At 39.9% G+C, this 72,089-nt stretch overlaps 1 protein-coding gene across 1 annotated transcript; it reads right to left on the bottom strand.

Annotated features, from left to right (window-relative positions):
• Nucleotides 1-20,117: 20,117 nt before the first annotated feature.
• LOC139711867 (dnaJ homolog subfamily C member 13-like) lies at nt 20,118-71,412 on the bottom strand (the record flags this gene model as incomplete). The annotated part of the gene is made up of 51 exons (XM_071623717.1): nt 20,118-20,215; nt 20,833-20,932; nt 22,959-23,099; nt 23,942-24,082; nt 24,703-24,882; nt 25,757-25,927; nt 27,061-27,103; nt 27,828-27,909; nt 28,725-28,925; nt 29,471-29,545; nt 30,536-30,635; nt 32,465-32,740; nt 33,326-33,442; nt 34,237-34,380; nt 35,016-35,183; nt 36,079-36,258; nt 36,999-37,115; nt 37,365-37,439; nt 38,067-38,251; nt 38,823-38,958; nt 39,588-39,666; nt 40,199-40,314; nt 40,984-41,185; nt 42,488-42,642; nt 43,308-43,353; nt 44,092-44,246; nt 45,130-45,214; nt 45,852-46,054; nt 46,593-46,697; nt 47,168-47,332; nt 48,265-48,424; nt 49,287-49,501; nt 50,449-50,494; nt 50,895-50,965; nt 53,538-53,741; nt 54,456-54,653; nt 55,979-56,035; nt 57,050-57,205; nt 58,164-58,271; nt 58,997-59,096; nt 60,362-60,467; nt 61,215-61,281; nt 61,522-61,601; nt 62,263-62,429; nt 63,628-63,719; nt 64,537-64,696; nt 65,387-65,529; nt 66,888-66,941; nt 69,554-69,700; nt 70,306-70,350; nt 71,251-71,412. Coding segments are annotated over 51 exons (6,579 nt in total), but the record flags the coding sequence as incomplete, so codon positions are not given.
• Between the last annotated feature and the right edge of the window lie 677 nt (nt 71,413-72,089).

The raw sequence follows: 72,089 nt of genomic DNA, 5'->3' as shown, positions 1-72,089 counted from the left end.
TTCTGCTATTTCTTCCCATGCTAATCTTTTTCATTTACAACAGAGATGCCCCGTGTTTGTTTGAGTGCGTGGATTTCTTTTTGTCTTTCTTTTTCTTTTTTATGGTAATTTTCCTACTTTTGTTAGTTCAGCAATTAGTTACTTTTGTTATTGTTTATGAGGAGATTGCAAGCTCCATGCTCTGCTATTTTGCAGTCCCCTCCATTTCCAATCTAATTGTGATATTGTAGTTGTCATGAAAGACATGCCATTTATTGTATTTCAGTTCATAATGATTATTTTCCTGGATTACAATGTTGTATTGATTTTGTGTAATCATGTGTATTCAAAATTTTTTCGCAATTGCATTTTTGTTGGACATGGAAGGAATGAAGTCGAATGAAGTGAATTGAAATGAAATATAATGAAATGATATGAAATAAAATGAAATAAAATGAAATAAAATGAAATGAAATGAAATAAAATGAAATGAAATAAAATGAAAGTTGTACTCCAGGCTTGTGAGCTGCTAAGAAAACGTGCAACCGTGACACCTTACGACTAACTCTTTTCGAAGTCTCTCCTATATATCGTTTTTTATCGTAGAATTAACAAGATGAAAACCCCTTGGCTTTTTTTTTCTTTATTTGAAGTTGTATTCTTTCTTGTTATGAGAGTGCAATAAGAGAATGGTTTTAAAAGCTTGCAAACACAAACAAGAGATAGAAAAGAATGTCGGGCATTGTCATAATCATAAGTATGGTGATCATTAGCGCTTGTAACATGGAGATGAGAATGAAGAAGAATTCTTTTAGAAGATACATGTGTGTTTGAGTTGATGGTTTAGATGATAATAGTATGGTACATTATCATTAATTATTGTTATTGATTGAAACAATACAATCGTCTCAAAAATTCAATGAGATTCTTACAATGACCTTAAAGGGACTTTTAATTTCATATATTCCTAATTCTTGTCTTCTAAGGAAAACGATCTCTCAGCCGGTAGATATGTATTTATCAATTTGTTTATTTATCTATATGCATTTATTTATTTATTCATCTGCCTATTATCTATCTATCTATCTATCTATCTATCTATCTATCTATCTATCTATCTATCTATTAATCTATCTATTTATCTATCATGATAGTGCTTCTTGTAACTCTGTCAAGCGTCAATTCGAATTGCATCCCAGATCTCAACTTCATCGTGTAAGCCAGCACCAAGCAAAGCAAAAACAAAACAAAACAGAACAAAACAATCTGAAGTAAATCTATGTCTCGTCTCAAATATAAAGTGGCGTAAAAGAACAAATGAAACATACCCTAACAGCTCTTAAGTCATCGGTGGGCGATTAAAGTCACTCATTACGAGGAAAAATCCTACACGGCGGATGACAAAACCAGTTCCAATTTAAGAGTTAGACTCAACAGCTTCGGCCCTCAATCCTTTTCTCTCTTTTTTTTTCTTGTGTTTGGTGTTGTTGGGTTCTTTTTTTCATACGAAGGCTGAGACCAGACAAAACTCGGACGCTCTCCCCCGACCACCGCAGCTTTTTGCCATTGTCTCTGTGGGTAATTGATTATAATGGATGTTTGCAACGCTGTGCTTCTGGCCTGTTTCCCCCAATCACTGCTGAGGCAGGAACTGCTGAGGCTGAGGCAGAGCGCGCAACTAAACTGGTGTCTCTTAAGCGAGAGATGCCTCGAGGCTCAACGATGAATAATCCGTCCCGTTTAAGCTCTACCTATCCGCAACCTCCCCTCCTTCTCCTTTCAAATTTCAGTCACGAAACGAAAAAAAGGAGGAAAAATGACAGTGTATGTTCCTTTAAAGGAGGGAGCCAGTTATAGGTAGCAAGATTTTCCAGGGTGCTTGCGTCTGGTGTTCAGCATCATAATAAGGTAACAGTAAAATCATAGTTTTTTTTTGTGTGTTTTGTGATTGTTCGTTTATTTGTTTTTAAAGGAGGAAACCCTCTGGGTAGCAAGATTTTCCAAGGCACTTGCATCTTGAGTTTAGCATCATGATAATTTAACATATTTTAAAAGTGTGTAGCAACTTTTATGTATAGAATACGTGTTTCTTCTGTCTGTCTGTCTGTCTTGTCATAATTGTTGCCTGAAGTGGTTTCCTTTTTAATGAGAGCTAGGAATTATAATCTTGGATGTTGGGTTAGGAAAACATCCTTGATCCGCAAGTTGTCCTTGTTCTTTCTCACTTAAAACCTAAATTTATAATTCTATAGTCAATATTCCACCACAAGAGCGACCAGAATAAGAATAGTAAACCTTCTCCTTATACGCAATAATCAAAATCAACGCATCATCTTGAGTAAAATGGCCCCTACCCACAGTAAAAAAAAAAAAATGATCTACAGAATAATAAGCAAAAATTCCAAACTAATAAATCATCATGCTACGAATCTATCGAATGTTACATATCAATGTTTACACACATTATGCACGCATACACAGACACACACACTCACAATAATTTGAGCGTACAATGTATATTATATACATACTAACTACGAACATAGTACGTTCATACAAACATACACGTGCAAACACATGCATATATACACACATACACACACATACATAAAGCATAGGACCCTACATTAATAGAATAAATGGCTGCGGATTTATGGGAGTAATGCATACATTGTCTATCAGTGTCCAATTAAACACGTCCTACGTATGGCACCTCTAGGACTAGTACCAGTTGGATATAAAAGTCCTCCATAATTCTCTACATTTCCACATCTAATCATGATGGTCGCCCTTGGTTCGTCGTTTCAATGATAGCAATCAAGATCACTCTATAGTGTTACATGTATTATAGAAGAAAGTGGAGAAGCTTGCAGTTGTAATGACCCTATAATATCAGTCTTAGACTATGATCGATACTTAAAAACACGCAAGGTAAAATGGTTGTTGTTCTCGTTAATGATGATATCATTAGTTCCCTACTTAAGCGACGTGCGAGTAGCTCTGAACAAAGTAATGACAAGATGAAGCAAGGCATTTATAACAAATTGTGTTCCTTGAGTTTACTGTAAGATGTGCAAAATTAGTTATCAATGTCAACGGTGTCTCAGATGATGGGATGCTGTGAACTTTTACACCTGCTCGTCAGTCAATTCGTTGACGCTTCTGATGATTAAGGATTATTGCTAGACGTTCTTTCCTTAATTAAAGAAACACAGTTTTTGAAAACTAGAGTGTAACTTTAAGGGAGCGATCGTCCACTGACCGTACGTTTCCACCCAAGCCCTCACCAGAACCAAGCCGAGAAACGCCCGCTGATTGCGCCCTCCCTTGTGGCCACTCAAATTTGTCAGTTGGACCCCGCGATTAACTTCTCTTCCAAAATTTCTCGTTTCGATTTTGCTCAAAAACGATTTCGAATTCGTCACTCACTGCCGACCAGCGTGACGTCACCATGTCGAAAGTAATAGAGCGGGAAGCTTTCATCGTGGGGTAAGAAACTGCAACACTCTCAAAAAAAATCGAAGTGAATGTGAACTTTGCGTGAAATCGAAAGACGCGCGCAGACTTAATTTGAGGGTGGAGGAGAAGCTAATGTGAAGTGATAAGGCGCTGCTTCAGTCCCACCTGTTGATTGACGTGTGTGGTTTTAATCAGTCTGAATACATGTACCCGCATAGGCGTATCTCTGTGATCGACAGATGGAAGGAAGGAATGTGATTATTCAACTTTCGCAGCTAATTGTCTTTCCGTACTCGGTGTCAATAATCTTGGGGTGATTCCCTCTCAAACACGCTCAAGTTCAAGCGATGACTACCGAATCAAAAGCCAATTGTCTACTTAACGCAGAAATCAGTAGGTCGTACACCCGGACAGAACCAATGCATAAATATGATCGTCGTAACAGTAACATCGAATGGCGCGAGGTATTGAGCTTTTAATTGGCAAGTAAAACACAAAATGCAAAAACAAAACAAAACAAGAAGTACATTAATAACACATGATTTTTGTATCAGTTTATTAATGAGGTTTAAAACGGCTAGACTCGTAGACAGTGACTTCATTTCCTCCGTTGAAAACAAGAAAACTATTAACGTTACCTGAACCGAAAGTAATCGACGCGTCATGATATTTGAGAGTTGTAAGCCTACAAGTTGGTTCTTGTCACTTCTTTTCCATTTGCATTTAATCAAAATCTAAGATAAAAGAACTGAACTCACTTTGCCATATTCTGTTCTCTTATCTTCTTGCTGCTATTGCTATATATGTGTATCTTTCTGCGTATTGATTCATCATACTATACATGTCTATTTGCTATTGCTATACCATATCTTTCTTCGTATTGATTTGCCCCACTATACACGTCTATCTCGGACAATAGATTTATATGTCAGCCTGTACATCAATATCCCTTCATCTATACATCTCACCACATTTCTCGCTATCTCTCTCTCTCTCTCTCTTTCTCACTCTGTTTCTCCGTTTATATAATTTAAGTATCAACCTGTCTGTTAGTTAATCTTTATCCATATTTCTGGATTCTATGTTCTGACATGTCCCACATCGACCCTAGTTTATCCGCCACCTCCCACCCATGTCAGACCCGTCAGACTTCTCTGGGTCTTGAAATCTCGCCATTACTCAAGCGAAAGTGGGTGGACCATGTCACCGACAAAAATAGCCTTTCAAAGACGGTGTGTGCCACTGAAAAAAAAAATAGGGACTCGACCATAACCTCATGGTTCATGAACCTCGCTACTGACCATGAAGAGCGAGGGGGGAGGGGTTCCCCCTCTCTCCCTCTCTTTATCTATCCCAGAATTCTTCCTGACAATTAGACGTTCATGAGAATACCCGGATGCTACGCTTGTCTCACCCGTAGCTATCGGGTTTCAAAATACGGAAATATTACTTTCAGTCCGCCTTTTTTGGAAGAAGACGCGTCGCTAATTGTATTTTCCTCTGAACCCATATGATGTCTGTCTACACGTCTTGCGTCGCGTGTGGCTATAGAGGTGCGTCCCCCTGGACCACGCCCCCGGGGATACACCCCGAGGCAAGGCAAAGGAGATGGCTAGGAAGGGTGGGGGGGGGGGGGAGAGAAATGGGGGTAGGTTTAATAAACGCGGAGTTCAAGCGCAAGGTGGTTCTTTGACTTTTTTATGACTTTTTTTTTCGACCTCTCAAACAGCTGTAACAGACGTGCAAGATCTGCATACCATCAAAATGTCTGCAGTAAGAATGGAAAGATCTGGAACCATTAGAGAACAAAAAATGGAAGACGACACGAAGGAGAAGAAGAAGAAGAAGAAGAAGAAAAAGAAGAAGAGGAAGAAGAATTTTTTATGTCTTTGACCCCTCAAACAGCAGCTGTAGCAGACCTACGTGTAAGGTCTACATATTATACTCTGGATGTATGCAGTATAAAAGATCTGGAGCCATAAAACAAAGAATGGAAGATGACAAGAAGAAGACGGAGGAGGAGAAGAAAAAGAAAAAGAAAAAGAAGAAGAAGAAGAAGAAGAAGAAGAAGAAGAAGAAGAAGAAGAAGAAGAAGCAACATTTTTGTTCTGTCTTTGACATCTGCAACAGCTTTACCAGACTCATGTTCAATGTTTCTCACTACATGGATATCTGCAGTAAGAGTAGAAAAAAATCTTTATCAATTGAAGAACAAACATAGAAGATGACAAGAAGTAAGAGAAGAAGAAGAAGAAGAATCAAGAAGCAGAATAAATAAAACGAACATCAAGTACCACACGAAAAATGAAAGACGGGAACTTGAACTGAGAGAAAAGGAAGGAGAAAATGGAAGGAAAAGAGAAGTAGAAAAAGTGGCAGTAGTAGCAATATCAGAAGTCTCAGTAGTAGTAGTAGTAGTAGTAGTAGTAGTAGTAGTAGTAGTAGTAGTAGTAGGAGATGATGGTGACGATGATGATAATGATGATGATGATGATGAAGGAGAAGAATTGAAAAATCAGAAGAAAAGGGGGGAAAAGACGAAGAAGGAGGAGGAAGACGAACAAGGAGAAATAGAACAAGTATCAGAACATAAATAGGTAGGGAGAAAAAGAGGTCGAAGAGAATATTTTGTTGTTTTTAGAAACATTGAACATTTTGATAACAGTTGTAACACAAATGGAGATCAGAGATTAGTTTTAGAAACATCTTCGCGTTTGAGTTATGTGATACAATGTAATCTCTCGCTAGTTAAGCTAGTTTATAATCTCAAAGTTGACACTGTTTGATATGTTCCAGACTCGGGATTATGTTATGGAATGTCAATTTTGTTCATCATTTCTCTCAATGTTCAATCCAGAGAGTTCAGCCATCACGTTAGGTGGGCACTATGATCTCGTGTGCAGCGTCCTCCTTCAGTGGTATACAATTTATTATGTGTTTTTTTTTTGTTTTTTTGTTTAATCAATGGGTGCACATCCCATATTGTACAAATTGAATAATTCCATGTATACAGAGAGACCACCCGTGGCTGTAGATGTTGACCATAGGGCAATATGTATGCTTAATGCATTTTTGCACTGAGTCCGTTTTACACTCAGTCTGTCTCTGCGTTTTTGTTGGTAATCGATCTTGTTTGTTAATTTTTTTTTGCTTGTTTTGTTGGTTGTTTGGTTGTTGTTGTTGTTTTTTGTCTAATTTTGTGTAATGCGGTTCTTTTTATCTGTACATTTCCGATAATTTTTTTTTCTCGTCAAAATATAGATGAAACTAAGCATAGAATCAAAATGATATTAAATTCAAATCTATCTTTCTCGTCGCTATAAGTATTGTAACGTCTGGATATATCTTGGTTGTTCTGCAACTTTTTGAGTTCTTGGCCTTGTTCTCTGCAGTCCATCACCACCCGGCAACTTCTTGTCGTCACTAGCCCCACGTCGAGGTTTAATCTACGTCCACAGTCCTACCTTGCGATGGATATCTCTTGGCCCCTTACCACACACCGCGTCAAACATCGCCGGTGAAAAAACATTGGAACAGTGTGAAACATTTCAAGGAAACCTGGCACATTGTAGGAAACATGTGTGACCGTGGTCTAGAAGATCGCTTTGGGCACCAACCAAGTCCAGGGATGCTTTACTATTGTTTTTTCTTTGGCGAACGCATACACCACCTGTGCATCATTCTTGTCTCGAAAGATTTCTTGGATTATAGGTGTCGTTTTTCCTGCACTCTTATCGATAACCGATAAGCAAAACTTTTCAATCAACGAATCTCACCTGGTGTGAAAACATTAATGTATCGTCGATGCGGGATTTTGTTTTTTTCTTAATGGTATTTGATCATACGCATCTATGAAAGCTTGGGGGTATACATGTCACGTTTGTTTTCTGGAATTCGCGTTTGATCGGTCCTTTCTTGTCACTCTTTGCTCTTGTTTTTCAAAGATTCGAGGAAGCCATAAATTCTTATCAGTAGTTAGCATGAGCTGTCTGCATTTCATGAAACATAATTTTCAACAGAGATTTCATGATGCTATATTATAGATGGCAACAAAAGACGTCAACCGACGACCGTTATTACGTACTGTAAAGTCTGTCTCACACTGGTGTCAATACGTAAATGCGACGTGAAGGATGTATATAAGACTTTGGAAAATAAAGCTCTCTCCTGATCTTGATAAGATCATCAGGGCATTGGTACATGTACAGACGTAAAGAGGAAAAAAAAAACCACAAACTTCATACAGCGTTCAAACGCATTGTCAGCACATTTACTGACAGGTGTATGATAAGCGTAAGAATAGGTTCTAGATGATTATAGGACCATTTCGACATGTCCTAACGATGCAGTGTGGCATATATCAAACAGATTTGGAAGTCGAATTAGAGAAGAAAAGAATTCAAAAACCTAACTGCATGGCTTAATGAAAAAGAGATGACGTGGATGATGTAACGGAAAAAAAAAACATACACTGTATAGTGAATGCGACAGATTTACATTTCTCCACGATTTGTTGTTTAGTTTCGGTTTGGTTTGGTTTGGGATTTGTTTTCTTGTTTCTTTCTTTTTTCCTCATTGGCTCTTCTCTTTAGATTGATTTTGATTACCTATTTTCCGATTAAAGTAAGGACGAATTTTTTTTTTAAAGGCTTGTTGGACATTGTTACTGGTGGTTAGTGTGCAACCTTGGAAATGCACAGAGATACATATAGCACAAGCCACAAACCAAAAAGAAAGAAGTTAAACTCTTTAAGGTTTGCCATAGGATCACTAAAAATTTGAGTACAAACAGACAATAATGATCTCTGGAATAGTTGGTATATTTTTTTTTCTTATATTTCTACTGTAATTAGTTAGATTGGGCAACCTTTCACGGGGGGGGGGGGGGTTTCCCCAAGTACGTCATTCAAGTTGCTTTGACTGCTGCTCGGGAGGATAGCGAATACAAAATGTAATGATTGGTGACAGAAAGAATATGAAAATATTTTGAATAAGACTGCATATTGGACAAGAAAACAGTGAAAAGTTTTAGGAGGTGTATCCCGATTCTCAGCTGAAATGCGGTGTAATCGGATATAAAAAAAAGAAAATCACTATAAAAACGATGAATATGATAATGAAGAAGATGCAGATTACGATCATGATGATGATGATGATGATGATGATGATGATGATGATGATGATGATGATGATGATGATGAGCGGTGAGTTGGCTCAGTCGGTAACGCGTCTGCCTCACGATCCCTATAGGACCCGGGTTCGAACCCGAGTCTGGACTGAGCAATGTTGTGTGTAAACATACCGTCCCCTCTAGCAAGAGGCAAAACACTCTGTCCCTCGGATAGGACATAAAATGGAGGTCCCGTGTATGAGAGAGTCACAAGTCATGCACGTAAAAGATCCCACTTCATTCATTCATCGCAAAGAGCAGGGTGTTTAACCCGATGAAGTGGTCCCACCTCACATCAAACTGGACCCCATGGAAGACCAGCTTAGAGTAGCTGAATATGGACTATCCAGCCATCTTCTCAGATGGAAATGAACAAACAAACAAGCAAACATGATGATAATGATAATAATGATGATGAGATGATATTGATGATGATGGTAATGATGATGATGATGATGATAATGATAATAATAATAATGATAATGATGATGATGTAGAAGAAGAAGAAGAAGAAGAAGAAGAAGAAGAAGAGGAACATTGTATATATGGATGTAATCACTCATCCAAACAAAGTCGTCAGAATTTTCCTAAAAGAATTTTTTTTCCCGAAAAGTTATTTTGGGACCAGCCAATGTCTATGAATATTTTCTTTTTCAGGGAATGAAGAGAGATGAGAGAGAGAGAGAGACAGAGAGAGACAGACAGACAGACAGACAGACAGACAGAGACGGAGAGAGAAAAAAAAACTCAGACTTGGTAGAACACGCCCTCTACGATGCGGCTGAAGCTATGAGTCAAGTAACAACATTTTAGCAACTTCTCACATCAACATTTTGATATCAAGAGACAAAATGCCTATTGTAAGTTTGCTGTGCCGCACGTCTCTGAATTCGAGCGTGAATGCAAAACTAGATCTCGAAACAAACCGTTCCTTTGTGATGATATTATCCCGGGCAATTTGATGAAATGTCATTATAGATATCCTAATTAACGTAAGCTGTGTATTATTGCCTTTTGATATGATCCCGTGGCTATTGAAATGAGTCATTCACATAGATCCTTATGGGAGTCTCTTTCGTTATCAATTACGGTTATCTCTTTACATGATTTTGCTGATGCAAAGGGGAAAAAAAACGATAATCACGAAGGGAAGGCTACACATCACGTATAAATCTCAGTCGCGTATTAGTAGATCGCGCCAGAGAGGGTTGGAAGGGGAGGGCAGTCCGACCAGTTCACCACCAGGCCGCTGCGCCAGCGGGCCCGGCTGACGGAGAGGAAAGGAAGGGGGTGATGTGCGGAGAAGAGATAAATGGCTGCGCGACACCATTGGGACCAACTATACAGCTCCTCTTCCTGATTCTCATTTCATTCCATTTTCCCTCCTTTTTTCAAATTCCTTCCATTCTTTTTTTTTTTTCTTCTTTTTTCTTTCTCTACTCTTTTCTCTGATCTTGGCACGCGTTTCTGAGTGAGAGTTGTTGATTGAGTTGTAGCAGATTCATACTTTCGATGGAGCAATGTTCTTATTCCCCGCGAGAGCGGAGAGGGGACGTAAAGACTGCGACGCTCTGTTTGAATCAAAGCGCTGAACACCGGCTTTAATATCCACGCATGCAACAAGGTCAAGCATAACGAGGGTACAATGTGAAGGAAAGATTGGGGAAAATGAAGGAGGAAATGACAAAGATTCGTGTGATAGAGAGGCAGACACACAGCAACACAAACTGATTAACGTTATCCAAGAGAAAGATAAGAGCATAAGATTGTACCTGATAATTTGATGGTTAGATCACAGATGATTTCACAGATAGAAATGTGAAATAGTACATAGAAAGACAGTTATATAATTACACAGATGTATAGATCGATTTATAGGTGGATATTATAGGCAGATAGATAAATGGATAGATAAATCGGTCAATCGATGTGTGGATTAACAGATCGATAAAAAAATAGAGTGTAAAATTCATGGTGACGACTAACAAAATTAATGCATGGTGAATAGACCGGCAGGTAAACAAAAACAGTTAATGAATGCATACAGAGTTTGAAGGACAAATAGAAGGTGAATAGATAAGTAGATATATATAGATAGATAAATAAATATGTAAATATATTGATGAATAGATAGATAGATAGATAAATAAATGAATAGATAGATAGATGAATGAATAGATAGATAGATGGATAGATAGATAGATAAATAGAATATATGATAGATAGATAGATAGATAGATAGATAGATAGATAGATAGATAGATGGATAGATATATCTAAGTCAGAAATGGCAATTTTCACCTTGAAAACTATCAGTAAATACATATTCAACTATTGCTGAGATTATATATAATAGTATATATCGAAGTCTTCCAGCGTGCCGAGAAAATACATCAGAATGAAAAGAGAAGAGACTAATCGTCGTGGTTTGCAGCAATGAGATGTTGGCAGAGAAGAGATATGGTAGAAAAAAATCTTGTGATGCTTGTCACAGATGAGGAAGACTCGCTTACGTTTTAAACAAGAAAAAACAACAACAAAGGATATAAGGCTCTCATATCATTTGAATGACTCCTTCTAAATGAGATTGTGAGTCATCTGGTCAACTAAGGAGAGATTATATAGAATCTATGTAATTTAGATACCCAGGATATTAAAATGAGGCATCCTGGGTACATTTTTTTAATAAAAGTCTTACTGAAATAAAGAATCTCTTGAGCCATTATTGTTTGTATACCGTATAATCGTTGGTTAAGGCTGGGTTAAAGTTCATCAGGTTGTTATAATGGTTGAGATTCGGGACTTCGGACGGGAAAAATAACGCAAAGACTAAGGAGGAATGATTGACTTTGGTAACAGCTATAGAGAGAAACATGAAGGAGTATAATAATATACTAACGGGCTATAAATCAGGTTTAGAACGCCTCTGCCAAACTTTAACCTTATTTAGGCTGGTATCTACCGTGTGAGGAATTCCTATGGCAGGGATAAACAGAAGTTTATGATTATGTCATTGTCACTTTTCGAAAGAACAGACGACAATAAGATCATCGACTGCCGTTGATGTCAGATGAGAAAAGAGAAAAGAAAGGTGGGAGTATTATAGGGGAGACGGATAACGAGAGAGTGTATACTTGAAAGGTAACGGTCGTAGCAGATCATGATACTAAGGATTACATAAAAAGACCAGATTTATCCTTAAGCTACCAAGTTCAATCAAAGCCCTAGCATCTCCAGGCAACAACAACAACAACAACAACAGGAAACAATATCGAGTAAAAATATACAAAGAATAAGGAATGTAACAACAACTTAATTTAATCATATTTTATCAGAAATGCGGTTCGCGTCAACACACGAGAAATATGAAATGAGGGAGAGCGAAAGGGAGTGGTAACATACGTTTTTCTCTATCCCTCCCTCCCCCTTTTTCTCTCTCAACCCCCCCCCCCCTTCCTTCTCTTCCGCTGCTGTAAAAGTAACTCACGTTTATAAGGAAGACAGTTTTTTTCCGAAGGTAAATACGCCTTTCTTCTGGTGACTGGCCAAATGAAGGTCTCCCTTCATTAGTTCATCCTTTAATATCACTCCTGAGATGTCGTTAAAAAGCGTCGTGCCTAATGGTGCGAGGGGCATTAAGTAAGATATTACCGGCAATTAGACGATCCTATAACGACCGCCCAGCTCGAGCTCGCGTCGCCTCCCCGCGCCCTCCCGACAACACGACCCCCGTCTACACGGGCCATCACATCCGCGCTCCTGCCGGAGCTATCGTAGATCGCCGGGGAAAAATGGGGTGAGCTTCTTGTGGCGCAAATGACCCAAGCAGACGACGGCAATTTCTATAAAAGGCGGGAAGGGCCGCAAAAACTGAGGACAAATTATCCAAAGTGTCAAATCTGAGAATGGAAAGTCTAGCACCCCATCATTTAAAGATTCCTCTCATTTCCTTCCACGGCTTACGAAATCATAGGCCTACGTGAATTCATTCGAGCGAATAAAAATCGCACACCAGTCTGAAATTGATAAAAATATTGTGTCCATGTTTAGAGCGCATCTCATTGCAACTTGCTTCATAAGCTGGTTACCTAGCATGCAATCGAAAACAGTTGCATGGATACCCTCGAGAGGATGGTTCATGACCCCTTGAACTATACTGTCTTCTTATTTTCATTCCGTTTTATAAAATGGGAGGCACTACAAAGCTTTAAAAGGCTGCTGACGCAAAGGACATTACTTCTTCCTACTGTTACTGTCCTTGCCATTAAATATAATAAGAAGGTCACGTGCCTGATCTGCATCACACTTTAAAAGCTTTTGTCCAGGACTGATTCAAGTGAAAAATATTTCCCAATGTGCTTGTAAAGTTATGAATAATATCAACGAAATGATGCTTACATTTCTTACAAAATCAAGGCAGGAAAGGTATAAAAGAGTGTGGAGAACGAAATTAAAGAACAGGAAGCCAGAATGGAGGGAGGTGACAGAGGAATAGGAGGAGGAAGAGGAGGAGGAGGAGGAGGAGGAGGAGGAGGAGGTGGTGGTGGTGGTGGTGGTTATAGAAAGAAGAGGATCAGAATAAGTGGATTGGAGGGAGGAAAATGAAGAGCGGGAGAAGTAACTTCGTAACTTTTAATTTGCGGTTGGATTGTGGCACAAAGTACACACAATAACGGAGAAATCTGCGCGTATCTGCAAGACACCTACACTTACGAGGAGAAATGGGAATTTAAAGCTTTTCAATAGGACCGAAGCAGGGGATGATTATGATAATGCATAGAAAGATGTCGTTTGTACCAAAAATGCGATAACATGACAGAAAGTCACGCACATTACAAACGAGATTATTGTGTGGAATAATAATTGTTTAGTCAAAGATGTACCACGCATGCAACGTTCGTCGGTGGTAGACGTGTACATTCTGTCGTTTAGTAAAAATCTCCATAGCTTCATGGCATTCAGCTATTTGAGAGCTAACTCTCAAGATTTGTGGCTAGCGGTCAAACATGCGAAATGTGCACAGGGGATGCTCTGCCTTTTGTGTAGAGATTGATTGACTGAAGACTGCCCTCCTGCGGCCAAAGGTGGTAAAGATGTAGCGAATGTAATGAGTGTGGACACGGTGCATTAGTCCCCCCAGCGCGAAGGAGTTGAAAATACCAACCTGACGGTGCTTGTGGGCGTTTGCCCCCCGAGTTCCACCGACATGGCTGCATCCATCGGCCTAATGGGGCGCAGCACATTAGGTCGATATTAGCAGCAATATCAACCCACTAATGCCTGGCACACCGGATGAACGATTAATTGAGCTTCATCGAGGCCCCTCAGTTCTTCACCCTTATGAAAATGGCGCGTGGAGAGAGGATTTGTGTTGTCGAATTCCCGATGCCAATGTCATTAACGTTGTCTCTTTCCTTTCCTCTGTATCATACATGTACAATGTATTACTAATCTGCGTCATGTTTCTACCAGTAAATCCTAAAATCATCCTGGCATTAACGCACATCGTTGTCAAATTTGGAAGACATGCTTTTTGCTCGCAGCAAACAGAATTCCAACTGGTCAATTTTTAAAAGCAGTTAATGTCTTGCAACATATGATTATGTAAATGATGTTGATATCAATTTCCTACTATTCAGACATAAAAACAACAATGAAAATACCTTCAGTTTCTTCATTATTTCTAATAATTTCCTGCAGAAGAAAGGGGGATAACCCTGCATGTTCTGATTGTATATTTATAATCTGGTAATATTGACAGCATTTTATCAACACCCAGCAGTGGTAAGTAACGGTAGGATGGATTTTTTTTTTTTTTTAAATTTGTATGCATTTTTAGTCACATTATAAATGATGCATTTATGAACAAACAAACTGACCAGATTGTAAAGTGATAAAATTGTCACCTTCAGTATTTCTATCATAATTGTCACCGCTCATATGAACATTTAATAAAACATGTAAAGCTTTAGATATCCATAATTTTCCCATTTTTGCATTCTGAGTTATATGATAACCTCAACTGTTGTTTCCGCTTTGCACCCTCTTTAATCAGAATAAAATCCAAATACTGAGTACACTTTCTTCTTCGTGCTCTTCCACGATGTCACTGCATCTCCCCCCCCCCCTCCACATCAAGTTCACACAAAAACAGAAACAAGACAAAGAAAACAAAGAGAAATGGAATAGTTTTTCATATAATCATAGCCAGCTCAGTTTCTTCTTTTATTATCTTCATAATATACAATTCATAAAGGTTTGACTTTTTTCCTCTTAGCCTATACAGAACCGATGAAGACGGCATATCATTGATCGACCGTCTGCAATAAGTCTTCGAATTTGATCTCATGTCATACATAGATCACATCAGAGTCTTAAGAGCTGTCTATTAATCGATCCAACATTTAAAAAAAAAAAGATGCTGAACATGTTGATCTAATCGTCATCATCCATACAAATCGTCGCGTCTACTAAAATATATATCTCTATTCATGTCATAATTTTGAAGATAATCACATTATCGTCGGAACAAATACACATGTATGGAAAAGCCACAACAACGTTACAAAATAATGGGAATCGTGGGTACATAGAGGATTGCATTCATGCAACTAGCACTCACACTGTGCCGCATGAAGCCACATGGGTAACGGACTTGATAAGTATAATATCACTTCTGCACGTACACTGTATGCAGACAGTAGCTATACAATAATGCTCCTTGTACTCGACATACAATAATGATACACAGACGACATCGGGCAGACACGTACGCAGATGGCTGAAACGGATAATCACGAACGATTCGTGCGACTTCCCTCTCTCCCTCTCACGATACTGACCAGACCTCAAAATCATATCACGAAGAGTTAACACGTGTAAAAACAAAAACACGCAGCAAACAAACAAAAATCTGAGAGAAATTGTATCACATTTTAGAGCACTGGCTGTTTGAAAACAGTCACAGTTAAGCCACTGAGGACGAGTCCCGAGTATACTCGGGCAAGCATCAATGGGAAATGCGTGTTGTAGCAAAATCAAACCATCCTCAATGGGTTTAAGATGTGCAAAATAACTCAACAAAGTGGTCTTTCTCTTCCCTTTCTCTCACCTGTTAAAAAAGAAACCTCTTCATGTCCACTCACAAACTTCTTCATGCATGATCGTCATTGTTTTACGAGTATGCCTATCAACCCTTTCTGTGCCAGGGAATTTGGACAGTGTGTACAATGCCAAGGGGGGTATTCTGTGCCATTAAGCACTCGGAGCACACAAAAGGGTCATTTAACTCTGCCACATCACCACGAGACAATTTAGTACATTTGCATCACCTTAGCGCCCGCAGAGAAAAAAAAAAAAGAATTGCTTTGCCATAGTTGAATAGCTGGATGGAATTGAGTCTTAGTCTACCAAGCAATTCGCAACTTTGCGATAGACATAAAATGAAGCATTATCTTCCCCACCATCTCACAATGACTACACTGTTGAATGACAGTGAGATGCACGTACAAAGCATCTATACATGGCATGGTACTTGTGAAATGGGGGAAAAAAACTTCACAGCATCAAATGAGTAAAACATACCTCATGAGTTTGACATAAAGCAAGCAAGCTTCAACAGCATAGATAACAGAATTAGAAAAAAAGAACTGAAGAGAAGAATATATATAGGCCATTATCGAAATGAGGCACTAAAATCAATCGAGATTGAATCAAATATATACTGGTACATGTATCATGAACTGATTCTGATAGAGTTATCTTTTTCATAAATCAACATATATATAGCTTAAGGAATGAAAAGAAATTAGACATTCTGAGAGTATTTACACACATGGAGATCCGCTCCTCCTGGTGTAATGGCAATAAAAAAACAAACAAAAAAATGGTACGATAAGAGCTGTAAGTTTTGACGTCACTTGAGTACAACTTCACGCCAACCAGACCAGATCTCAAGATTACCACGATTCAGAAGGGATCATATTCACGTCGCCAGGCACAAGTACAAAAACCTCTATAAATATATTAGTATGACAAATCATCATAACAATTACAATACTTATACTACAAAGTACCGCATAAGAGTTCATTTTTCACCCATCATCTTCACACAGCGCCATTAATTGAACTCCTCAAAAAACACAAAAAACAAAAATCTGTGGCAATTACAACAGTCGGATGCAATGATCTGTGAGTGACAAATTACAACTGTAATGATTGTTTTGGGATATACCACTCTTCCAAGAAGTTGACAATGCTCTTCTGAGCACTTTACAAATTATTACCTGCATCACTAGACGTAGCTGATGTCAGAACAATTATGCTCCGCCTCCCACCTGCCTGGAGAGTGCCACTGCAGAACAATTAAGCCAGTGGAATAGTGGTGTATTGGCAGCTTGTGCTTGAACCCATAACATTCTGATCCTCTGCAATGCGCTTTCAAGCTAGACCACAGCACCATTTCGGTTTCAACCTTCTCTTCTCAACGTGCAATGTACGATAAAGGGATCAATCCGTAAAACAATTAACTCTCTTCAAGACATCATCTCAAACAAACAAATACATGTGTAGCCTGCACTCGCGAAAAAGAATTCGAATCTGGTCCGAGAAAGCAAAACTAGGTTTCCACCAACACTGACGTAGCATCTGTCTCTAATCCCATCCATCTACACAGCAAAATGGGTTTCGCACAAATTACCTGATTAAACTGTTCTACTCTTCTTACCCCTGTCATGAAGGAGCTGTGAAGAGCGTCAAAGTCTATTCGCAGACTGGATTGATTAGTCATGGATCTTTGCAGAAACAGGTCCACAAAACCTCTTTCTGAGTTATTACAATTAATTACTGTCACAATATCCAACATTGCTGGTGTTGTCGTTGTTGTTGTTGTTACTGGTCAAATATCAATCCACTAAGAGAGCAAGAAAATATTGCATAACTTTGCTGGCTTTTTTTTTTTTAATCATTGCACAGTTGCCTCCTCTTCATAATATGGTGTGTGAAAATAGGCAGTTTTTCTCTGTTTTACATGGATGATCGTGACACTTACTTGTATGGGGACTTGTAATGGTCTCACCAACAATGAACAGAGAAATCCAGTCTGTAGCACACTAAATCCTTTATGTGGGTGGGCATACACTAACTGTCCATGAGCCAAATTTCTAATCAATGCATGGACCTAAATGCCTTCTAGCCCGCTTGCACCAAGGATTTTTTTTTTTTTTCCTGTGGTTGGATCTACCACTTTTTAAAACTGATTGACAAAGCGAAGACAGCGTGGCATTTAGAAGATACATTTCTTCTTTTTTTTCAGCTGCAGTTGTATTGAAAAAGAGTGCTGCAAATCTAAAGTGCCTATCAGCCCCAAAGTAGCCAAGATTAAAAGACAAGATATAATGATAATAATAGTAATTGTGCTTGGGGAGATAACATTTCATCCCCTTTCAATCTACAGGTACTCTCTTTTGCACAATCACTAAACGACTACTCTCACAATTTTATGGGGTCGTGGCCACCTAAATGTTTAGCTGCAATTGATGAAGTCAGGAATAATCATAAAACTCTTGCCGATGTCCATCGTGTTTTTTCATTTATCACCGACGACAAAAGACGTCGTTCAATTTGGAAATGGCCATGATTTGAAGCAAGCTGACTTTTTCCCTCTGAAGCCCACGCAAACCTCTATGCTACTTCTTACTCACCCCCCCAAAAAAAAAAAAAATATTGTGTAAGAACCCTGCTTTAAATCTCAAACTCACACAGAGAGATTTCACAGAGGCAAAGCAGCAAAACAAGAATAAGGCAAAGCAACAATGTACCTGGAGAAAATTTGTGACGATGTGGCATTGCCAGGAATATTCCTTCCTTCTTTCAAAATAATTGCACTTGTAAATAGCAAGCAGACAAGGAGACGCATGTGGCAAACGTTACAGCGCGCTTCTGCGATATTTCTTCTTTTTTCTTTTTTGCTTACTTCTGCTGCATGCTCAAGAATGCACTGTAATTTTGCTTGATCGACTATCCACAAGATAGCATCGGCAATTTATTTCTCTCTCTCTGAAAATAAAGCCTTCATTGCTGATCCTGCACACAAGCTTTGATCATCGTACCTGCTGCATTGAAAAAAAAAAACAACACACGGTCTATGCTTGAGATGTAATGGTGGCTCAGATTTGCCAAACAGAAATGAGAAAAGGTCCTTGTTAAGAAAACTCAAGAATACAGATGGTCGCTTTAAAGCTCACTGAGGAAAAACTGATCACATTAGGCTAGTACCGTGATGAAAGGAGGGAGCACCTCACAGTAAAAGATTTCTCATTTGTGGTTGTCGATGGTCTATCCCCCACTCCCTACCCACTCCCTAGTTCTCACTCAACATGTGATTTGTAGTCATTTTTAAATAGCATTTTATAACAACTCATCTGGGCCAATCTCAAGTCTGGTCTTTCAGTTACTGAAATGGTCCTTGATCATCTTACAAACAGAAATACATGCAAACACGCACCCTCACACACACACACACACTCACACACAATGCCTCAAGCACTCTCGATGCTAAGACACAGGTAAGATTGACTGAACCTTGTCTGGAATGTAAGATTCTTCCTCCACAAATCAGAGATACTCAAACATTTCACCTACAGCACAAGCGGAGTTGTACACGAAACGGGGAACACATTTCACACATATTCTTTTGTACACTTCCGAGACCGAGACACAATGTCTGCGTGGATTTTCGACTTCATAACGGATATTTCTGTGTGTTTACAGGTCTCAATCAATCTGTTTACCACTTCTTACAACATGCATCTTGCTAAATATTTCCATTAGAATGTGAAGGCTTTAAATTCTCTTAGATTTGTCTCATGCTTTGGTCTTTGCTGGATTAGTGTGCAGGAACTGCCTGCAAAAGGTGATTCTCGTTCCACGGTGTATATATGGAGAAGGAAAATCAAAACTTTGACTTCAATTCGTTGCAGCTTCCTCTATTTTCATCGCTTCTTCTTCCACCAAGCACCACTGCCGTCGAGAGACAAATACTGCATGGCCAAATTCCAGGTCACATACTTCAGAGCACAAAATCTCCCAACATCACAGTCAAAGTTTTCTTTGTTTGTGTGCTTGTGTGGAATTCCGTCCCTCTCGCAGCTTTATATAATTCTCTTCCCTAAACTGATACACTAGCTTTGGCAAACTTTCGGCGCACCATTACAAGAGTTCTTCTGCTCTGTTTCTTACCCCCTTCCATCCTCCCTGTCCCTCGGGGAGTCTTATCAATTGGACGACAATCCTCCTGTCCTCATCAGTCCATCCCTCTATCATTTAGTCCATCTCTCATTCCACTGTCAACTGCTGTGTTTTCCTCTCGGTGTCCCTCCCCTATCCGTCTATCTGTCGTTCGTTGATACGTCGCTCCATTCTTCCCTCCTTCACCACCCCATGTCATCCCCTCGTCATCCTCCTCTTCCTCCTCCTCCTTCCCCGCTGTCCTTCATCCAAAGAGTTGTCTCTACTCCACTTGGTTGTCGTGGGTGGTGTCTACTGGGGGTGGAGCAGTGGAGACGCTGGTCGTTGACCCTTGTGTCAGATACCCTGCAACTCCGGGACCTGAATCATTATTTTTTTTAAAGAAAGACAAAAATATTTTACGTGTGATTGTTAGTCGTGAGCAGGAGAAAAGCCTGAACTGCAAACCACTCCTACTGAACAACTCAGTCACTGCATAATTCAGTTAGTCACTTTGACCTATCAAATTTCTTGATTGGCTCATCAGCTGTCAGTGAGAGACATGTATACATGAGCTTCTTTGGCTGGTGCTCTGTTTACTGTTTGTAACTTCTGCTACCAAATGCTGGCAGCAAATTTTGGTAATGATGCTAGTCCAGAAATTCATCCAACATTGGACTGGAAGAACTCAACATTCCATTTTGCGTAGTGACTCGAGAAGACGAAGGGTCACGGAATTTGAACTATTGTAACTCCAGAGGCCCTATCGCACTTCGGTCGGACAATCCGTTCAACACTTGGTTTGACTAGTCTCGCATAACGAACTTCTGCTACAGTAACTCCTCTTGCAGTCACTACAGCCAGAGGGCAAATACAAGTCGTAGCTAAAGGCAAAGACACAAGCAGCTACTGACGATGAATCATTCGGTACTTTGTGTGAATAGAGTCGAGCCCAGTACAAGAGAATGACTGAAGAGGTTGACGTCCGACATTCTCACCTGTGAGGTACCCAGCCACGTTGTTGTCGCTGAGGAAGAGGTCATGCCTCTGCTCTTTGTACGTCGCCCACACTGAGGACTTTTCAAGAAGAGAGTTGACCTGGCCCAGCAGGAAAGAAGACAAGATACAGATAGCATTCTCAGTTAAGATTACATTGTAGAACACCCAATCATCAAAAGATAAACACATATGGCACACGTTTGTCATGCTGCAGCGTTTATCAAAACATTTTTTCTTTCATCAGACTTGAACTACTTGCTAATTTCACTGCATTTTGAAAGCTAATATGACTGTCTGATGGAGCTGTAGATCCAATGCCCCCACTATTTTACTTTGTCTTTCTGGTCATTAGATAACTGACTCACAAGAATGGATTTGGAAAGGAGGGTCTGTAGCTATGAGATTGTTTTGCCTGCTACAAGTGAGGATGGAATGCTTACACATAACATTGCTCAGTGAGAATCCAGGATCGAACCCGGTACTCTTGGATCTGGAGGCAAACGCGCTACTGACTGAGCCCTATCACTGCCCTTGAATACAGATTGAGACTAGAAATGTCGCTATGGCGACTGGTATGCCTCCGCCATAATGAATGATTCTCCTAATAGGTCTATAGTACATGTGGACAATGTGTGATTACATTTTCAAAAAATTGGTAAAATATTAAAATGACATGTTTGTCACAAATGTATCGAATGTTTACCTTCCTTGACCTATGTTTAATTGGATGAATAGGAGAGCATGTACTTTAACTTCGACTTTGACCCTTTCATAAGTTTACGCACTTGAGTAATTTTCAAGGTATGGAGAAAAAGTGCAATTTCTGTATTGAACAGTAAATTGTTACCATTTTCATCTGGCCTTTGATTCATAAGAGAATCACTGTCAGGCAGAACATACATAAATATGTACTAAGTTTAATAGATTACTTGAGCCGCTTCCGATATGGAGAAAGTAGTAAGTTCAGCACTTTCACTTGATCTTTGACCTTTTGACCTTTGACCTTCTTGGCAAAAAAAAAAATCCCAGAGAATCTCTAGTGGGTAATATACATGCATACATTAAGTTTTAAAAAAATAATCCTGCTGGCATTGCATAAATATAAGGAAAATAGTAAAATTTTGAAGTATTGCCCTTGACCTTTGACCCCTGACCTTTGACCCCATGAACCCCAAATTCCCTAGCTAACTACTGCCAGTCAGTACATGCATGTATACTCTGTTCCATAAAGATACTTTGAACAATTTCCAAGATACAGAGAAAAAAGTGAAATTTTAACATTTTGCTTGACCTTTTGACCTTTGACCTTTTGACCTCATTACCCCAAACTTTCACCAAAGAATCTTAATTGAGTAATACATGTATGCACTAAGTTTCAAGAAAATATCTTCAGGCATTGCATAGATATGGGGGAAATAGTGCAATTTTAAGCATTTGACCTTGACCTTTTGACCTTTGACCTTGAGCATGTGCACTCAAAAGTTGATAGGCACAACTTCACCCCCTAATACACATACATGCCAAGTTTCATTAGGATACCTCAAAAGGTTTTGATAGTTACCTTGTCCACAAAATTCATTACGGACGGACGGAAGGACGGACGGACGGAAGGACGGACGGACGGACGGACGGACGGAAGGACGGACGGACGGACGGACGGACAACCCGAAAACATAATGCCTCCGGCACCACTTCGTGGCGGAGGCATAAAAACACTACAAATGTGCCAAGTGACTCAGATGCTGTGATAAAATCAACAAACATTGATTTTCTGATTTTGGTACGATTATAGTTTTGAAACAGGTGAAGGTAGCTTTGGGAATGCTTGCTGGAGGAAGGAGGATGCCCCACATCGGATGAGTTGGTAGGTGTGAGAGCGGATGCTCTTAGAGTGAGGTAAATCCTGGCACCCACGTTACTGGCAACAAACCCAAATCAAAACTTGATGATGACAACAATTTTCCATGACATTCAATTCGTCACATCTCGCTTCAGCAAGACCATCATTCCTCCTTGTCCCCCTCCCCCTTCTCCTCCTCCTTCCCCACCCTTCCTTTCCCCTCCCCCTCTCCCCTCCCCCCTCCCCCACCACCATCCCCATCTCCCCCTTGGCTCCCAAACTCACCTTCTCTCCGTGTTCCAGGCTTAGAGCCATGGCCTTCAGTGATTTGACAATCTGTGCCTTGGTTGCTGCAGCATTCTCAATGTTGCTCAAGTTATTCTCCAGTAGACTCAGCAGATACGGGATGAGGCCACAGCTCAGCGACTGGACATGGTCAACAACAAAAAAGAGGATGGTCATTTGCGACTACCCAGCTCAAAACCAACAAAAAGTAGGCCAAAATGATTTCCACTTTTCTACATAGCCTAAAGAGCAAGTTCTAGGCTTTAAAATGACATATAACTTGTTAAAATGGGAGCATCCTAACAGATTCCAGATGTAACTGAAACAAGAAACCATTTGGACGTTAAGTTTAATAGGAAAGGGAGATATCAAACGGATTTAAAGATTGGGGTCACTCAGGCATGCTGTGCAGAAGCATCAGTGAAACATGTTCTATTTCACAGAGAAAGCAGCACTTGTCCAAAAAAAAAAAAAAAAAAGAAATGGTCCGGTAAAACTGCTAATATCTCATATTTGGTTTTGCTTTCACCTGCCAAATTTTGACAGTAGGTAGAGAAAAGATTACTCTTCCAGCTAAGTCAAACTTTAAAAATCTGGACCGGTCGACCCAAAATTACATATTTTGGTACATTACAGAGAATCTTCATCAGCGAGTTTTGGTTCTTTTCACGGTGCTGCATTCCAGAGAAGCTAAAAACAAAAACAAAAAACAAACGAAAAAAAAAAAAAAAAAAAAAAAAAAAAAACGAAAACAAAAGAAAGAAACAGAATTATCAAGGAAGACTCCACTAAACCTGTACACGACACCCCTCGGTACTCGGGGAAAAATCTTGTGTGTTACATGCATCCCAGCAGGTCACGATACTTTCTGAAGTGGGGAAGCTCTTGTATTCCTCTGCCAAAAATAATGTGAAGAAGTAATATATTTTTGAGGAGTCCACCACCACAGAATCAAGAGGAGACTGGGCAGCTCGGCGGCTTACCTGCTCGACGAGCTCGGGGTGGTTCTTCTGAAACATCTTGTGGAGCAGGTCACACGACAAGGCCGTGGTGTCTGTCCGTAGCTTCATGGCCGCCAGGATGGGGCCGATGCAGTCGATTTGGGCCAGGCTCCTCACACAGTTCTGTATCCAAAGACAGGAAAGGAGGGACAAAAGTGAGAAAATACTTCTTTTCTTTTTCTGTGTGTTCTTTCACTATTGAAAGAGAAACATAAAATGTGACCTCAATGAAAACATTTGTTATCTTCACTGTTTTTGTTTCCTTGTTATTGGTATTTTTTTCTTTTTGCAAATTGACAATTTCTTAATAGTTTAAGTCATAATGGAGCTGATAATTTAAGAATATCACACAGGAAAACTACTTATATCTATCATTCATAATCAATTCATATACTTCCGTCGTTATTGTTGTTGCAATCTTATACTTGACATCATGCTTAGCATTCTTTGTTCTTTCAAAAAGGTGAATTCCTCGACACAGAGTACTTTGAATAAAGCAAAATTAAAACCCAGAATGTGATCTCACACAGCAAGTTTCACCACTGAGCAACACGAGGAGCAAGAACAACTTATTCAGACAAAAACAATTTGAATTGCATAAAGCATCCAAGTAGCATGTATTGAATAATTGGTGCAACTGGAGACCACCAAGAAAATATTACTATTCAGAACACATTTTCATCATCCAACAAACGCAACGGACGAGACAAACTACTTTCTGTGGAGAGGGCAAGAAAGCTTACATCACTGTTTGCGACGCTGTGTAGCACCATGAGTCCACACTTAGGGATGGCATCGTTCTGGCTTTTGAGACATTTGGTGATGGAGGGGAGGTGGCCAAGCTGGGGCATCTGATCCGCCATGGTAGGCTGGGCCGTGAAGAAGCAGACCACGCCTGTCGTAACCATTTCCAACGTGTCGCCCTGGGGAAAATTGTCACGTTTCAATTTCATGTCGTCATTTTCATTTTCCAATTCATTTCATTCATTTCTTGGTTCCTGCAACTTTTTCATGAACATAATCTTATAAAGAATATCTGTAAAGATGATGAAAATAAGGATAACAATCATTTCATTTTATTAACTGGTTTCTGCAATTTTTTTTCATTTACAAAAGTCTACAGAGAAAACAAATATACAAGATATGATGAAAGTACATGTAAAGATACATTTGAATTTCATGTTGAAAATTAGTACAACATGATACAGGCATAATCATATCATAATTAATGCAATGCGCAAGATGAATACGGTTTTTTAATTTTTCGTTCCGATTAATTGTTTGTGTATGGTTTTGTAATCACAACTTTTCAATGCACAATTTATGGTTGGTTGTCAAGTTCCACATCAAAAGTACTGGCTAACATTGGTACATGAGCAGGATATAAAAAATTAGAACCACAGAAGGAAGTACCACACACAAGGCTGCGGTCTAAAGCAAAAGCTAAATGATTATGGAGCTCCAATGAACTAATACCAATGAGATGGAAACAATTGTAAGAAAATTAATTTTTGTTATACCAATTTAATGTAAGCAGCAAAAACACGAATGGGAACAATCCCTAAATTGAATCTTAAAACCAACATCAAAACCAACATGCCTGATCTACAAGGCTTACAAAAACCAGTATCTTTACTGGAATCATACACCGAGCTGTAACAGTGGATGTTCTTTTACCTAAGAAATGAACACACTGGAAGACACACAGCAAATAGAGCAACAACAGCCAAAAAAAAAAAAAGCAAGATACTCTTCGGCTATCTGGAAAGTGACCACAGCACTGACCACTGCACTGACCTCTGGGTTGTTCATGCCGACCAGCTGGGTGAACTTCTCCAGGAGTTCCACCAAGAACTCCTTGGGCTTCCTCAGGACCCATGTGGGCTGGGCGATGAAGAGGCGCAGGTAGACGCCACCTATCACCACCTCACCGCTGAACTGACTCGTGATGGAGAAGTCTTCAGGAAGCTGTTGAGAAACAGAAAATATACCTTGATTGGACGAAAAATCTAGTCTAGTGGTATTGGTCCATGAATATCAGATATATACAATTGTATACAGTCAACCTTGCCAAAGTCAAATCTATTTGGACTGAAGAAATAGCTTCGACTTCAAGAAAATTTGACATATGAGGGATTAACATTAAGAGAATATGAAGAAAAGATTTGAAAAGACCTTTGACCGAGGTGTTGATTTGACTTATGCGAGGTCAACTTAGGCAAGGTTGACTGTATGTACAGTTTTTAAGGGCAGCGAAATGAAGAGAAAGCACAACAAAATCGGAATAAAAACATACAATAAATGGAAATGACAAAGATACAAAATACTTGTATTCTATCTAATATGACTCTCAATGACAGGAGATAGTTCAGATAATGAAAAAATTAATTATGAATTATAAAATCTCCAATTTTTCAGCCATATCACCTTGGTCTTGCAACTTGATTGAGATATTGCAATGAAAAAAGACACACACAGGACCCAAATATATAATTCTTCCTGAAAATTTTGCACTGGAAAATAGATTTCCATTTCTCCGAGGAGAGAGAATGTAGGGAGAAAATGTCTTCAGAACATCTTGACCATAATATGAGAACAGTGTTCATTCTCAAGGATACCGAAATTGATGACACTAAAAACACCCACATCCCATCACATTGCAATAGACCTGCCTGCAGTAAGCAAAGGTTCAAATAACCACGAATTCAAAGCAAAACACTAGAGTTGTAAAACTAGATATTACTCACCTACCTAATCCAAGTTGCTTTTATATTAACCCGTTGAGGATGGGCTGATTTTGCTACAACACGCATTTTCCATAGACACTTGCCCGAGTACACTTGGGACTCATCCTTAACGGGTACCAAGCTCCATTGAATGTTTAGATTTTTTTTTTCAATGCAACGCAGAAACACTTCAAGCACTGTCCATGGCATCACTCATTATGTAAAAATGTAATTCTGTGTCCCATTATGTTGTTATTCTCACTGTGAAGATGTTACTTCGAACTAGCTTAGTAATACTGATGTTGAACTTCGGTGTTGGCAGCACACACTAGTGTACTAGCTGTAAGCAAAATTTGAAGAAACTGGAAGATTTACCTTCCATGCGGCATCTGCATTTTCTTTTTGCTCTTTGTAGTGTCTGCAAAACAACATAGAAACATAGAAACATATAAAAAAACAAAGTTACCTAAAAGCCACAACTGCCATTCTCACAGGAAGTAAGTCTGTGATTTAGGTATTTCCTCAAACCTAACCCAACAGGCATATCCACCAGTTACATGTACCTGATAAAGTCCCACAAAATGAAAAGCACCAAGAAAACATTTTGTTTTTTTTGTATTTCATTTGCTCCGATAAGTTATCGTATTTGAATATTGTATGGTTGTATTATGTGCTGTTCATGCTGGTTACATTGTATGTAAGAGCTCCATAACCATCATTCTTGATGGACTTTAGCTCATTATAAGAGGCCACTATTATTATTATTATTAAAACAGTGAGTAGTGCTCAATTATGACTTCAAAAAAGTTGAGGAAGGAGAGGTATGAAAATGCTCTAATACACTACAATGATGACAAGATGTCATCAAAATATGACTTTTTTATTTGTATGTTTTCCGATTACTTAGTTTCTTCTCTGATTAACAAATACAAAACAGCCTATTAAAACAAAACAATTTGGGATAATTACATGCATCATCCTTACACAGCTTTTCCTCAATGTCTGACCTAATTACTAAGGCTCACGCCTAGATATGACCAAGTTCCTTGACCGAATTCAAAAATTTGCTCAATATTCCTAGGCAGCAGGTGCTTGGCTAGTAGAAAGGGATCAAAGACCCCCCCCCCCCCCCCCCTTCTCACCTGTCCTTCATCTTAGTGATGATGGCCGAGACCTTTTCCCTGGACTCGTCGTTCCAGATCAACTCCGGGTTCTCCTGGACACCTTTCCATCGATACAGACATAAAAGGCAGAGTCCAGTATTACATGTTATTTATCATTGGCACTAATCTTCGGAGCTCCATGCAAAGGGTCAGAACATCACAGCCACTAAACCACACCCACTGACCGCATCAACTCGCCCACTTACGTATACGTTAACAGTATTTACACCACTGGGATGAAATAAAATCAAACAGTAGAGCTTATCTTCAACCACCTGGACACACCTGATCCAAACTACAATTTTCAGAATATTGAACAGGTACTCAAAGATAAGAATACTCTGTGAAACTAGAGAAGCACTCTGAGAGCGCAGGTCTCCACCAAGTAGCTAATTTCCACCACTGATTCTGTTCTCCCACAGAGATTGGTGATTTCCAATCATATTATTGTATGCATGCCAAAAATTGCCCCATTTCCCAATATAGAAGTATTTTGTTATGTCATCAATTTCCAGCTGTGTGGCGCCTCACCCTAGCAGAAACTTGAGCACGCACTTCAGTGCGTGTATGCAAACCTCAAAAAATGTGCAGCTTGAACTCCAAAGTTCGTTGGCCCTACCTACCAAAATATTGAAAATCCTTCATAAAATCTGTAACAATCCCCGGATCACTGCTAAAATTTAATCATCTGTTCCTTGTGTCACTCTCAACCTTTCCTGTAAGTTTCATCCGAATCCGTTCACAACTTTTTGAGTTTTTTTGCATACAGAAAAACAAACCAACAAACAAACCGACAAACAAACCGATACTGAGGAAAACATAACCTCCTCCCTGGGCAGAGGTAATAAACTCGACACAACCAGCGGTTTGACTCACTCTCAAACATGTGCACGCTGGCCTCTGAGCTGTCCCGCATGGCGTCCATGAAAGCGGCCGGGAGGAACTTGATGCAGAGAATTCGGATGCGGGGGCCCACCAGCTTGTCGGACTGCATCTTGGCCAGCAGCTCGGCCGTCTTCTCCCGCACGGTGGGGTTGGTGGAGTTGCAGAAGAGGTCGAGCAGGTAGATCAGCCCTCCTGGTGTCATTAGCGGGGCATCGGGAAGAGATAAGGAGCAAAACAGAGCAACGGTCAGTAAGGGGATGACCATTGAGTATTACATGTAAAGATGCCTTGCAGAGTATTTTTTCCATTTTGTTTAGTAACTCATCAATTAGCAACAGATAGTGAGATACATTTACAACACAAATGGCAAAATTTACATATCAACGTAGGCAGGACGTCACTAAAACTAGCATGCAAGACAAATGTTTCTGTGAGGGAGGGAATGAGTAAAAGCAAATGCCCTTGTGTAGGCTAACTGGCAAATTGGAATAATGAGGAAAAGATATATGATATCAGTATATTTCAACACTAATGATCAAAATTATCTCTCACTAATGATCTTAAAATACTCCAAAAAAACTCTTTATCTTGGCTGATGGCATCAGCCGGACAAGTCACTAGGTAGATTCTTTTTTGATATATTGCAAGCAAATTCCAAATGGTGGATGATGGATTCTGAGCCCTTCTTAGAACTATGTTTAAGCTTTAACAAAGGCCATGAATAGATGTGCACTCACCCTTGGAGACGATCTCCTTGACGACCTTGGTGTGGGAGACCAATGCAAATAGCGTCTCCAGTACTGACAAGCACCCTGGGCAGTAAAAAATATAACATTGACTTGAAGAGGTTTCCAAGAAAACAGAGTGCAATACATGGAACCATCCTACGAAATGATATGATTTTGTCTGCAGATCTGGCTGAAAATTGTGTACTGATTTCTTTTGGTCTTCAGATGTCGACATCGTTGATATTCTGAAGAGGCTCTGAATTAAGTTTCTGCAGGCCACCAATGGCAATAAAACCGTACGATGAAAAAAAAAAAGATTCTATGGTCTATAACTATGACAAACAGTGATCATGATGAGTGCATGAACACATTCAAAATGTCAAGGTTCTTGTGAACATAGGGTAGAATACAAAAATATTGCCGACAGATTTAACCACAAGTCTTCTCCTCAGCAGTAACGGAGGATGTGGTGCGTCCTGCTCGCTCTTTCTACCCAGCGAGATACTTACCAATCATAACATAAGCTGAATGCAGGTTAGGTCTACATTTAATGATATTGCCCTACAAAGAACATATTTGTATCACAACTAAATTCAGCTTCAACCAACCTTTATATTCGACTGGCTAGGATTCCTTGAAGCTTAATTTTGTTGTGATATATACTTTCCCCAACAAATGAAAGCTTTCTGTAACAATATTTTGTGCTGGACCAACTGAATATGTTTTTTCAAAGCTCAGGCAATATAAAACAACGTCTTACAGACTTATAGCCATTCATTAATGTTCTGTATATGCCATATATTTTGCAAGTTTAAATTTTTGCAAATTAGGACTTCCCGACGATTTCGTGAGTGGTTAAATTCGCAATCATGGAATACTGTAATGAATGGAGATATGTATACGTGTGCGTAACATTTATATCGGGATGAAAGTCATAATTTTCGTGTGTCTTTAATTTCGTGAATAGCACCTGACTTACGAAATTCACGAAAATAAAAACCTTGCAAAATATTTGGCATATGCAGTATACAATTTTAACTTTGTATATCCCATCTCCCTTCTCTTATAGCTCACCTGAGGGAAGAGAGTGTAGAGTGAGGAGGATGTACCCAACGACACCAGACTCTCCAATATTTGTGACACAGTCTTGGTTTCCGGTCACATTGCGGATGACCTTGCAATACAGGGAAAAGATGTAGAAAATTATAAAGCAAGTCTGGCATAAGAATGCTTGCTCCTGAAAGATGTAACACAAATCTGAAATCAAGATTGTTGAACACAAACCAAAAACAACAAGGAAAAGTAGAAATTACGCGGTGCGTAATATATGTCCCCGCCGTAAGTAGCAATATGTACTATACAGGTCAAAAGTCAAGGTCAAAGGTCAAAGAAGTCAAAGGTCAAAATTCTGCGTAGAAGTTTTGAAGCCCTCACCTAGTGCCATCACATAAAGCAAATGGAATCGAAATTGGGTTAGAAATGGCGAAGGAGTAGCATTTTGTAGCCAATGTCCAATAAAACGTAGGTAAAAAATCAAGGTCAAAGGTCAAAGTTCTGTGTAGAAGTTTTGAAGCCCTCATTTAGTGCCATCACATAAAGCAAACGGAATCGAAAACGGGTTAGAAATGGCGAAGGAGTAGCATTTTGTAGCAAAATGTACAATACAGGTCAAAAATCAAGGTCAAAGGTCAAAGAAGTCAAAGGTCAAAATTCTGTGTAGTAGTTTTAAAGCCCTCACCTAGTGTCATCACATAAAGCAAACGGAATCGAAATCGGGTTAGAAATGGCGGAGTAGCATTTTGTAGCCAATGTACAATATGGGTCAAAATCAAGGTCAAAGGTCAAAGAAGTCAAGGTCAAAATTCTGTGTAGAAGTTTTGAAGCCCTCACCTAGTGCCATCACATAAAGCAAACAGAATCGAAATCGGGTTAGAAATGGCGAAGGAGTAGCATTTTGTAGCAAAATGTACAATACAGGTCAAAAATCAAGGTCAAAGAAGTCAAAGGTTAAAATTCTGTGTAGGAGTTTTGAAGTCCTCACCTAGTGCCATCACATAAAGCGAACGGAATCGAAATCGGGTTAGAAATGGCGAAGGAGTAGCATTTTGTAGCAAAATGTACAATATAGGTAAAAAATCACAGTCAAAGGTCAAAGAGGTCAAAGAGGTTAAAGGTCGAAATTGTGTGTAGAAGTTTTGAAGCCCTCACCTGGTGCCATCATATAAAAGCAAACAGAATCAAAATCGGGTTAGAAATGGCGAAGGAGTAGCATTTTGTAGCAAAATGTACAATATAGGTCAAAGGTCAAAGGTCACAACTGAAATTCTGTGTACAAGTTTCAAAGCTCCCATGTAGTGCTATCATATAAAGCAAAAAGAATCAAAATTGGCTCATACATGACAGAGAAGTAGCAAATTGAAGATTTTGATCACACATGGACGCACACACGGACACAAGGACACACGGACACACACACATACCGAGCCCGTTTCATAGTCCCCTGCTCGAACTCGTTCTGCGGGGTCAAAAACAAAACACACAAACACACACACACACAAACACCCTCACATTTCGCGACTATCCAGCAGGGAGATATATAAATTTGATTTAGAAGTGTTGTTTGAAGAAATATCTCATTTCTCACTGCTGTGTTGCACAAACGAAACAGAAATGCTGCCTTGCTGCCTTGGTGCAAAGATGAGCAAGCAATGCCACAGGAGGAATTCACCTTCAATTGGTTTTACCGTGACTACAGTAGCAATGAATCCAGGAGACAGCTTACAGTGGCTGGTCTTATTGTGAAAGGACAAATTAGGTTGGGTGGTTTCCATACTATGGGCCCTGTTACATCATATCCAATTTTTAGTAATAACTTTGTTGTCATGGCAACAGGCAAAAATCCTCAAGATGATAAACTGTTGCTATGGTAACATCCATCACTGTCACAGTTACATGTAAGTTGCTGTCATTAGAAAATGTCTGTATCTGAAGAGGCCCATATACCTCAAGGGCAAGAAGCTGCAGCTGTGTGGCACCGGTCAGCCGGAGGAGGGAGAAGAGGAGTTTGTAGTGACCGTTGCACTGGATCTCGGTGCCTGGGTTGTTCTTGATGACCTTGGCCAGGGCATCCAGGGCCATCTCGCAGTGCTTGAGCCGCGTGGCCTGCTGGCTGGACTGGCTGGTGTCCACCTCCTTGGCGGTCAGTGCCATGAGGGAGTGGAGGTACTGGGCCTGGGAGCCCAGGAAGTCTAGGAGTGCATTGGTAAAGCCTTTGGCATCCTGGTAGGGGGTTGGAAGAGAGAGAGAGAGATATTGAAAAGGGGGAGGAATGATGGATAGCGCCCTCTTTTGACGACTGGGAAACCTTTGAGTACTGCACAAATCACACCTTTTTTCTCAGCAACATTGATGCTCATGCTTTAGCTTCCTATCAGTGCCTCTGATCCTGACAAACTACTAGTACTGAGAGCGGAATAGAATTTGGCATCAATGCAGTTATTGTATTCCATGCACAGCTTAATTTATCTTCATATTATGTATCTAAACTCATACCAAACATTGTAATCTTTTTATAGAAAAAAGCTTAGATCAATTAGGCACCTTTATGAGGCATGTATGCTCCTAGATGTCATTAGGTACAATTAGACAATTGCACTTTTATAACTGATGATTCTATTTACACTTAATATCTGAACAAAAACATTGGAATGTGAAAAGTACAGCAACCTAGACTGAAAATTTTGCAGAAATTACGCTGCTTTACTTTAACTCCACAAAATACCCATTCACTTTGTTCTTTCCACTTTCATAGTGACAAAAAAAAATAGTTTAGAATGAAAAAAGGTCAAACAAGAGATTCATTACATGGAGAGGGAATGTTGGCATGTCGTTGTAGATTCTGACAAAAATGTCGCCGACGATGAGCTCCTTGGAGTGCGAGGTGAAGGTGAAGTCAGCTCCAAACTGAGGATCACACTCGCCCTGCACACACAAGATGGAAAAAATAACAAAAACTATAAAGTAAGACTTTAGAGCGAGGGAGGTACGGTTGTATGCACTATGCACCATCACACAAACTTCAGAGATACAGAATCAACACATGACAAACTGAATTCAAAAATGTACACTGTTGCTAGGGTGACATAAACATTGCATCTCAACTTTGGGCAAAAAAATCACTTTTTTTAGATTGATTGTCAGATAATCAGTTTCATGATGGCCTGTCCATATCCTAGCTGTCTTACCCCAAAAAAGTGAAGCCACTAATTATGTCAAAGGAAGGGCAATCCTATTTGTTCTATTGCTTTGGCTGCCATGATATTTTACTGTCCTGAACATTTGACATGTTTTAAGACACAAAGTTGTGTTGCCCCAACAGTGATGTCATGTAAAGAAAGCATACGATACTGGTGAGTCTGCTTTCCACAGTCCATTTATGTAATGGAAAAGAAAATATATTCTTGAAGCTTTGAAGCTAGACTACAACAGTGCTCTAACACACATCAAGCCAAACTGGGCATATGAGACCAGGGAACACACTGTTTTGTTTTGTTTGTTTTTTCAGACGATTCCTTTGTAACAGATATGATTCCATGGCACAAAAGAACGACAGAGGTTCAAAAGGAGATCATTCCTATACTAATCTGAGCATGATTTGCTCTGAAAACTATATTTATCTATGAATGGTACTTTCTGTAAGTCTCTTGGCCTAAACAATGAGCAAGTAGAAATACCTTTTTTATGAAAAAAAAAAACAACAACTGATGACTACTTGCCGATCTAATCATGCTGGCCTGTTGTTCCTTGGCGAACTCTACCAGTTCAATCCTGGTGGCATTGTCCCACAGGAGGTAGGGATTCTCTGTGTTACTGTTTAGCATCTTCAACACCTGGTAGGAGAAACGAGCATAGATGACAGGCTCATTATCATCTCCTAGCAACCACACCTACCAGCAATCAATACCCAGCAACATCATCTTTTATCTATAATCCATATCTCAACATCTACACTGTAGTGTTATAAGCAAATGTTCACAAGCACCATAGTCCTGGTTAGTTTTTATTGTATTCGACCGGACAACAAAACTACCACATTTCCATCACTGAAACTCGCTTGCAGTGAATAACTATGATCTGATACTCTAGTATTAACAATATCATCATCATCATTTTCATTCTAACATGTACAATGAACAGTAGACTGCCAAAGGTCTAAACAGAGCACTTTACCACTGGTAAGCATACGTTATGCTCAATCAAAAAAGGATAATGTCAATACAGTGTATGTTAATGTTACCTGGAAACGAAAATACAACGTACCTATCCTGATACAAAACAATTACTTGTGGTACCAATGATCTTACAGACAATAGAGTAGACGGCTGTCTCCAGAATATGCTTGCAAATTATTTGACTTTCAGTCCTCATTTAGAAAATTGTGCAGGAACATCGGTGAGCAGTAAATAGTGATTTAATGCTACAAATGGACCCTCAAATTAGGAATGGACCTACATGTAGTTCCAACTTCCAAAGGATGCTATACATTGTAGATTACCTGGTTTGGGTTTTCAGAGCTAAGCTGGCTGGCAATGTATGGAGTGAGCAGGGCATTGAGAGACTTGCGAATGGCGGGGTTTTCCGGCGTGGCCTTGTCGCCCTCCTGGTAGCCGGCTATCCTGGCCAGGGCGGTGAAGCAGAGTCTGGCCAGAGTGTTGGCCACTTGCTGTGAGGGATGGATGGATGGATGGATTGATGTGGAATAGAGCTTTGGTGGTCAGTCTTTCCAATGTGCAAAGAGAAACTAGCAAGATTCAGTCAAGTTTTGATAACCGAGATTCTTTAGACTTAACAGACTTCATCAAACAAAACACCTAAAGTCATTATGCTGCGTTTCATTTCGTTTCTGCTAGAACTTATCACAAGCATACTGTTGTGTGTTTGGGTCATGAATCATCAGAAGCATAAAGAACATCAACACTCCTCTGGTCCTTACATTATCAATATGCAAGAAACGGGTATAGGAATACGGTATATGCTATTTACTTGGCCTGTTTTTTAAATTTTTGCAAGTCAGATGCTGTTTGCAAATTTAATAATACAAGAAACTTACCTCTTATACCAACATGAATATGATGAACGCAAATACATTTACTGGTATGGAGTACACAGTACAAGATCAAGGTGCATGATCAAACAGTCTGCCGCATCAACTGTGAGAATTGAACGCAAATATTTCCTGATTTCTCTGCCCACTGCGATATTACACGACACAACCGCAAATTCAATCACACATGAAGATGTCGGGAAGTTCTGATTTGTGAAAAATTAGACTAGCTAAATACTATATATGCCATATATTAAGCAAGTCAAAATTTTTCTGAATCAGGCCTTCCCAACAATTTCACCACTGAGAAATGTCCACACACACACACGCCACATTCACATCAACACCAGAACTGATATTTTCACATGGTTTAAAATTCACGAATAGCATCCGACTTGCAAAATTCTCATAAATGAAAAATCAGTGAAATAGAGAATAGATGGTATATGGTGTATCCAGCAAGTGGTCAGAGACAGAGGTAGAGTATAGATGAAAGAAGATTAAGCAACCCCACCTGTTGGTTGGACCCCTCGCTGGCCTCCACCCCGCTCTCATCCAGGGTGAAGTCGTACTGGAAGAGGTAGAGGAGGAGGTGCCAGAGAACCCCAGCCTGCTGCAGGTGGTCCTGGAGGTACTTGTCCACGGCGAAGGCACTCACGCACTCGGCCGACACTGAGCACAGGATTTGCAGGTTCTGACCGAAAGCACACACAGAAAGAAAAATGCTCACATTTACAGCAAAACCAGAAATGTTTGTGTGCATGAAACTTAGTGAATTTTCACAAGGAGCTAAGATTCAAGAAAGTAATACGCACACAAAAGTTTCTTTCTGCACAAGGCATTGAATGCCAGTTGCCAATTTGTGAAAAGTTTCATGCCATGAATACTTCTAGCTTCACATTACCTCCTTGATGAATTTGTGGAGGTGGCTTCAACACATATCTTCTATAGGCCTACAGACATGCAGGGTATTTTGTGCACGTTATATAATTCAGATGTCACCTAGTCAACATGAACCAGGTATGTATGTGTGTGTGTGTGTGTGTGTGTGTGTGTGTGTGTGTGTGTGTGTGTGTGTGTGTGCATGCATCATGTATTTCTTTGTGTATATGTATGAATGTACAATAACCTGTATGTATGTACTGGTTGTGAGTACAAATGTATGTACATACAATATGTACATATGTATCCATGTATCTATCTTTCCATCCACCTACCGGCCTATCTACATGTATCTATCTTTCCATCTACCTACCGGCCTATCTATCTATCTGTCTGTCTGTCTGTCTGTCTGTCTGTCTGTCTGTCTGTCTGTCTGTCAATTTATCAAATATCAAGTTACCTGCCCATCTGTCAATCTCGATAACTATATTCATTTTCATATCCTTCCATCTTTCTACTTTTCGATCCATCTATCCGCCAAAAGTGGCTTACCTTGTAATAGAGCGTCCTGCACAGATCTTTGATGATGGCTGGTATCTCCGTGATGCGGTCTCTGCATCCCTCAAACTGGGCCGCCACAGCGTAGCACTTGATGACATAGATACACACCTGTTGTTTGGAAGCCAAACAAAGGGATAAAGATGGAGATAATATTCATATGTGAGCACGTGAATAGGAAAGATGAAACTGACATGAAAGAAATATACATATATGCATATTCTATGAATTCAATACAGAACATATGAGACTGGCACTTGGTCACTCGTGATGGAACCCGAAATTTCAATTTAGTATATTTGTTACTTGATCAAAAGAGTAAAAAGTGACAAACCAAATAATTGCATTCCAGACACTCACCTGGACACCCATGTCATCCGGATTGCTGGATGCACTGAGCACCGCTACACATCGCATCAAGGCGTCTTGCAGTGCCTATGGGTTGGAGGGAGAAACAAAGTGCCTTGGTAAGTTTGGAATCATGAAGTATTGATGTGTCTACAGTGCAATTCACGCACAAACTGTTTTTTACACCACGTCTACCAAAGGTGTTAAACTCTAATGTAAACATAACTTAACTTCTTCAAAAGTTAAATCCAAGACAGTGACAACGATATGATTAGCCAACCACGTATTGAAAAAAAGAAAAGAAAAGAAGCACATCAACTTCTATTTGCAGTGCCACGCTAATCAAACTTTGCATACCCAATGCTGACACACTGACAGAGGCATGCAAATATTTCAAAATAAACTGGATCCATTTTGTCATTAATTACAAAGCATCACTTTTACTGTAGCTTTACGAACAGACACTTCACACCCCCAAAAATGGGGAGACAATTACAGAACCAGCACATGCTTTAACAATCTGAACAAATGAGAGGGTTTCAAAAAAAAAGTCAACATCACATTTGTAAATGAGATTTTGTCTTCATTTATTTACATCTGCACAACCAGCTGACAAGAAACAGATTAAGTCTGCTGGGCAAACACCAGCACCTGGGGAGACAGCAACCCCTGGGCAGAGACCAACCTCTGGCGTCCAGGGCAAGAGCAACTCACCTCAATGCCCTGTTCTCTCCTCAGTTCCTCTGCATTCAGCGCCGAGCAGTTGACGGTGTGGAAGGCGAGCTCACTGGCGGCCGAGAGGAGCGGGGCAGACTTGGAGAAGAGGGCATCATCGTGCGTCTCCATCTGGATGGTCTTGATCAGCATGGGGTACCCAGCGTACTTGTAGGGCTCCAGAACTGCAGCAAAGGGGGTGCAAGAAGAGGGAGAGGGGTGCAACTACATATTGTCTGACAGTGGTGATCAATGGCACCTGTTTCTGAGTGGTGACGAATATCACAGGTTACCCCTCCAAAGACCACTAGGTTAAAACTCTATTGATACTGTACACAAATGTGTTGTTCAAGGGAAAACATAGCATAACAAAAGTTGATTTAACCTACAAATATCTACTCATTGATATTGTACCACTCGTGAATTAGTACATCAGCAGTCCATGTCTTAATTTCATGCATGCCAAGAATCCTCCTGTATATGAATACAAGCCTGTTACTGTGCAGGTTTAATTAGGTCGAAACAAAGCAATCAATACACCATGCTTCCATTCTTACATTTATTTGTTATTATTTTTTTCTTTCTGTTTTATCAAAAAAACGAACAGTCTTCCAAATGGCCAGCTACATGTAACTTAGAAGACACATCAGAGCCCCTATACCTGGTACATACTATCACACAGCAAACTGCATCCAGGCAACACAATGCTACACCTGTACATCTGTTACCATGGCGACCGCATCAGCGATGCCTTACCTTCCTTGTATCGCTCAAAGAGGATGCTCTGCGCCCTGAGGATGAGGACTATATTCTCTGGGTTGGGGCCCTCTGTCAGACGGGAGGATTTGCTGCACAGGAACTCATAAGCCTTGTTGACCAGCTCAAACATGTCCTGGACAAAGCAGAGACACATGAGATACAAGTAAGATATAGTTATCTTCTTCTATTCTTACATTTTTGGTTCAAAGTCTCAAACAAAACTAGGGCATCCTTCTTGAAAAGGCATTAATGAAGAGCTTGGAAGAGATTCCTTCTGAGCAGTTGAATCTGAGCACGTATCTACACATAAACTCAACTTATCAGGCTTTTGCACAACAACCACACCTCCGTCATCACCGTTTCAGAAAGCAGGAGTCATCTCTAGTTGAAATCTATCAATGTTCTGTTTAGAGAGCTCCAGTAATCAGCTCCTTGTTATAAAAAATTAAGGCATGATAATCATAATGACCCTCATTTACAACAAATTTTAAAGGGTATCTTGCATGCATAACTTGGTACCAGAGAGGTAAGGCCAGGATGAGGCAAGCTCTAGAAATGCTGAGGGGAACATTCTTCCACTGAAACCTACTGTATTCCAAAGGTCCCTCTAAACCCTACCAGATTTATTGTAAATTAAGGCAGCTGCTCTTCACAACACATAGAACGTTATAGTGAGAACAGCTACTTCTGAGAGACACACTAACTCACATTAACTGAAAGCGATATTTGTGGATATAGCAGGAGCTTGAGACATGAACTTACCCTGCCCTCAGGGTTCTTGTCTGGATGGTACTTCTGGGCCAGTCTGAAGTAAGCTTTCCTGATCACACCTTCCTCGTGCCTGTCAAGATACACAGTGAGACCAGCATGAAATACATGTCAAACCTGCCTTAGAGGCCACCTGTCTACAGCGGCCACCTGCCATATACAGCCACTAAAAGAATCCCCTCTCCACTACTGAATTTCCATTAAGGCTTGATCAAAGAGTTTCAATTCTTTCTTTCCTTAAAGGTCCCAATGGCTTCATCGCTAAAGAGGCGAGTGATGATATAGTCATCTTTACTAGCTGGGCACAACCCCTCCCTTCCCCCCTACCCTCTCTCCCCACCCACTTTTGCTCTGAATCTAACACAGCAATCTGCACTTGGGCAAATCAATGCTACATCTGTTACCATGGTGACCACTACATCAGTGATCACAAAGTCTCAATTCACACATTCCTCAACAGTATACAAAAGCTTTCGCACAGAGGTGAGCGTTGATGTAGTGATCTCCTGACCATCATCCAGGCACGCTCCCCCACTCCCCCCCCCCCCCACCATCTCTCTCTTCCCCCGTCTACCCTTGCTCCTGAATCCAACCAGCACACCTACCCTCCAGTGCCAGTGGAGAGTTTGAGGGTCTCGTACGCCTCATCGATGGACATCGTGGGCGGTTTCTTCTCCACCTCCTTCTTCCATTCCTCAAGGATGTCCTTAAGTAGTTTGACCTGTATAAAAAATAAAATATCAAAGACAATAAACCAAGTTTTAATGGAGAGCTGAATGAATGATATCACTGTCACACATACTGCTCAATACTAACCCAAGTTTCCAGAGTATTGAATACTTGATACTTATTATTTGATTAGATAATCCCTGTTGCTGCACCACGAAGCTACACTGGGATGAACTATATGTGTCGTCATGGTGACGACCTCTTATTTGCAATTAAAAAGAGTGTGTTGTGTGAGTAAAATCTGGATACATCTTCCTTTAAAGAATAACAGATCCAGTAGGAGGAGGCTGCAAAGTTGCAATAATGAGGAGAGCAACCATACTCTATGTTGTCATGCTGGCGACATGCACAACTTTACTATGCAGGTGGTTTCAAGAAATACTTGGACATCTGTAAGTAGCATCATGCCATGTGCTTCCTGAACCTCACAGACCAGAGAGACATCAGTGTAAGATAGCTGAGCCCCACTGACTCTGACCTCGCCTCCCAGAATTTGCATGACCAAGGTGAAATAAATTTTCTGTCAATGCTCTGATAACAACTACAAGCGTGGTCATGATTTTTTACAGACAATGCCTTGAGTTTCTTGACGGTCTGAGAAAGTGTTTGCACCTATCAGCAATTGAGACGGCCTGTCAAGAGAAAGGAGTATTGGTCTTACTGGATCCTTGATGGGCCAGTCGGGGAACCTGGTGGCGTCGCAAAGATGCTTGAGATAGTAGATGTTGACAAACAGCTCCTTGTCCAGCTGTGGGTAGTTGACGACAGGGATGGGGCAGTACTGGTAGAGGGATCTCGTGTTGCTGCGTAACCGCGGCGAGAAGTCCGCTATGTGGGACGCGATCTTCTCGATCATCATTCGCCTGGCGAGGTGAAAGAGCGATTACCATGTATTTTCAAAGTGTTTCATTTTCCTTTTCCACTTATCCTCATGAGTTTTGAATCATTGAATAGAGCAATATCAACTTCATTTTTTCTATTTTTGGTTTTTTTTTAACAAAAAAGTATGATTCCTGTTGACCTTTTAAATGAGAAACACACAAGTGCTCTTTTGATGTCCTAGACAAAGTAATGTATCAAATTCCATTTTATTTCCTTCATGTTGCTAATGTCTTCATCACAAACTGCTGTTGGGTTCCGAGCTACAGAGGGTGAAACAAGGAATCAATCAAACCGTTGAATATTCATAACTTTCTTTTCAAACAGACAGTCCAATTTTCCTCAATTCTTCACCGAGTGTTTCACTAACTTATCTGCTTTCACCACATCTACAAACAATTGTATGTTCCTAGGGTGACAAGACCTCATATCTCAAAATCAGACATTTTCAGGAGAGCGAAAAAACGTTTTCGTGTTTTTGAGGGGGCAAAATAACATCTATGCTGATGTCAAATAATACAGAAACATTGTTTAGGATTACATTAATAACTTTTCTATTTTCAAACTCAAAAAGAGTTTTTTGGTTTTTTTTTTTTCAAAATTGCATTACAAGTCTTTTTTAAAGGACAAGTCCACCTTCATATACATAAGGATTGAGAGAATGCAGCAATATTAGTAGATCACATCAGTGAAAGTTTGAGGAAAATTGGACAATCTGTTCAGAAGTTATGAATATTTTAAGTATCTGCGCAGTCACTGCTGGAAGAGAAGACTACTACAGTGTATGATGTCACATGCGTACAACTATGTAAGGAAAATAAAAAGAGAATTTCACAAAACTTTACTTTTTGAATAAAGTGCACAGTTCTTCGACTTACTACTGACGTATGTTAAGGGTAATATTATTCCCCCGGCCTTCTGAAAGAGAGAAGTCGAGTGTTCTTTTGTAATGGGAGAAAAATGGAAATATGTTGAATTTTCTTTATTCTTTCTTTATATCGTTGTACTCATGTGACGTCACAAGCTATAGTAGTCTTTTCATCCAGCCGTCACTGAGCAGAAACTTCAAAAATTCATAAGTTTTTAACGGATTGTCCGATTTTGCTCAAACTCTCACTGTTGTGTTCTACTAATATTGCTGCATTCACTCAACCCACATGTCTATGAAGGTGAACTTGTCCTTTAAATACATGCCAACTGGGATTTAAGGTCTTGTCACCCCCATGGAGGATACATGTTTGGGGAATCTGCCCCCTTGCAGTCTTTGCTTGCTGGGGGTTTCCCACCTCATTTCATTGCTCCAGATGGCCTCTGGGGTGTCGAACTCTCCCAGGAACGTCTCGGCAAACTTCTCAGCACTGTGGTTCTCCAGGAAATGTACCATGGCTTCAGGCAGGATGTGGCCCAGGATGCTGCACTGGATGATGTCCGAACCTTTGTTCTGGACGAGGGAAAGAGGGGACATTGGTCAATCGGACTCTTGAACAAATCTAACCCAACCCCTAAGATATTCCGAAACAGTTACCTCATTTTACTTTGGGTAGCTCAAAGAGGGACTTGTCAATCAGACTCCCGACCAACTTCAACCAAACCCTTTAATATATTCCGAAACAGTCACCTCATTTTGCTCAGGGTACAATGTAGCTTCTTCTGTCTGAACACTGCTCTACTACAGGGCCCTATCATTATAACCCTAGTGTTGCCAGGTACCCATTTGTACACCTGGGTCAAGAGGGACATTGCGGGCAAAACGTCTTGTCCGAATATGTGCCCACCTTGCAGGGTTATAACCTGTGGCATTCTACTGGAAGCAAAATTTAATTAATTCACAATCAATGTTTAATTTTATCTTTGTCAGCTTGCACCTCCTGTTTTCTGCAGGCTCAGTCAGACTGGCATTGACTCCCCATGGATGAGATGTTGGCAGTCTTGAGGGTCCAAGAAAAAAGAGTAGGCAAAACCTCACTAAGGTGAAATCAAACTTTGTTTGTGAATGAATGAAATTCACTTCAAAAAAAAAGATTTACCAATCAGATAAACCTCGTAGAAGATCTGTGGCATTCGGTTTACAAATCTAAGATAATGCAAGACGAGCACTGGACTTACCTCATCTGACCTGAAAGCTTGCCTCATGTGTGCATACTTGAGGAACCTGCAGACACATACCATACATACACACATGATTATGTACCTTGATCAAGGCATTTGACATCATGGCACACAAGCACACTGATTTACTAATAAATGGTATGTATTTCAGCTGGCATAATATTTTGTGAATCAAGACTTGTAGGGCCTTTCTGCAAGTGGTAGAATTTGTGATTAAGAACCACAACAACAAAATGATAGATATATTTTACCCCCCCCCCCCTTTTTTTTTTTTCAAGAGCCATTTTCCACCATGGAGACAACAGAATACCAAAGTGATGATGTCACAGTCTTTTGTTACAACTTGGATTGGAACCAGGTGCATGCATAAACACTCGAGCCGGTTGAGGTTATTTAGATCCAGTTTCCATGGAGATGAATGGCTAATGACATCACAATTTGATACTCTATATATGTTGTACATTTGTAAGAGGAGGCAACATTCTGGCGAGTTGTTAATTTCTAAAATATCACTCCACTTGTGAGGTTGTGGAGGTGTACAAACACAGAGCTAAATATATATGGTGCATACAGCACATTATCAGAAAACAAATTCAGTAGAAACATTCTGGGAATAGGGAGGGCCACAGGGCCTATAGTATGCATGTGTATGTCGAAACGGATACAGGGAAAAAATGCACACATTGACAATAAATAGAAGTGAAACTAAATTCCAACTGATGGGAACCTTAATTGGGGGGGGGGGGGGGGGGAGAACTAAAGAGGGCAGTATTCTTCTCACCATGCCAGTGGAAGAACATTTGAGCCGGTGTACATCATGATGAAGAAGAAGACGCCCGAGAGATAGAGGCGGGGCAGCTGAGGGTTGTCCTGGATGATGGTGTACAGCAGGATTGACACTTTCTCCACCAGGATGGGGTCAAAGGTCAGGAGGAGCTATATGTCATGAGAGAGAAATCCAATATGAACTTCATATACATCATGACTTCCTACCTTTTATTAGAATAATACACTTAAGGAGTAGTTCAAACTTGAATATACAATGTAGATCTGATTTCTTATAAATTCTAATAGTTGCACTGCAGTAGAAGAAATGCTCCTGTGTGAAAATGAAATTGTCTATAGACTACTTTCTTCTTTAATTCTGAGAGTGAATCTCTTATCTTGTTGCACAATAGTTATGTTTAATATAACTGATATCTGATACATTTGAAGTTGCAATGAGCTCAACATCAGTTGTTCCATAAACAAGGCAAAGGAACAAACCAGCATGAAAAAGAAAATACATAGAATTTTCATGGATAAACTAAAGAACAAGTAGGCATCTCAATGTAGACCAAGGCACAAACATTGTAATTATTTTTTTTGTTTTTGTTTTTCTGAGGGGGGTTTGTTTGTTTTTTGAGGTAGAGTAAAAAATCATGTTCAGTTTAGGCCTTCATTGGTCATATAGGATTATTTATTTTGGTTACAGAATTTTCAAAAGGCTTTTGATAGCAAACTCAATATCTGATTCTCAAATTTGCAACATGGGTCAGAATACCAACGTTCCTGTTTCATTCTCAAATTGGCAACTTTTTTTGTAAACTTCTTTCTGATTTTATGAAGACTTAACAAACATAACCAGTTCCATCTATATCTCTTCTCAATATAAGATGATAATTTCAGCTAAAATTCCTCCAGGACTTGATGGGTGAACACTCAGAATACAAGACTTTAACCCGCTGAAGACTAGTCCCGAGTATACTCGGGCAGGTGTCTATGGGAAATGTGTGTTATAGCAAAATCAGCTGTGCCCCCAAGGGGTTAGCATTATTACCTGGACGATGTGTGGCAAGTTTACTGCTTCTGACAAGAGTCTCTTTGGCTTGGGGAGGGGTCGAATGATCGCATCATCTACATCCCTAGGAGAAGAGGCAATGGAGATGGATAATTGGTATGTTGAAAAAAAAAAACAAAAACAATATATCTGCAAATATCTATCGCATGATGGAAGCAACCAGGCAAAAAGACTTATTTTGAGAACACTAATGAAAAAATTATTTAAGCTGTTGAAGGCTAGTTCCCAGATCAGCTCACCCTCAAAGGGTTAAAAGAAAGAAGTGGAAGTAACGGTTAGCATGAACATGCTTAGAAACATCTGTATTAAGCGCCTTATAAAAATTTCTTCTTCTTCTTCTTCTTCTTCTTCTTCTTCTTCTTCTTCTTCTTCTTCTTCTTCTTCTTCTTCATCATTATTATTATTATTCCTATTATTATTACTATTATTATTAGCATGGTTTAATAGTGCAGATACACAAAAGAGAACAACAAAACCCTACTCTACTATAGGGAAACAGAAGGCAAATATCTAAGGTAGAGAAGAAACTATTTTTAAAATGTAATCAAATATGAAAAACATACACATATACTCACAGATGAACAAAAAAAAACAAAAAAACAATAAAATAGTGACTTCAGTAATCATGTCAATGTCAGCAATGTAACAAAACATGAGGGTATGTCTCTCTTTTACTTCTTGTGGGAACACACGTAACTCACCTGCTGGGGAAGTACTCGCAGATCTTGATGAGCATGTTGAGGATGAGGGTTGCGAGGTCGCTGTCGTTCATCACGGGCATGCCCGTTGCCAGGAGACACCACTTGAGTTGGGGGATGGTGTGGAGGGGTTTCCAGCCCTCCAGTCCCTGGGCCCAGCACCGCGTCTTGGCATTCAGCGCCCCATCATCCCACAATTCCTTCATCTGCCAATACAAAAAGAAAAGACAATGATTACTGTAAAAGCAGAAATTTTCGCATGCAGGAAACTTTTTCCAGTTTCGCAAAAGTAAAATGCAAACAAAAGTTGTTTTCATTTTTCTACTCAATATTTTGAATGCCAGTGGTAATTCACAAGAGATTTATGCAATATTGCCAGTATTAACCGAATACGAAAGAAACAGCTTGGCCAGTAACAACTGACATCATGAACTGAAATCTTCCGTTTAAGATCAAGCCACTACTTATCCAGGAATATCAGTACAACAAAGGCAAAAGAAAAGAAACTCCACATGGGCAGTGAGGTGTCTTTGTAAAGAGAACACAAAAGCATTGAACACACAATCAAATAAAGTCAGGTCATTTGTCACTTCCTCTTATTTTGCCCTCATACTCTTAAGACACTTGTGTGAGAGTCATATACTACTGAGACATTGAGTTCATGTGTACGACAATGAAAATGTTATCCATCATCAACCACACATCGGAAACAAACTGCAGATTCTGTCTTGGCCCTATACTCACCTCGCTGAAGCTGTACGGCCCAAGCCTCTCCCTGGGTCCGTTGCCATAGTACCACTCTTTCTCTGTCGAGATCATCGAATCTGGAGCTGCCTCAATCACATTGGACTGTTGTTTGAAAGCATATGGAGTAAAGACCTTTAAAACACACTCTGACTAGTTACAAAGACATATTGCACGAACCACTTCCCTAACAGACAGTGGGGATTCTGCATAATGATGAATCAGCATGTGAACTTACTCTGCAATAACACAAGTACCGAACATCTTCCTCGTTCTCTTGCTGTATGTTAGCAAATGAATTTTTTAATTTTTTTAATTGCTCGAAGAGATTATCTAGTATCAACAAATGCCTCCATACATATCAACCTTACATTTTTCACAAAAGGAACAACACTGCATGACAGGTTTTTTTTTTCCAAAAAAGCACTTATTTCCAAATGCAATCTTGCACATCAGCAAAGCTACATATTCGCACAAAACACATAGCGTTATCCTTGAAGAATTTCTAAACAACTTGGGGGAACCATAAAGATCAGACGATCAACGCAAGAGCACTGCCAGTCAGCCATACGAACCTGAGTTGGAACAGTTGCTCTTGAGGTATGCAAATGAGCCAAGGTCAAGAGGTCAACCAGGACCCTGATGCCCCCAGCGTCGATCAGGAGGCGGACGTTGCGTATGTTGTTGAGGAGTCTGTTGAGGAAGAGGACTAGCCGATCTCGCTCCTGCTTGTCCGTGCTCTGGGGTTTGGGGGATAAGAAGGCGGGGATGGCTTGAGGACCAAAGTGATGTTCATTCAGACATTTGCTCTTGCGACAATTGCTCCCATGAAATATCTGCACGCTAGGCCAAACATAAGTTCTACCCACAGACATAACCCTAACCCTAATCCTAATCCTCAGATCCAACTAAACCTAAAACCCTATCATAACCCTAACCTTAACCCTAGGTCCTTGGAGAAAATAAGACCGGAGCAACTGTTGCAGAAGCAAATGTGTCACAGTTCATACAATACTGCTAAGAGCTAGCCATAATCATGATCAAAATGATGAACATATGTCACTGTCAAGCTTGGGTGCACAAAATTGCCCCTATTCCATTCTACACAGACAAAAGATGAATCCTCCTCCTCTCCCTCCTTCAAGTATGTCTTTTCCACCCTCCAGACTCGGAAATTAATTTTTTTTTTTGTGTCCGTTCCACTGTACCTCAGCCACCATCTCTTATACTCAACTTCATCACAGACAAAAATATATCAACCTGTAGATGTTGTGTGTGCAATTATTCATCTCCACTTCTTACTCGAACATTCACTTTTTTGAACTTTCATCTGAAGTGTGCACATATACACATACTGCTCATGGGTTGAGTTTTAGGTGGAGATTGGGGGTAGTAAAGTTGAGGTTTGAATGAGGTTAAGGTTGGGCTTTGTGGGTTGGGTTTGGAAGGTGGGAGAGGGGAGGGGAAGGAGGGTTAAGGGCTGCGTACAAGAGTGAGGTTAGAGGTGGGGCCAGAATGAGATTGGGTAGACAAGGAAGGGTGAAGCTTAGAAGAGGAGGTTGGGGGTTAGGATGAGGGAGGAGGTCAGGGGAAAACGCGTGAGGGGTGCAGTCGTGTGGGCAAGATTTTGGGATGGGGTTTATAATAGAAAGATGATCTGCTCTTAACATACCCTGTCCAGCATCTGTACAATGTACTTGGTGTCATTGAAGGCACCAATATCCTCGTAGCATTTGCCGTAGACGATGGCCATGGCCTGAAGACACATGCACTTCATCGGTATCTTGGTTGTTAGGAGGAAACGGTGGTACAGGTCGTTGAAGAACTCGTACCTACAGAAAACAAGATTGATAATAAAACGCCAAATAATAAGCATACGGTCTTGTTGGAGACGGCTTCTCCAGCATTGGAACAGCTCGTCAGGATAGTCCTATCACCATAGAGTACTCAAGTGTGACATTATAGCCATTCATTGCCATTGAAAGTGCTTGTACACAACTTTACATATTTGTAGCCCAGTTATCTCTGTACACAACGGTTGCTAACCATGATCAAACAAAAGACTGTAACATTATCACTTTGGTACTCTATTACTATCCCCAACAGTGCACGATACAAGAGTAGCATCCAGAGACTCTACATCGGGGACATACAATAAGTAAGTAAATATGTGGGTGCTTCTGCCTGGGCAGAATGGAAGGTACAAGTCTAAATTAATATAGAAATATTGACAGAGACCAGACAATGTGATGCTTTAGGGAAGCTGCAGATGGTTATGCAGTCGTCACACTGACTCAAAATTGAGCATAGATGGACACACGACTAAGGAAATTTTCAAATTTGCCTCTGATCATATAAACTTTCTGTAATTCCAGAGGACATCTGATGACCGCCAATGGAATTTCTCAGGCTCTGGCAAACTTTGTGAGCGACGGTAAATCGTAGGCAAGCCCAAAATAGCCTGAAGATGTTACAAAGGTTACTTTTATAATAAAATTCACATCTTTGTGTGGTCTCCTAGTGTGGGTCTGGTGCAATCATGTGACATACTGTAGGCATCATATTTGCTTTGGAACTTGATTGGCTTTTAACCAAGTTTGGGGCCAAGTTTTGGGCGATATCAAAAATTCTGTATTTGCATGGCCATCTTATGTCAATTTTGGAACAGTGTGACGCCTCCGCTTATGATCTTACGATTTCTTGATGGCCGCGATCTCCTCGTTGGATTCGTCGGCCTCCAGCAGGAGCCTGAGGTAGTAGTCGCCGATCTTGATCTCCTCCGAGAGGCAGACGTACGGCACCTCAAACTCGTTGTGGTTCCACGAGATCATGTGACTGGCCCCCAGCTCCCGGTCCACGCTGAATGCCCGCATCTCATTCTCCAGGGCCTGCCGAAGCTCCTCCCTCGTCTGCGGGAAGGGTTACGGTCAGGCGAAACAGATGGATTTCATGATCATAAGTGTTGGTCACCATCCAATCATCAAAGATTTCAATTTGCCAACAAAATATGTTCATTTACACAAAGAGAACCTCAACTTTATTCAAACCTTAATATATTGTAACACTGCATTGCAAACAGTTATATATGAGAGTACAGATGTAATTCATTGATTGATGGATCAAAATATTTATTTGATTCTTTTTTTTTTCATTCAGATCTGCCTATCAACATACCACTCTACCTATTTTACTCTGTATTACATCTATTTCATTGCTGCGCACACGTGTCTTACCCTGTTGAGGACGAGTCCAGAGCATACACGGGCAGGGTCTATGGGAAATGCGTGTTGTAGCAAAATCAGTCCGTCCTCAACGGGTTATCATCTATCAACCATATATCCACAAAGTCTACTATGTAGCTGGTTTAAGCGATGTTGCCAATGAGAGAGAGAGACAGGTGGATCTATAGAAGAATATTCTCTCATGAGGAATCTATGACTCTTTTATGTATCTATCTATCCATCTATCCAATTCACTCTGCACCTTCATTTTTGTATTTCATGACTTATGAAACTCATTCCGCGACAACATCTCTACTTACAAACTACTCATTACATCATCATGCACTGCAAAAAGTCCACTCCCAACTTAGGCTGAGTCTCTACAAGTCATGTTAGTAAGAAGAAGAGACATGGACACATGGAATAATTAAACTGTAAAGAATCTGTGACAGTAAATCCTTCAGGACTTTGCATTCTTATAAGTCAAGAGAGACTACACTCCGAGAGGAGCTTCATGCCCCCAATCAACCAAAAATTACCAAAAATGAAGACCCTTTTGAATGTCGATAAAATTTTGGCAGTGGTATTCACTGGTTACTTAAAAATAGTGTTTTCTCTATCTCATTCTGCATTACCTTGTAGTTCCATATAAGGTTTGGGAGAGCATGGTCTTTGCTGAACCTGAAATTGGAGGAAGAGATGCGAGAAGGACATGTCATTGTTGTCGACATAAAGTGTGCATAACTGATCTATCAATATGCACTAAAGATAACAGCCACCAGAAGCTTTGAATATACAAATAAAATCATACATCAGCCAGGATACAAGAGATACGTATTCGATGTGAAGGAAGATTGATACAAGCCATAGATACAAGTCAACGTTAGAGAGCTATATACTCAGCAAAACATTTTTTATCCTTTCTACTTTTACTAAAAGAAGCTTAGCAGCTCATATGAAACACTTCACAAAAGGATAACTGAAATGACTCCCATAAACGGTATAAAGTCCTAATAAAAAATTGATTTAGTTTCTGTTCATTCAGAAAGAAATTATCATATACTTTGGATTTCACTCTTACCTGTAGTAGAAAAGTTGCCAGTTTGCTTCGATCTTGATCCTTTGCCTTCGTTTTCTCAGCACAATGGGTTTCTGTTGGATACAGAGGTAGTCCAAGATGTTTCTTTCTTTCTCTCATTGTGAAACAATTTGAGCAATATCTATGAAGTTCACAAAATCCAAAGAATGTTCCAAATACTAGGAAAGTGAATTTCTTTGGAATTGCTTGTAAATGTCCCCTATACCACTAACATACCTTATAGAAAAAAAAAATAGATGTATTTTTTCTCCCTTCTTCATTTGCATTCTCCTACAACATGATGAATTCCAATATCATCATGGCACTCAATGAATTGCACAAAAAGTTATTTTCATGATTTCATACTTCCAACACATAGTCAATTATAAAGCATGTCTGAATGGTTAAAGCAGAAAATATATATATATATTTTTTTTGCAACAAAGGAGACAGTGTATCTGAATCTTATAGCTGGTTATCTTGGGGAAGATAAGAAGTGTTTAATATTAGAAATACTGAAATGTTGCAGAAAAAGATATTGATGGCCATATCTAATACATTACCCATTGTCCCCATTTCTGTGGGTGTCACTGATCTGGGGACCACGCCAAACACACAGCAAATTAACATTTTTCTCCTTCTTCTAATGGGGGGGGGGGGGGGGGGGTGAATATGTCATTAGACAGGGAGGGTACTCCGTGTCTGTTTGGTGATTCGGAGCTACAAATAGGCAACTTATCGCACAGCATGTTTGGCATGTTGGGGCCAGCAAACGCAAGCTCAAATTTGAGCGGCAATTGGAAACTCATGAGCAGTAATACTGTATAAGCCCAATATTTCGCGAGGTTTTTATTTTCGAAAATTTCGTACTGTGTTATTCACAAATTCAGAGACATGAGAAAATATTGACTCTGAACCCAACACGAATGTGACGTGCACATATACATTTCTCCGTTGAGTACCGTACTCCATGATCGCAAATTGATCCACTCGCGAAATCGTTGGGAAGCCCCAATCTGCACAAATTTGGACTCGCTAAATATATGGCGCATACAGTAGTCTTTAACTCTGTCCTGTAAATTTAGAAGAGTGGGTGGGGGGGGGGGGGGGGGGCAACGTTACTCAGAGAGCAAGGGAGATATAATGCTTACCAAGTTTGGCTGCTTGAGTGGAATTCAGATGGAAGCAGCAGCAGCGGAAGTTTGTTTGCATGTTTGAGAATGTGGGAAGGCGAAGAAAAGAAGATGCTAGAAATCAATGACAAAGCTGAATGTTCCATTTGTATCACAATGATGAGCAAAGCCATGAACATCGTTAATATATTTCTGTGACTTCCATTTTAACCGCAGCACTCTTATTGTGTCTATAAAGATGATACACACGATTCTCCTCACAGAGCATGCACAGGCTTGCGGAAAATTCAAATTTGAAGAATCTAGCTGGATTAGCACACATTGTACACAAATGGGAAGCACTGCATTCCAAAAGTACATGTACAGGTTGTATTGCCACAAAAATGGTGCAATCTTGAGGGGTCATGGAAACTTTGCATAAGAACAAATGTAACTTTTCAAAGATGACTGGAAGACATCAGTGTGTAAGATTAAGTCTTGTTGGCTGATGACGTGGAAAGTAAAATGAATGAAAAATCATAACCATAAAGAACTGCACCAAAAAAAGGAAGAAAAAAAGATGGTCCATGGAATCATACCAAGCAGCAGCATGCATTTAAACAGGCAGCAACAACAATAAATAGATAAATCAACAATGTAAGAAAAATGAATGACAGTGCGATGAAATATCAACATTACATAATAACATGCATAACCTAAAATATGAATCTGTAGTGGGGTGGTGAAGCCTTAGTGTATGCATGCAAAAAAAAAAAAAGGTCTTTGTTCCATGCACCATTTATAGACCCAAGACCCATTTCACAAAACTGGTTACTATCATTGGTAGATGCAATAACTGCGCTTGCAGATGGTGCAAGATACAAGGCAACAACAGAGCAGTGAACATTTCATTTGCTGCTGTGCTAACTGCAGCTGTATTAATGCCATTCCAAAACAGGGCTACTAAGGCCACATCAATATTCAAACTACAGACAAACACAATTTGTAAAAGCTTAAATCTGTAGAGTAAAAGTCTTATAAGCATGACACATCAAGTGCAGCATAAGACATTCCCTGTGAGCCAGCATTCTGAGCTAGTTTTATGCACAAAATATGCCCCAGAATGTCTACCAGTTAAGGCTGTTTTCTACAGGAACAAAAACTCTCTTTTATTTTATTTTTTTTTAATTCATCTATTTATTTTACCAGCACAGCAAAAGATGGAGATGAGCAAAATGCTGTTTGTGATTTGGTCATTATTATTCCTTGGCATCTGGGAGATAATTATACATTTAAATGGGTGCAACTATTTGAGAGCAAATGTGTTACACAGAAAAAGGCAAATGTTAATGAGATCTATACAAAGAGAGATTCAATGAGATCTTTGTAGAGGCAGATAGAGAGAGGGAGACAGACAGACAGAAAAACAGACAGACACACACACACACACACACACACACACACACACACACACACATACACAAACACACACAGATAGAGAGGGAGAGAAGACAGATGTCCAGAAATGACTCACATCTTGCTTGGGCTTCTTGTTCTGGAGCCCCACCCTCTGCCTCCAGTGGAGGAGGACGTTCTCGATCTGGTGCCACTGCAGGTTGGCCTTGGTCCTGCCCGACTGGTCCTGGGCCATCTTCAGGTTGTCCCTCAGGTGGATCAGGTCCCGCTCCTTCTCCGGGACCTTGTCCTCCGAGTCCAGACTGGCCAGGAGACCCGCCGGCTGTTGATCAAAGGAAAGAGACCTTTAAATCACCTTCTCCATCATTCTGCATTCACTTCCATTCAAATAATCCCCAAAACAGCAATTTAATTTGGTATTACTGTACAACACATCAAAAATAATTCGTTTAGTAACATTTCTGCACTTGGAAATAGAAATTAACAAACAACTGGGACACACATTTTACTTTTCATTGCAAACAAATAGAATGAACCTACAACATGTAGTACAGCAAAATACCAACCTCCAAAAAAGGAAGAGTATCATTTTTTCAATAACAACCAATACCCACAAACAATTCTCCCTAGCTGCCCTTCCTAGCGATATACCTTTAAACTATCCAAAACAGCACAAACCCTCCTTACTGCCCCTCTCCCTTTAAATCCAGTCCAATACCAGACTGACATCTGTCACTCCTATCCCTCCCTCCTCCTTTTAGTTCCCAAATCCAAATATCCCTACATCAGACGAACGCATTGCGTGACCCATAGATGGCAATTTACATCACATACATCAAAATTCTCACCTATGTAAATGATAAATTTTTCCACTTTACCATGATTACATTTCATTCACAAGAATCTAATCCAGCACAATCTATTAAATCTACAAGATGTATGATGAAACAAATGGCAAAGACTGGTGAATATGGGAAATCATGAGCTGCATCATACTGAATTGTTCAGGCCAAGGGGATAAAATAGTAAGCCCTACCAGTATCCTCTTGAGCAGGGCCATCGCCGTTGGGTTGCCCGTGATCCAGAGGCCCACAAGGTGTCGGCTCAGCTGCCGGTTGGTCAGCATCCGAGTGTCCGAGCTGCCCGTGAACATGGCGACGTGGAGGTGTTTTGGTAGTGCGCCCTCTGCCAGCGCGAGCTCCTGCATCTTTGCGGCAATTTCGGCATCTCCTTCCTGCAAAGTTACAGCAAATCCACATGGACTCTTATAAGGCACATTGAGTACCCCAGGTACAAGGTAGAAGTCCATTACAAGCAGACCTCTCAACCTTTCTGACTGAAAAATAAGGATGATTTGGCTCACAAGTAGGAAAGGAAGAGCAGTTTCCATAGGAGTGTGTAGCAAAATTATCAAGAAAAAAATACATGTAGGAAACTCCTATTGAAGCAAGAGGAGGGAATGGTCAAAGTTCAGATTCTTTCCTCCAAATTCAGACTGGTTGGGAGGGTCTACCATTGGGTCAAGTTTACTACTTTGAGCTACAATTTAACAGTTTGTACATATCTGTCACCTGCATTCACACTTTATGCCACACTTTTGTATACCAGTTTTAGGGTTTTCTGCTTGCCCCCCTCCCCTTCACTCATGCCGAGGTTATTTAATCCCTTTCCTATCCTTCAACTTTGTGTTGCTCCTAATCTTCTTTGATGTTGCCTCCCTATTCCCAGTCTTTATCCTTGACAGGTTGCCTATTAGCGATCCTTGGGATCATCACCAGCTCTACACCTCTCCCTTTTGTTTTCTCACCCCTGGGCTTTAATCTCTTCACAGGTTGCTTATCAGTGATTCTTGGGATCATCACTGGCCCTACCTCTCTCTTTGTCTGCTCACCCTTTTGATTTAATCCCCCCTTCCTTTAATATCCATTTGGCTCCCTGCCTTTGAGACCTAACCTATGCCCCCTTTGTTTCATTTGCTCTGTGTCCCTAGCCCCTCCTGGACAGTGCAAGCTGTGTGTAGTACATTGTAAGTCATATGCATCTGCGTATCCTGTAGGCCTATGTTTGTCATTTTGCCTATAAGATTCTGCTAAGATTGAAAGCTCAGGCCCATTACAACTCCATTTACTCAACTGCCTTGCCACTACTGGATCAGCAGTTTTCAGCACTTTTTTTGTTGTTGTTTTGTTTCTGGGCTTTTTTTTTCTACAACCGAGTTCATCAATGCTTAAATCATACTTCCATTGCATTTGTGACCCTGCATCACAAAAACCAACAGAAAGTCACCAGATATGGATTTCTAGATAAGGACAGATCCTGAAAGAGAAGACTCTAAGCTTTAAAATGATGTATACTGTGTAACTCAATTCAAATGGACTCCCCTAACCTATTTACATATTGAAAAGAAAGCACACACTCTGGAAAAAAGTATGAATAGAGAAAAAGAGGCTCTGAAGTACAAGGCCTATTCAAGCGCTTAATCTTCCCAAAACCATGCTAGCTGTGCGATGAATGGGACAAAAAACAGGATGTAAACCACCAGAGCAGCAATGATCTTACCTCAATGATGGCTTTCATCACGAGCCCAGCTCCTTTGACGACAGTCATGGACGGATGCTATAAGAAAGCAAACAGTATAATATCACTCGACATCCTCCCACCATATGCATGAGGAAAGACTGCTGCTGAAAATCATACTTTGAATTCCAGTTACACATGTTAAAAATAAAAAAAATGCACTATACCTACAATTTCTTTGCCGATGATCACATTGTATGCTGATCTACATATCATCAGGATTACAGTAAAGCAAGATAATTTCATGGCATGACATTTTCAGGAATTGCCTCTAGCATTCAATGCGTACAGTGTAGACAAGAACTTTCACATGCATTTTAATTTCACGAATCTTGGCTCTTGCAAAATTCACGAACTTAAAATGCATGTGAACATTCCTCTTTTCAAAAGAGATCATTTCACCACTCATGTCAATGACGTTCATGTCACAATATGGATTCCTGCATATTTCCTGCTCAATGACTTCTGTGTAGTGTCAAATACATGTATCACAGCTGATGGACTGCAGTGGCAGAATACAGCACACTACAAGAATAGCTATTTCAATTTGTAGGTATAATGGTAAATGCAAAGTAGTAGTTGAGACTAGAGTATCACACTTTATCTTTGCCATGACTGCATTGTTCTAAATACAGGCACATTATGAGAAACATACTAGTACAGCATAAAACTGTACAAACATTTCAAACTACATTTGTATTTGGCCAGAATTAAGCAAGCATAGAGAAGACACTGTCACCATGTATTTTGAACGCAACATTGATCTTACGAGGAATGCGCTCTTGTATATTTCTTTTTTTTCCCTTGGAGAACTTCTCTGAAGACACTGCAGTTTATCACTGACCAGCAATGTAAACATCAGGCTGAACATTACATGTACTTGTTCCTTGTGTGCAAAACAGCACATTTGATGGCTTGCTATGTTCACGGGATGGCACACAAGAGAATACATGTATTGAAAATGCTCTACACAAACTAGCAAGTCACAGTTGGCAAAGAAGGGGTTAATAATGTGAGGGTACTCAAGGGGGTCAAGAGACTCTCTATCCATACCTGGAATAGTCTGTAGAGAACTCGCCCCTGGTGGGCCACCAGTTCTAGGAGCTGGTCGAACAGGGTTCCGTCCGTCGTCTCGCTGTACGGAGCGCAGAGGCCAAAGGTCAAGAAGTCTAGGAGGGAGACTATCACCAGAGCACCAGTCCCTCGAATCTACCGGAGACGGAATGTGAAGTGAATGTGAATATAAGCAGGGCTCAACACTAACGGTGGCCCGGTGGCCCGGGGCTATCAAAAATGAAAGTCAGGCCACCAAATTTCAAAAAAAGTTCAAATTTGGTGGCCCGCCTCGGGCCACCAACATTTTTTGAAAAGTAGGGGCTTATGTCAATAAATTCGTAACTTTTTGTGCCGGAAATGCATAAATGCATGCAGTGAGTGTGTGACTCATTAAAAAAAACCCAGAACATTTAATGTTTTTTACTGTTTTTTTCGGGCCACCAAAAATTTGAAATTGATGATTTTGGTGGCCCCATCGGGCCACAAAAAAAAGTTAGTGTGGAGCCCTGATATAAGTGTGAAATCATAAAACACATAATCACGCATGCACCCACAACACAAACATACACACTCACACATACATTGTATCCACACATACACACATTCACAAACACACACACAAATGTAATATTGAAACATTTTCGCAGAACACATGACAAATATGAAATTCATGAAATACAATGTAGATACTAGTTGAATAACTGGTTGAGAGTGTACAAGTGACCAGGCATCTATTTTGTCTCACATGTAATTTTGCTTGTGACATCTCATTAGCACTTTCACATTGCGATGGTACATGTAAACAGGTGAGATTGTATCGTTTTATTTACTCGCGAAAATGGCTCCCGCAGAATCTAAAACACCTACTACTGTACTATTGAAATTCTTTCGGATGACAAGGATCTGCTTCATCATTTTATAAAACAAATAAGACACAACATTTAGTTCAGCCATTAGTATAATTACCCACAATTGGTACCTTCGAAACAGTCCAAACGTTCTCGGCCATCACCTCAAGCATGTTAGACTGTTCCAAAGTTACCTTGTGTGGGCAAGTCTTACTAATGCTGTCACTGATAAGTATTATTTGCATTTAAAAAAAAAAACTCACCACATGTTGAGCAAACAACTCCAGGAGGTTCTCCAGGAAAGACTTGGATGAGAGTAGGGACGACTTGTTCATCTGTTCTGTCCTTAGCTCGTAGTCATCGTGCATGGGCTGGAAAAAAAATCATACGATTTATATTTCTTTCCTAATTTTATTTTTTCATCATGGGGGCCTGACAGTAACAGTAGCTTTAAAGTACCTGTGGCTGATTTCATTGGATGCCTGCGTTTGCAAGATATACTTTGCTGCATGATCACCATGTAAAAGAGGAAAATTATTTGCCTGGAAATGGTGTGCTGCCCTGTATACACATTAGTCGTACACTTGTCAACAGACGTAGCTTATAAGATCACTGGCAATATCTCACTGGGAACCTTTATAATTGAGCTTTTTTGGCTATTCCTTTTTACAAAGTTCAAAGCCATGAGTTTCAGGAATGAAAAATTAACATGTCATCAATCCTTTTTTTTTGTGTGACTTTGGGTTTCTTTTTTCTTTTATCTTTTGTTTGGTGGGCAAGAATTTGGTGTCTGGTAAATACATCAGATATTACAGAACTACCCCAGCAGGATTTGAAAAGAAAGGAATGAGACAGATACACAGAGAAAACTCAAGACATAGACGATAAAAGAAACCACTCAAACTTATCATTAATTGACAATGAAAGGCAAATTAAACAACGCTATGAGAGGAAGACACTAAAAGGTAAAAACAACAACTATACAATCAGAGGGAATTTGAAAGCAGAATGGGGGAAAAAACACAAATAAACAAATTTGAATAAACCACCTTCCCATCTCTTTCTATAGGCAAACAAAAAATATCTTTCTTCTTACCTGCATTAGTGCACAGAGCATGTCGATGGCTGCGTGCGTGACACCATCATCTTGCCGCTTGAGCGCCTTCACGACCTTTATACCGACTCGCTCGCGGAACCTGAAAAGGATGGGTTTGAGAAATACTGAATGCTACTCTGGGATCTTTGGTATTCCTTATCTACGATATTGACATAAATGAAAGTAAGAGGGTAAAGCAGAGGGGTGAAGTATGCTATGAAAGATTTTTATCACATGTCTCCCTCTGTACAGAGAAAAGTGAGAAAAAAATCTTTTCATAGATATTTAGATACATGAACATACTATTTGCACTTCTACTGCAGGGTGATATGCTGGATCTTACGGTTTGAAGACCCTCTGAGCTTCAAGTTCTAGAATCTATAAGCATCCATCTCAAACTGAAATAGGGCAAAGCTGACAACAAGTTCAATCTCTCTGAACATGGCGTAGCTACGAAGTAAAGAACTACTTCGGTAAAACTCTCACATAGTTACATCACTGGACTTTCTAAAGTACTTTTACATGCTGCAAAATTCCTTCATGTACAATGTACTACACACACATAATCATTTCATATATGTGACGTGCTACGTAATGAAACTTTTTAATCATAGATAAAAAGTACAAGTTGTACCACTCAAACATAATAAATCAATAAGTTTGAATGACATGACTGAGGATTACTGTGTAAGTGGAAATTGTCAGGGAGTGGAAATTTTCACACATTTCACACCACATGAAACAAGCAAAATCTGAAAGCGCACTATTTTTTTCTTCTTCTTCTTTTTTGTTGTTGCTTGTTTTACATGTGTGAGTTTGTTATATCATTTCATGTCTTGGTATCAAGGCAAGCATATTGAAGGGGTATTAATGTCATGTCATTGGCAGTTTTCTTCACATTCAAATGTCCTGTAGCATGAGCAACTTTAATGTTGTAATGCAGACCAGTTACCTTGTGAATAAAGTAGCACAATGTTTTTGCTGCTAAAGCTCTCAACCACCATGTCAGTGGCAAAGTGTTTGAAATGCTCACTAAATATTGTCCTGACAGTCTGTAAAATTGAATACATGTGAAATTCATCTTCCCAGGCAGACCACAAGAAATTTACTTGCGCCCAAATTTCAACTTTGACAACAGTTGTTGGGAAACAAAGCTGACAAACCCCTGACAGATCAGCCAGTTGGGGGGGGGGGGGGGGGGGTGTTTCATCAACGTTTGTCAGCGCTGACAACTTGAATCACCATAGTAACAGTCAGTGACCAGAGCATCTCAGCCAATCAAAACCAAGGATTTTGCTGAAATTGGTCAGCACCGACAGTTGTCAGCGCTGACAAGCGTTGATGAAACACCCCCCCAGAACTCACTTCTGCAGTGTTGTGAACGCCCCGAAGCCCGCCTTGGACGCTACCAGCCTGCGGAGGGCTTGAAAGTGACTCTCTAGAACCTCTGCCTTCATGGTCATTGGGTCTCCTGGGGGGCCAAGAAAGACATAAAGTACTCCCCTTGGTAACAATCATTATAAACAGCGATTGAAAGTAATCCTGACAGGGTCCTAGTCATGTGAAACGTTCACATACTTCTCAAACCCACCAATTTCAAGATTATCCTTGCAGGATACGGTCAGAATATCAAAGACACAATTCCTGTATGAGGCATTTACAAGAAACATACTTCTTGCTTGTTAACTGAATACAATAATATATACCACTTGTTCATACTGTAGTCGTAGTCTCCCTATGTGCTGCTTTTTTGTTTTTATTCTTTTACTGCTCATACAAAGTACATGTCATTCACTGAATATGTCTACCTCTGCATTAAAACTTCCTCCTTTCTACCATGACTGCATAAGACTAGTAAAGAGTTTTCAATATATGACCTGTAATTCATTAACTCATTAACACTTAGTCATATCCATTAACTATGCCTTATGACAAAGTTTATATAGAAATCTATTGGTATCAGAACCAGTATGTACATTAGTTGTGCTGGGCAGGACAACATGACATATTTTCCTTAATAGATTATGGCACAGAAACTGATTCAATGGCATTTTTACAACTCGGAAAACCAAATAATACGACAATGTAATGTAAGAAATGAAAAGGAATTTACATCCAGAAAACTCGTACAGAGTCTAAAGCTATGCGCTAATTGAAAGATAATTTTCTTGTAGTACCAATGAATCCTAAAAGGGTTTAATTCAAAATGAATTCTGACCTTCATGAGCTAGTAATGCCAGCAGAGCACCATTGATCAGCTTCTCCTTGTTTTCTGCAAAGAATCCCTGGTGTGTGAGAAAGTGAGAGAAAGATAGATCAAAGAGGGGATGAGAAGACAAATAACTGGTAGTATTACTAAAATTAATAGCTATCATTTTCATCATTTAGTTGCATTGACGATTTATATGTTGGCAAAGTTGCCTGTCGAGTTTTGTTGGAATGTTGTAATTTTTTTTTTTTTGCTCGTTGTGATTTTTCACTCATCAGTATGAATGGCCCTAATATCATCGATTCAGACGACTTACATCTTGCGTGACCGCATGAAGGAGACCGCTGTATGAGATGTTGTTGTTGAATCGCATCACTGCTTCATCAAAGTTGTTATCTGGAGGCAGCACAGAAAGAGGAAAATATCACACATTAGTATCATACCAGAATGGGAGATTCTTAAGCAGAAAGGGTACAAATGACTCATTACATCACCTTCACATCGAAAGAACAGATGATTGAAAAAACAGCCCTCCAACTCAATGACTTTTATTTCTAGTCCAACACCAACATATTGTGATATATTGTCCATCACTTTAACTGCCCTGGCCTGCCTTGTTATGACTACATGGTCTGCATTGACACACAGCTGCTAACAGTCACTGGTCAATTTCAGGGAGATTCCCGAGAGCTATCAGGGAGGTACCTGCAAGTTACATGCATCTCAATAGGCAAACATATTTCCAAATGAGGGAAGCTTTCATGTTCCTCCTGAAGGATGTGAAAATGGAATCACATTTTTCAAAGAACTTCTTGCAGAATCAGGAATATGTGGCATCATAATCACTACAAAATCATGGTCATAATCACCATAATCACGATAATGATCCATTTTGCTTTTATCATTCACTGTCATGATTAACATTACATGAGAATTACCACATATTGAACATGATGTATTCACATATAATTCAACATTTCATATCCTTTCACTCTCATTCAGCTTTTGGATGGATTTCTCAGATACCAGTTGAGTTGCCATGGAGATAAGAACTCACTGTAGGGGACGGCGAGGAATCGGAGGTGATAGCTCTCCACCTCTTCGTCCACGGGGACGTAGAGCGGCTGATGCCTCTGACCTCTGTCGGTGAAGGTCATCTTGACGCAAACGTCCCTGTTTCCGCTTGCCCTGACGCCGTCTAACACCCCTGCTATGAGGTTGTCCCTGCGAATCAGAAGCAGCATTAGGAAGGTGAATCTAAGACTCTAGTATCTTTGCTATTTCACTCTGATACCACAACTTATATCATTGCTGGGCTGACAAGACCTTGTATCTCAAATTTCGGTGAAAATGACTTTCTTTGATTAATGGGCAGATAATCAGTTCAGTGATGTCCTGTCCAAATCCTAGCTGTCATACCCCAAACACGAAGCCACCATGGCATGTCAAAGGAAAGGCTATCCCATTTGATATAGTGCTTTGGCTGCCATGTTGTTTTGCTCTCCTGAACATTTGACATTTTGTAGATAAGCAGTCTTGTCGCCCAAGCGATACGTTTGATAAACATCTAGCAGTTTTTCATTAACTGATGGTCTCAAATCCATTATAACACAGAAATCAGTGGAACCTCATTGTAATGAGGTCAAATATAGCGAGATACCTCACATAACGAGGTAAATTTACAGGTCTCATTCCTTTTATATTCTCTTGCTTTTATCCCTCATGTCACGAGATATCTAAAATAATGAGAAAATGTCAGAAGTCCCAAGCAGCTTGTTATAATGAGAAAGATTTTAAACCTAAAACAGACGGGAGACTTCCAAGCACCCTCCCCCTTCTAGTATTTTCTTTCGCTGCCCCTCAATGGCTACAGCTTTAGCATTCATCTTTTGTGTCTTTTTTTTTTCCTCTCATGTTTCCCGCACATTTTAACACCCACTTTTGTGCGAGACAGACATATTGTCAAGGTGTCTGACTTTTATGTCAGTTCACATGTCCATCTAAATGTCTTATTAGGCATTAACCTGTATGGAGCCCTATTGGCAAGCAACACCTATTTCCATAAATGAATAGCGCTAGCATTTCCAAAAACCACTTTCACTTTCATCAATATATTCATTGTGATACCATTAGTGGGGAGCCAAGCATTCATGAGATCCATACGGAGACCTACAGTGTTGAAGATCATTCAACAATAATGCACATTGGCAATTGTTTTCCTTCCCTAAAGGCAAAGCACAAAGGTGCACATGGAAAAAAAAAATACAACACACAGCTATCTTCAAACAGAAAGCTGTAACTCTGTTTAGTTGTTGTAGTTTTTTTGTTGATAGATACAAGACTTATAGGGCACCTAAAACAGCAATGATGATGTAAAACATGACTCACTGAAGAGCGCATCTTAAAAAATCAATTTACTTACCTATCTGTTGACGTGTACTTCCTAATTTGACCCCTGACGTACTCTAGATAGAACATCTGAGGGTTCTCTTGGCAACGGATTATTGCAAATATCTGAAAAGGAAAAAAGGGGGACGTAATAGAATAATAGCTTGAATGGGCCAAAAGACTCTAAACATTATATAAACTGATTGAAATGTTCCACTATATTGAAAGCGATTGCTTGGAAATCAAGTTTCTCATGCTCTTTCTCTTTAGAAAAATGTTTTTTCCAACATATATTCTCATTAAAATTTCATCATAAATATCACTAAATCTGCAGCAACTTCAGCTCTGGTGAATTTAGTAGCATTAACGTTTATAATACAGGGTCACGACAACATTCGAGTGATTCAAACTGCTGACCACTGATAATTATGACTTGAATTCATTTATTTCCATTGATTTCTTCATGATGCACCATGCCAATCTTCAAACTTCGAAACAATGGCCAAATGTTTACATTTTGCATGCACAATCTTAACTCCTTCATGGTTATCACTGTACATTGTATGAAGTTCATACTCAAGTAGTCTTGTTTTGTGTGTTCAACACATGTCATGAAATGTTTCTTCTACTACCACTACTACCACTACTACTTCTGTCTGTCGCACCGTTGTCTACTTTTTTCCTTAATCTTTTCTATTATCTATCATCATGTCCTGCACTATTGTAAAACTAGAAACATTCACAGCATGAAACTTTTGCAATCATTGCAGCCAATGGCCTTTCTTATGTCATGAAACTTTCACGAATTACTGCTGGCATTCAATGCACTGGGTAGACAAACACTTTCGCGTGCATTTCACTCTCGCGAATCTTGGCTTCTCAGTAAATTCACAAGTTTCATACACACATAAATTTCTGGATTTACAGCACTTTCTCCACTCACATCACAGAGAGGCTTGACGGTGACGACACTGTAGCTGGCGGGGTCCCTCTCTACGATGCAGGTCTCTGTCAGGCACAGCACACGCCTCTGGGGCTCGTTGTGCCGCGGCGTCCACTTCTGCACCCCAAACTCTGCCAGCGAGGTGAGCGCCTCATCCCCACTGCATGGCAGGCAAACGAGTCACCAAGCAACCAAGACAAAGAGTGAGTGGTGATGTTTTCAGGACAGAAAATTCACGGACTGATACAATGTGGTGCATATGTAACGTACATTTGAAGAGCAACTTTGGGGATTTTGTGGATTTGCCACCTTTTGAAATAAAACATTTAAGCTTGGTGATGTACAATACGTATAAAAAATGTTGCTTCAGTGACCAATTTTTGTCTGTGCATGTCTTCTTTTTTTTTCTTGGATGATTTGCTATCTTCACACATTTTCTTCACATTTCCTCCATCTCTCTAAAGATTCTCTACGTGTAGATATCAAATATTTCACAACTAATAATCAAGTAACATGGGGGTCATCTTGAAAGCTGGACAGCTACGGTGTAGGAAAGCTAGCCAGCCTGGCACTACTCTGGGGTCAAAGTTCAGTCAATCACATGCACACAGGCTTCTGATTGGCTCCAGCTGGACTTAGCATCTTTTGGAACAAAACAGACATGGAATTAGCACCTTTTGAAACAAAACATCTTATGCCTAATCACTCTTGCTATAAATTCTGAAGGCTAATGATTTTGTTCAGAATTTCTTCTATTCCAGAGTGGCATAACTAAAAGATATCGAAACATATCAACATATCAAATTAGTTTATGATGTGAATTCCAGACAGGAATGGAAGCAAGCCTTACTTGTATTTGCCCAGCCTGTTGACATTGAACTGCTCAAACGTGATAGGCTCCCGTCGTATCCTGAGGATCACACCAGTGTATGTGGCGGCAAACTCTGTGGCTTGCTTCATCAGTTGGTCCTTCTGCTCAGAGGCAAAAAGGTGCTGGAGGAAAAAATGTACAGTTATCATTAATGGCCTTAATCTCCACTGAGAAAAAGACAGCAACGACAAATGAATGAATGAATCCTATGTTTTATTTCAGATCTACATTCAACTCTTGACATGTCAAAGTCGCAAGTATGCACTGTCACACAATATGCAAAAGGTTCATAGTGATGTACATGTAATTTGTTTTATAGGTTAAAGGGACGCAGTCCTCACGAAATTTAAAAAAATATGTTGTAGTTGGTACCTCCATTGAACTACTTTCATCAAAAACAAACTTTCAAATCACCAAATAAGCTCGTACATTTCGGTTAAAAAAGGTGTGACTCTGCAAATGAGCAAGTCTTGGCGGAGAGTCATACGTCATCGATGCACAACTCTTTCCAGCGGTGTTCTGCTCGTCATCCCTAGTTATTTATAAATACATGTTTACTATTTATTTTTATATTCATTGTATATATAAATGAGCTTGAAATATTTTGTTTGAAATAATAAAACCACATATTGTCACATTTTATGAAAAAATCAGATATGATCATTTTGAACACTTAAATTGGTTTTCTGAGGCACCACTGTCAACTTGAGAGTAGGGCATCAATGACGTTGCTCCTTTTGGTAGGCTCTTACACGATCGCTTGCAGGAATTATTTTTTAAAAATCGCGTACGGAGACAATTTTTGATGTCCACGCGTATAAATTGGTGAAAGGTTACAGTTTTTACTCTTCTTAATTATCAGTACAGTGAAAATCTCAGGACTGCTTCCCTTTAAGAGTTTAGTGGTATACATGTAGTGGGATGTTTGATGTTGCATCCCATTTCCTCAACATGAACGTATAGAGACTCGTACATACTCAGTGAATGTTTTGGTGTTTGTTTTTTCTCTTATCATCAGTGTGAACAGCGAATCTTGATTCATGACATCATCAGTAAGTAGTAGGATGGAACGGTATCATTGATAATCACTGTGTAAGGTTCGAAACCCTCCAACCCCTTCACAGTGTTCCCATACTCGGGGTGCTACAAGCCAACTTGCCTGTTTGTCTGAAAGAATAGTCAGTCTGGTAAACTGAAGATGCTTTTGCACGTTAAAAGCGTGAGGCCCTTGCCCAAATACACGTATGGGCACGCAGAAGAAAAAGGTTTGTTTGTGTGTTTTTAGAAACGCCCCAACAGTATTCTAAACTTACAAAATTGAATCCATATTAAAGCTTTGGGACAGCCTGTGATGTTCTCACTGGCTGATTCATTGAACCATACTCCATAGTTATTGATTTTTCCCTTTTGGGGAGACTTTAACAATTTTAGAGAGGAAACCTTCAAAGCCAAACGACCCTCCTGGGTACAGGGTACTCACCAGTCGGCTAAATCCTCCCTGAGCGATGGCAAAACCTCCAGGGTAGTCCGAAACCTTTCAACATTGAGAGAGAGATCAAAATCATTCTTTGTAAATAAATCAAGCAAGATCTGAAAATGCAAAATCTCACATGCCACCACAATGCAAGACTGCAGACAACCGTTGGTCATGACCTAAATATTCCTGATAAAATCCTCAGACTTTACAATCACTGATAGACCTGTGATAATTGAACACATATACTACTGTCAGAGCTCTTAACAGTCTCTGCAACTATTGTACTATATTCATAAAAATTGAATTTGACAGACATTTTTTACTTGAGGTCTTTTGATATCATTTGGATATGAATCAATACACCAATATGAGCCCACTGAGTAAGGGTACAATACTTTTTCCATGGCCCAGTACTCATCCTGACAGTCAACAGCATTTTAATCATCATGCATTATTCGAGGTTGTACAGGTGGTGCGAGAGTGGCTGATGTCAGTGCTAAACCCGAGTGAAATACTAGTAGCCAATGGAATGCATAGAGCTGAGCCACATACATACAGTCATTACACGCACATACGAATGTGTTCCAGTTTTTCATGGCTCTCCCTTCTGGGCATCCTACACTTCTTTGGCCTGTCCTTCTCTCCTTAAAGGACAAGTCCACCTTCATAGACATGTGGATTGAGTGAATGCAGCAATATTAGTAGAACACATTAGTGAAAGTTTGGAGAAAATCGGACAATCCGTTCAAAAGTTTTGAATTTTTAAAGTATCTGCTTAGTCACTGCTGGATGAGAAGACTACTACAATGTATGATGTCATATGCGTACAACCATATAAAGAAAATAAAAAGAGAGTTTCACAAAACTTTACTTTTTGAATAAAGAGCACATTTCTTCGACTTGTTACTGACATATGTAAAGGGTAATATTATTTCCCCTGCCTTCTGAAAGAGAGAAGTCAAATGCTTTTTTGTTATGCAAGAAAAGTGAAAATATGTTGAATTTTCTTTATTCTTTCTTTATACCGTTGTACTCATGTGACATCACAAGCTATAGTAGTCTTTTCATCCAGCCTTGAGTGAGCAGAAACTTCAAATATTCATAACTTTTGAACCAATTGTCTGATTTTCCTCAAACTCTCACTGATGTGCTCTACTAATATTGCTGCATTCACTCATCTCACAGGTCTATGAAGGTGAACTTGTCCTTTAATGATGACACCAATTCCAACCTTCTGCCCTTTACCCTTGGCAGTACCCTTTTTTTTTCAGATTTTGATTCAGTCGTCCTCCAGACAGCTTAACCAACTACGAAGATTTGCTTTCTCTGTAAACATATTTTGAGCAAATGTCACCCTCTGTATCTTTAAGATTACAACCGTTGATCTACAATTTTGATTACACATGTCGCAAAAAAAAACAAAACAAAATCAAACTCATTCAAATCCGACTGACTATTTGCAGTCCCACTGGTTTTGTTTTCAGACATCTGTTAATAATCACTGTAGATCAGCAGTTGCGATCTTTAAACTGCAGAGGGCGACATTTGATAGAATTATATTATGGCACATATTCTCCCCTCAGCATGAATTAATCTCTTTTCTTTCATCTGCTTTCTCTTTCACCATTTCCCCTCCAGTTTCCCCCTCCAAGAATGTCTAAACTGTCTATAAAACTGAAACCTCACAGAATGCATCACAGCCACTTCTTCCGGTATCTCTCACCATTGTCTACTATTCTCGTACAGCTCCAGCCAGCATTTTTGCAGAAATGGGAAAAGTATGCTTGCCGGAAATCATTACTGTCCCTGCCACCACCATAAAGCAAAACTTTTGACTACAGTTGAACCTCTCTTATCCGGCCTCCCTTTATCCGGATCTCTCTTATTATATGGACGCAATCTCGCCGTGATTTTTTTTTTTTTTTTTTGATAATTACGGGAGGAAAGGAGGATTCCCAACTCCTTGAGAACTCCTACACAAAGACACATGAATTACATATTACTTCCAACATGATTAACATACATTAACTCAAATTTCCTTCCAAATTGCTTACCTTCAGACATTTTAACATCCCTAAACATCCCCAAATCATCGCAAGAACGTGGACAGATTATGCGCTCGAGTCCTCTCATATCACATCTCCACATATAGGTCCATACACAGCCGTCGATATGACTAGATAGACATGCATTGTTTCGAGTCATTGGCTGAGCAACGAATGATATTGAACACTCAAAAATTGTTCACACACCGTACACACACAAAGAGAGAAAGGGTGAGAGAGTGTGGGGAAGAGAGCAACCCAATCGCAATGCACTATCACTTTTTACCTTGGGCCCGGTATGGTATTAGGTAATGCAGCTGTCTGTCACTGAGTGTAACAATGAAAAGGTTGCAGTATACACATTACTACATGACATTGTTGTACTACAATGGGCTACATCAGTACATGTGTATGTATATTTACACATATAAAGCATTGAGTCTCCCGTATCCGGCCAAATCCCTTATCCGGATGAGCCCCGGTCCCGACTTGTCCGGATGCGAGAGGTTCAACTGTATTTGCTTTTCACATATAGGGCAAAAGTAAGCTTGCTGGAAATCATTACTTTCCCTGCCACCACCATATAGTAAAAACTTTCGACAAGTTGGGTGGACAATGACTAACCTGTGTGAAACCCTCGATGTCCTTGTAGTAGTAGGAGCAGATGACCCGCCCGGACGCAATGTCCTTCTGGTCAATGGAGCAGGGGGTGACCTCCAGCACCACCGACTTCCTGTTGTCACTCCAGTGGTGCTTGTATGCATTGTATCTCTGCAGGTGGAGAAAGATGTTGTTTTCTTTAACCCACTGAATCTTAGAAACGTAATTGTGTATAGTTTGTGTATTGATGCTATATCTTTTTATCAAATTTCTTTTGAAGTATTCATTGTTAGACATTCATAAAGGAGAATACAAAAATAATCTTGTCATTTGGACCCTTTGTTTTCATGTATACATGTAATTGTGTAAGTTAAAGAAACTTAAACCCTTATAAAAATAACAGCTTTTACAGTAATATGAGACTTTGACACTGAAATCTCAACCCCTCCATCAGACTTTATAGCAGTATTTCATGGAATGTGTTCTGTCAGTGTAAACACATGGTACAGAGTTTGATTGTAATCTGCAAAATATTGTTCTTGTTCAACCATGACCTTCTTTTTGTATTTATTTTCCAGGAACAGTACAGAATCCTTGGATGATAAAGTTCTGCTACGTGTTCTCTGTCTTCAGCCATAAAGCAGTGCAAACACTCCCACAGACAAATTAGGACAGACAGACACACATGCACACACACACACACACACACACACACAATCATATGAACAGAGGAAGTGCAAACACATTCACAGACATACACAAACACACTCACTTACTTGGTCAACCGATGACTTGCCCCCGCCAAACTTTGCTCTGTGTTTCTGCATCAAACATGAATGGCAAAGATGTTTGAATATCATCAGTTAAGGTACAAAACAAAGTCAAAAGGTCATTCACTAAATACACAGGTGTTATAAAATTCTACTGGTTCATCGTGATCTTCAGAGCTTATGGGACAATTTACATGTATGACACAATAAATAAAAGTAACTCAACCATGATTTCAGCTGGTCTCGAATAATGGCAGACTTGACATAAGGCACCAAAAGAAGAACAGTAGTAGCAGTACGGGCAGTAGTAGTAGTAATAGTAAAAGTAGTAGAAGTAGTAGTAGTAGTAGTAGTAGTAGTAGTAGTAGTAGTAGTAGTAGTAGTAGTAGTAGTAGTAGTAGTAGTAGTAGTAGTAGCAGTAGTAGTAGTAGTAGTAGTAGCAGCAGCAGCAGCAGTAGTAGTTGCAGCAGCAGCAACAGCAGTTCTTCTAAAAGATGTTGCTGCAGTTATTGTAATCTACTAGTAGTAACCATGATATACAATAAACCAATAGCCACACAAACATAACAAATGTGCTGAGGGAATTCTGACCATGGCATACATAAATAAATAAAACATGATGCTTTACAGCCAATTTACCAAATTTAGGTAAGCATCAATGTTTGAACTCCACAGCATATACCCACTTGCGACAACTGTAGCTTCATAGAATCATTCTTAAAAATTGAAACTGAAACACTCAAGCAACAAATGTAAGGAATCAAAGTTACTGCCATGGTAAGTGACAGGGTGGGAAAGTAAAAGCATAGCATAGTCACTTGTGGTCATAAAAAAGTAGAAGTGTATTGGGTGCTGTCACTCTGAGGTTTTTTCCTTATTGTTGAATTTGTTGTTGCTGACATTTATCTGTTTGTTTGCTTTGTTGTTACTGTTGTTATGAAATCATCTCACCAGGGCCTCGGTGATGACATCTGGCCGGTGTTCGGTGGAGAACCTCATGGTCTCCTGCTTCTTGCCCCCTTTCTTGATGGAGATGATGAACTCATTGTTGAGCTGGGCCTTGGTGTTGGGGGCGATTCCAAAGAACTCCTTGTAGGGCCACTGCAGGGAAGAAGGAGAAACAGATTAGAAAAATTTGGAAAGATCTGCACATCATTTACAAGGCTATTTTATGGCCTTTGCATTAAATTGCAATGCTAATACTCCTGTGAAAAATTGTTAACATGATATTTCAGAAAACAAATCTAAAGCACACAGTTGTATGTATGACAACTGATTTATTCAAATCTGTCACATGTAATGTAACAGCCTTGCACTGCAAATCTAGTTGTTCACATGTTATTTGTTTATTGCTATTGCTCATTCGCAGAATAGCAATCATTAACAACACAAAAAGCAACATGAAATATATATTTCAAGAAGACACAAAGCCAGAAATAGCCGGGGGATGGTTCATTCAAAAAGTTTACCAACAGACTTCTTACATGGAGTCCCTACACATAGTACATTGTAATTCGTTTCACGTATTAGGCTGTACACATGTATGTATGTCTTTAATGTGCTCAAGGGTGGAGAAGTAATGGCTTGTATGTTTTATGATTATCTTACATGACAGTCTGATACTGAAAACAAAAAAGGCACGTGATTATGCAAACTACCCTGTGTCTAGTCTGCACCATGTGCTATGCAATGTCTCTTAACCCGTTCCTTCCGCAATTCTCTGAGTGCCTTTTATGCCCCGAAACGAGATTCTTTTCGCCCGTCGACAGAGAGGCACACAGGTTGGTGAT

The sequence above is a fragment of the Diadema antillarum genome, unplaced genomic scaffold (genome assembly GCF_040938485.1).
Source record: "Diadema antillarum isolate AM-2024a unplaced genomic scaffold, OU_Dant_1.0 seq00001718_RagTag, whole genome shotgun sequence".
Lineage (NCBI taxonomy): Eukaryota > Metazoa > Echinodermata > Echinoidea > Diadematoida > Diadematidae > Diadema > Diadema antillarum.
This window is presented reverse-complemented; position numbering and strand designations above follow the sequence as displayed.